General features: G+C 43.2%; 1 protein-coding gene across 1 annotated transcript; it reads left to right on the top strand.

Annotated features, from left to right (window-relative positions):
* Positions 1-27,426: 27,426 nt before the first annotated feature.
* Positions 27,427-69,215, top strand: DDAH2 (dimethylarginine dimethylaminohydrolase 2). The gene is made up of 7 exons (XM_039357130.1): positions 27,427-27,761; positions 45,014-45,322; positions 55,199-55,298; positions 58,267-58,340; positions 59,611-59,730; positions 62,368-62,511; positions 67,694-69,215. Exons 2-7 carry the CDS (start codon positions 45,017-45,019, stop codon positions 67,808-67,810), a joined length of 861 nt encoding a protein of 286 aa, XP_039213064.1. The 5' UTR covers positions 27,427-27,761; positions 45,014-45,016; the 3' UTR covers positions 67,811-69,215.
* The last annotated feature ends 2,874 nt before the right edge of the window (positions 69,216-72,089 follow it).

The following is a 72,089-nucleotide window of genomic DNA, read 5'->3' as shown; positions in this document are numbered from 1 at the left end:
TTACAAAATAATATAAACTAGCCATTATGATAACATCAAGTCTACCTAATTGTAAAACCCAAAATCAAATTTTCATTTTTTTTCCCACTTTCAAGCACAAATTTTAGAAGCGGTCCACTCATCTTCAATGCCAAGGTTGAGAAACGCTGAACTAGATCACACAAAATAAAGGTAGATGAGAGACCAAGGATGTCTACGTGAGGGTCAATTTCTTTTGTAATATTTTGGTTTTTATATGCATGCAGCTTCTGGCAAGGAAATTATATTGAACCCAGGTGGCAGGAATTCATCTTGAGTCCAAAACAATGATCCAAAATAGCCTCTTTGTCCTACGCTGTTACGAACAGGGGTGTTTCTACAGCTGGGAGTCAGTCAGCTCATATTTGTGAGCTGGGTTTAATAGTGAGTTGTGAGCTCTAGAGATTTGGGATTAACAGAGAATTGATTTGGGCGGGGCAGGCTGTTCATGGAGCAGAGACAAACAGCAACCTCGGGAGATCTTCAACTGCTGCCTTCAATTCAGCCAATTTACACAAAAATTGTGTTGAAGCTGCAACGTCTCTATTTGGAGAAACGTAACCCTGGGAGCACATGCAGTGGGCCAAAGAGCAAAAACTATTTTGTGCCTCTCCCTCCCCCCTTGTTTTAAACAAGCAAAATAATTCAGTATTCAGACTCAAGGGAAGCTAAACAGAGTATCCAGGGGCACCAAATTGCACTCTGCCTGCTGAATGTTATTTTTAAAAGTGGAAAGGGAAACCATAGTTCTGCAAAACAACATTCCCTGCCTTTAGCATCGTATTTTTTTGCAAGGATCACTTTGGGATTTCAAGAAATCCCATCAGCCAGGGCTGCACAATATTTTCTGAGCTAAGAACTACTCTGAGTTTTGCAGCAGCTTGCCAAAAAAACACACTCCCCACAGAGGCACAGTCAAGTCAAAAATTTAATTTGGCTTCATTTCATGTAGAGTGCATCTTAATTAGAAATAAATAGAATCAGTGCAATGACTCTTCTGTTCTTTAGTTGGGTGAGTCTTTCCCCTTTCTGTTACATTAAAAAAAATTACATTTTTAGGAACATCTGTTAGAAAGTTCTAAAGGCTTTATCCAGCTATTCTGAATAGGTGCCATAGATAAGCATCCTTGGAACATAGAAATGGAGGGTCGATTTCCAGGTTTTGTCTGGAAAAATGTCCACCTGTCCAGAGGGAAAACAAAAAACAAAAATAAGAGAACTACAGAAGAATTTGGACTGCAAATCCATTAGTTTATCTTCTGGTAAAAAGATGTTTTGATGATAGCACTGCATGAATAGGCATGTCTCCCTTCACCTGCTGTGGTAGCCATTTTGTGACAGTAATTGTGATATGTGTTCTCAAATTCCAAAGTGGCCTTGGCTGAGTGATTAGGAAAAAGCTGCACATCACATAAAAATATTGTCATCACTTCATGCTGTCCTCTGTCTATTCTCTTGTTCAAGATAGATAGAGCTTGCATATAAATTGAGTTAAGTTTGACTTTTAGCAACCACATAGTTTTTCTCCATGATGATCTGTCGCTAGGTCTTCCAATGGTGCCCCCATTGCCATTATATCTGAGTCCATCCCTTTCTGCTGGTTATAGCAATAGCACTTAGACTTATATTCCGCTTCACAGTGCTTTATAGCCCTCTCTTTATAGAGGTTTACAGAATCAGCCTATTGTCCCCAACAATCTGGGTCCTCATTTTACTGACCTTGGAAGGATGGAAGGCCAAGTCAACCTTGAGCCGGTGAGAAGAGCTCCTGGAGTGAGATGTGAGTTAGCCTGCAGTACTACATTCTAACTACAGTACTACACCACCATGGCTCTTTTTCTCTTTCCTTCCATCTCTCCCATCATTTCTCTAGAAAGCTTGTCTTCACATAATGTGTCTGAAGTAGGATAATTTACCTCTGGTCATTTGTACCTTGAGTGAGAACTCTGGGTTGATTTGTTTGATCATCCATTTGTTCATTTTCTTGGCAGTTCACGATATTCTAAGGCAGACATGTCAAACACAAGGCCCGGGGGCTGGATGCGGCCCGCAAAGTGGTTTCATGTGGCTCGTGAAGCCATCCTTGGAAACAGTGAAGGAATGGCCCCCACTGACTTGGCCCTGGCTCAGGCCGGCTGGGAGCCAATGTACAATTTTGTGGTGGCTATACTGAAACGCACTCAGTCTTAGCTCCACAAGGCCGTCTAGAAACTGTGAGGAACCAGCCCCTGCCGCGTCGGCCCCACCCCTTGGGTACATGCTGGGAAGGTGTCATCCTTTGTGAGGAATGAAGAAATGCACCATCACCTGGAAGTGGCCAGCAAATGGCCCTCGCCTACTTCACATATTCGGCTTGATGGGCTCCGCCCTGGTCCCACTCCTTTCTGCCTGAGACCCTCAGATCTGTCCCACTCCTGCCCAGGCACCCACAGTCACCCTTGACGCGAATGATTTAGGGCTGGCCACGCCCACCCAGTAGGCCACACCCACTTCAACCATGCCCACCCAGTAGCCGTACCCACCCTGGCCACACCCCCCCCAAGGGCAACCGCAATGCTGATGCGGCCCTCAATGAAATTGAGTTTGACACCCCTGTTCTAAGGTTTCTTCTCCCAACACCAAAGTTCACCAAACATCAATATTTTTCATATCCTGCTTCTTCAAAATCTTTCACGTGTATAGAGTAGGTGGGGAGGGAAGCTACCCTGGACCAAAGATAAACCTTCAGATTTCAGTTGAATGGGAAGCCCTTTAAATGATTTATAATCTGCCTTTGAATATCATCAGTTTGGATCATACATCTTGCATTTTTAAGAAGGTTTTTGAGTTTGCAATAGTGGCGACTATCTGTAGCTCGGGTGCAGGATGATGGTGGAAGTTCATTCTCCGAGCTTTTGGGTTGGTTTCTGAACATTTCGTTACCAGGCTAGGTAACATCTTCAGCAGAGTTTAGGGAATGTCAGTGCCAGTGTTCTTCTGTTTATAAGGGTTCAGGTGTGGGTATGTGGAGTAAGGGTCTTGTGATGGGTCAGGTGTGAGTCATCAGTGAGTCTTGTGGTGGGTCTTGTGATGGGGAGGTTACAACAGGTCAGGGTCATTGGGAGGTGAACTGCTGGGGGGGAGGGGCCTTGTGTAGGTTGGTTGATGATATTGTCTCTGGTTGGCTGTGTGGTTGATTTGGATTCTGAGGGGTTTGTAGGCTGGTTGTAGGTCAATGTGTCTGTTTTTGAGTTTCTCTACTCAATGTCAACGCTCCTAATATTGAATATTCTTGCTTTGACAAAATATGCAGAACTATCTGGTATTTTTAGAGTTAATTCAGATGAGAAGAGAAAAGGGAGGGGAAATAACAAAAGCCAGAGAAAAGATATGCAAGTGAATCTCTGCCCTCTGGGCTAATTGGAAGATGTGACTTGTGACTGCAAGATAAGGGAGGGGTTTAGCAAGAAAAGTTAGATGCCAGCAAGAGGAATTCAGATTCTGGCATAAACCTCCATGATGTGCTGTCAATTTGTAACACTGGTAATAAAGGCTTTAGGATAAACATGCTTGGAAGTTCTTTGAAGTGTTTCATTAGTCGGAACCATGACACTCAATAGTACCCCCTAGTGCTGATGTTGAACTATGGTCTCCTCTACTGATTCTGATTGCCTTTTCAAAGTACTTTATAACAAAGACCACAATATTATGCAGTTCACATAAATCTGGGCAAGTACTGGTAGTTCTTGACTTATAACCACAATTGAGCCCAACATTTATGTTGTTAAGTGAGACATTTATTAAGTGAGTTTGCCCCATTTTGCAACCTTTCTTGCCACAATTGTTAAGTGAATCATTGCAATTTTGTTAGTAAGACAGTTGTTAAGTGAATCTGGCTTCCCCCATTGACTTTGCTTGTCAGAAGGTGGCAAAAGATGAATGCATGACCTCAGGACACAGCAATGGACATAAGTATGAATCAGTTACCAAATCTGGCTTTCCCACTGACTTCGTCAGGGGATTCTGCGACCGTCATAAACATGAACCAGTGGTCAAGCATCTGAATTTTGATCACGTGACCATGGGGATGCTGCAACTGTTGTTAAGTGTGAAAAATGGACGTAAGTCACTTTTTTCAGTGCTGTCATAAGTTGGAATGGTCACTAAGCTAATTGTTCTAAGCTGAGGACTACCTGTATACCCATATCTTCTTTTCTAAGAGATGTACAGTGAACAGACAGCTCACACGGAAGTCTTTCGAACAATAGTCACCAGATGCAAAACCTCATTAATGATCTCTTATGAAAGGAGGAACACATTAGGAATTATCATATGGTTGTTGAACACGGGGTTTTGGGTGTAGACTCTGAACAGAGACAAATGAGCCAAAGGCTTTCCTCATGCCGATAAAGCATAGGCTTCATTCATTCAAGATTGCATCCTAGGGATGAATGAATATGTTGTTTCAGGGCTATGCATGATCTTCTGGATATTTTTGCACTAGAATGCCTATCGGTTCTCTCCAGCAGGATGGGTGATGGCAAATGAAGTCTAGGAAGAGCTGGAAAGCCACAGCCAAGAACAGGACCATTCATCCAGATCAAAGTAAAACGAGCAAAGAGCAATGGAAGTGACCACAGACAATAGTGGTGGTGGTAGTGATGCAAAGATGATACAAATGATGACCCATGTCTCATGACATTGTGTTCCAAATGCATTTGTCATTGTTTGTTAATTAGTGGCTAAGTCATGTCCAATTCTTCACTACCCCATGGACCACAGATCCCCCTGTTCTCCACTGTCTCTCAGAGTTTGCCCAGAGCTTACTGGGAGTGACCTTTTGCTTAACAGCTAAGGCAAAAGCAAGTATTCATATAATACGAAAGCCTGAAGCAAGGTCGGTCTTTAATACTAGGTTAGGCACTGCGAAGTGGTTAACTCAAGCAATTGATGTGGGATATAAAATGGCTTGTTGTGGCTGTTGTTGTATATCTACTTCCAAGCTGGAGGAAAGAAGCTTGTGGGAGTTTAAGAATCTAAATTGGTAATGGAAACCTTAAATTATGTCTTCAGTCAATCAAATCAACAAACAAGCAAATTGCTTGTGGGTATCTTAATCCACGTCTGAGGTGCCATTTTCTTCTCTGCATCAAAGATATAAAAATCTGCTGTATCTCTTAAAATCGAGCAGCTAATTATAAGCAGCACTAAAAATGAAAGACAGATGAAGCACAAATTGAACCAGGCTGAGGAGCCTTTGGCAAAGAAATCTCTTTTTAGCCAGCACCCAAGAGAAAAGAACGCAACGCTGCTGAGGCACTGCTACATGCTCTAAGAGGATTATAAATGTGGGGTACCGTAGCAGATGGGCAGCCTTACAATTTGATAAATAAATAAGTAGATTCCCCCAGCCTCATTTCCATCTCCCCTGACACCAAATCCTTTTGGTCTCTCAGAACTGTCACATTCGACAGTTGCTGTGCCTTGACTGCTCCATTCTGGTTCTAAGATAGTTTTTTTTAAGGCTTTCATTTGTTGCTTTGAAACAAACCATTTTCTATTGTAATGCCTATTATAACTAATTAACAGGTTGGGGAGCTAACACTTGAAGGTCAGGGAAGAAGGGAGGAAGAAAGTGAGGGGAGAGGAAGGAGGAAGACCGGGAAACAAAGAAAGAAAAGGAAGGAGTAGAGGGAGGGAGGACGACAGAGGGAGAATGAAAGACAAAGGGAGGAAGAAATGAAAAGAAAAAAGGAGAGAAGAAAGGAAGGGAATAAAAGGAGGGGATGGAAGGAAGGGAGAGAATCAAAGAGAAAGAAAGAAAAAAGAAAGGAAGGGAAGGAAGGAAGGAGGGTGGGAGAAAGGGAGGCGATGGGGCAAGGGAGGAAGGAAGAAAACGAGACGAAGAAGAAGGTAAGAGGGAAGGAAGGAAATAAGGGAGAGAAGAAGAGAGGGACAGGAGGGGAGGGAAGGGGAAGGGAGAGGAGGAAGAAAAGGAGGAAGGGAGAAGGAAAGCAGGAGGAAGGGAGGAGGAAGAAAAAGGAGAATAAAAGAGAGAAAGGAAGCTAAGCAGGGAGGGAGGGAGAAAAGAAAGAAGGAGAAAGGAAGGGAAAAGGGAGGAACAAAGTGATGGGAAGGGGGAAGGAAAAAAGAGAAAAAGATAGACAAGAAGGAAGGAAGAAAGGGAAGGGGGAAGGGAGGAAGAGATGGAGAAGTGAGATAATGAGAGAAAGAGGGACAAAGAAAAAGAAAAAGAAAAAAAGGAAGAATGGAGCAGAGAAGAGAAGAGAGAGAGAAAAATAAGTGACAAAGGAAAGGCGAAAGGAAAAGAAAAGAAACGTGTCCCAGTGGAAAAGGGCACTCTCACACTCTGAATCAGCGCTCTGAATAATTCAAGTGGATGAAACGCCTCAGGGGAGCCAGCAAGCAGCCTCCGTAGGGTCACTCCGAATATGACCCAGGTATGAATTGCGAGCTGCCTCCTGCCATGATGAACGCTCAACAAAAGCCATTTTAGGCAGGGGGGGGGGAGAGAGAATGAAAACACTGGGATTGCATTGCTGCCGCCTGAGGCCATCTCTGGCCTTGTATCCTTCCCCCCCCCCTCAGAAAAAAACAGCATGTCGAAAACTAGTGTTGTGTGAGTGGAGGAACTGAGCTCCTTCCTTGTTTTACAACCTTCTTTGAGAACGGAGTAGGATGACCTGGGATAATCCCCACAGTCTTGTCATTTTTGACGAGGCAGGGAGCCAGAGTTTGCTGTCGGTCGGAAATAATTCCCTCCTAATAGTCTCCCTACAAATCCGATGGAAAACAGAAATCGGTTGGAGAGGGAGAGGTATTTTTAAATTATGATTTGACACTTTCTGCTCCTCTTGTGCTTATCCCCCAAATAACAAAATATTGCCCAACTGCCATAAATCCCTGATCTCCTTCTAAAAATAAAATAAAAATAAAAATGGAAATCTGTGGAAGCCCCAGCACCATGAACCTTTTTACTAATATCATGAGTAAACATAAGCATGTAAGACTTGAAATGGTGGTTGTTGGAGATGAACAACGAAACACACAGGCCAGTCAATTAACTTACTCAAGGGTTGAGTGTGTTGTAGGAACATTAGCCATGCATTCAGAATAACAGAATAACAGAGTTGGAAGGGACCTTGAAGGTCTTCTAGTCCAACCAACTGCTCGAGCAGGAGAACTTACACCATGGTTATCCAATCTCTTCTTAAAAACCTCAGCACCCACAATTTCTGAAGGCAAGTCATTCCCTTGATTATTTGTTCTGTCAGAAAATTTCTCCTTAGTTCTAGGTTGCTTCTCTCCTTAGTTAGTTTTCATCCGTTGCTTCTTGTTCTGCCTTCAGGTGCTTTGGAGAATAGGTTGACCCCCCCCCCTTTTTTTTTTTTGCTGTGGCAGCCCCTGAGATATTGGAACACTTCACACTTCCAAAGATGGATCCAAAGTCACCCAGCCAACTTTCATGCTTAAAATGGAAGTAGGATTTTCTATAAATACTACGGGTTTGCTTTGAGGGGTGGGACTTAGTTGTGAAATTCCCCCCAACAACTTGAATTTTTTGACACTCCCCCCCCCCACAGAGGCCTTTCTTTGTTAGTCCTTGTTATCTATGATATGGCTGAATAACCCAATCTTCCAAAAGTTTTGGTAGGAGATTCTGCTTGGTCTGCATCTCTTAAACCCAAAGCAACCTTTGATAATGAACAGAGGTTGCTGAAAGACTCTGATGGCAATTTCTGAGAAAATTAAACCAAAAAGCTGTAAAACAGCATTAAATATGTCTGAGATGGGTGTGGAAGTGTGATATTTGTGAGAGGAAGAAAAATCAACATGACACAAAACAGGGTAAAGGTTAAAGGAAAAATGTGATCCAAGAGGAATTTGGACATTTATTTATAGCACTTAGTATTGACATTTCCATCCCCAACAGCTTGGAGTGACAGACTGAAAAAACAACAACAACAGAGATTAAAGAATGACAGAACATACCGAAAGCAGTGTGAGCCATCATGGAACAATCCAATAAGGGTGGATGCAAACTTAGCATCTCCCAAATGTTCTCTTCCTGAGCCAGATCTTTTGTCATCTCTCTACAGAAGCTGCTCAGGATGTGATGGACCAAAGAATTTGAGAAACCTGGATATTTCACAGGGAAGATACCTCCATTTCAGAGGCCTCGCTATGGAGTCTCTGTAAATGAAATGCAGTGTTAGGGCCACTTTATAATGTCTGGGCAAGACCACAGTTGGAATACTGCAACTAATTTTGGTTGCCACAATGTAAAAAAGTTGTAGAAAGAGTGCAGAGAAGAGAGATGATCAGGGGACTGGAGGATCATAAAACATATGAAGAACGGTTGCAGGAATTGGCTATGACTAGCTCAATGAAAAGAAGGATTAGGGATAAAATGTTCCAGTATTTGAAGAGCTACCACAAAGAAGAGGAGGTCAAGCTATTCTCCAAAGCACCTGAAGGCAGGACAAGAAGTAACGGATAAAAACTCATCAAGGAGAGAAGAAATCTAGAACTAAGGAGAAATTTCCTGACAGTGGAAACATTTAATCAGTATAATGACTTGCCTCCAGAAGTGGTGAATGCTCCATCACTGGAGGATTTTAAAAAGAGATTGGACAACCCTTTGTCTGAAATGGCATAGGACGGTGGTGGCGAACCTATGGCCCGGGTGCCAGAGGCGGCACTTGGAGCCCTCTCTGTGGGCACACGTGCCATTGCCCTAGCCTTGCCTCCCCCCATGACCCCCTCCTCACCAGCAGCCCCCCTGGAGGAGAGTCGCTCCTGAGTGTAGCCCATGCGGAGCAGCGCAGCCAAGAACATGGCAGCCAGGCAGCGTAGACAAGAATCTGGCATCACACCCCATCGTGCAGTTGATGCTGCGGGGTGCGGGTAGAGGGCGTGGCTGCCATGGTGCTGCTGGGCTGCCTAGGCAATCTGCCGTGGGCCCTGGAGGTGGTAAGTGGCCCTGTGGACAGGGGGAGTGGGGGTGAGGCAGGGGTGGAGCGGGGGCAGGGCCAGTTTTTGGGCACTCGGCCTCTAAAAGGTTCGCCATCACTGGCATAGGGTTTCCTGCTTGAACAGAGGGTTGACCTCCAAGATCCCTTCCAACTCTGTTATTCTGTTAAGTGCAGGACCCTTAGCAGGGACACTTCTTACAGAATGGACAGATTCATTTTGGAGCAGGCAATCTCAGAGACAATCTGGCCCAGAGCGATGCCCACAGACCATTTCTTTCTCTGGACAACCTCCCCCTCCCAATTCTGTTTTTTTTTTCCTTCCCCCATCCACTTGGGACTCTCCATCCCTTCCATTTTATCTTTTAGAATCCAATGAGTAGTGCATTCATAATCCATGGGCACCATTGTTTGCACGTCACCTGCAGCAACTTCCCAGGTGGTTGCAATGTTGACCTAAGTTAAAGTATAACTTATTAGCCTACTGAAACAAATAAATCTTCGGTCTATGGTTGTGCCGAAAGACATAGGGAAAAAAAGGCGGGGAAGGAAGGAAAAAAACCCACAAGCAGGCATGCGTTTCCCATCCTTTGTTTTCTTGTGGTGGTTCCTGTACCTCGGTCTCTGTCTCTCTCTACTACCTCTCTCTCTCCCCTCACTCTCATCTCTCTTTCTCTCATATCTCTACTCTCTCTCTCATTTCTTTCTCTCCCTCTGTCTCTCTTATCTCTTTCTCTTTTTCATCTTTCTCTTTGTCTCTCTCATGTCTCTGTCTCCCTGTCTCTTTCTCTCTCACACACACACATCTCTGTCTCTGTCTTTCTCATCTCTTTCTCTTTATATATATCTCTTTAGTCTCCTGCTCTCTGTCTCTCTTTCTCTTTCTGTCTCTCTTCCTACTCTGTCTCTCTCATCTGTTATCTCCTTCAAGTCAGGGTTGACTCCTGGTGACTGCTGGACTGATCCCTGCAGTTTCTTGGCAAGATTTCAGGAGTGGGTTTTGCCATTGCCTTCTTTCCAAGGCTGAGGAAGAAGGATGGGCCTAAAGCTGACTATGTGCATAAGATGGAACTAGAACTCACATTCCTCCAGTTTCTAGCTTGATGCCTTCACCATACCAGTTGTACACCACTACTACAGATATTCTGTTATCTGAAAAGGCAAGTCTGTTTTAACTCAGCAGTGGCTTGCTTCATTGGCAACTGTTAACTCAGGAGGCATTAATGTTATGCGTTAAGATGCTTGGTTCTTTCCCTGAGATTCCAATCTCAGATTTATGGGCAAGCAATTAAACAAGTCAACTTTGGACTTGTCAAACTTCAAACAAACATCAAACAAACAAGGACACCTAACCAACCCAACTGAGCACAATAATTTTGCATTACACCCTACCCCATATCCGCTTGTCTATATCTACACAGCACAAGGCAATTATGGATACAAAGTGCAAATGCAGTCTAGGAATGTGTTATACAAGACATGAGATATCAGCCCATGTTTTAGAAGAACGTGGAACCTAGAGACAACAAATAAGGTTGAAGAAGTCACATCACACCTACAGAAAGGGGAGGGAGTGATAAGAAATATAGACACACACAGATGGCTTGAACAGATATTTTGTCAATATAAACATGAAATACACTCCCTTCTCCCTTGGAGCTTACACAGACTCCAATCTACAGAACTCTGGAAGTCAACCAGGAACACCTACAATTGTAAGTCTATACTCTAGTTTCCACAGAGACTTGGCAAAGTAGGTAAGATTGTGGATACTTTATTGGAATGTTGTGTTCTTCCAACAATAGGAACAGACAAATGTAAGAGTTCCATAGAGACAATTAAAAAATACTTCACTACATACACACAGCTTGTTTATTACAAGCTTATGCTCTCTACAAGAATCTTAACTACTAACAATCAAGGCAAACAGGCAGTAGATAAGAGTCAATGGAATTCAAGGTGGGCTGGACTTAGATCTCTTGTGGGCGCGAAGGGACTTGAGACCAATGATGTGTTTAACCCCTCCCTCAGTCTCAGCCTGGTCATCTCCTATAGAGAGAGATCTGAATCTAGATTTAGGATACAAACCTATATGCATTTATTTAGAAGTGTGGTGGAATGTAGTCTGGATTCCCAGGAAGGAGGGGCAACATTGTACATTCCAGAGGACTGAAAAGACGGTGAAGTTTAGATAGTTTGGTTGGGAGAAAAAGAGTGGAGGCAACTCCTCCTTCAGAATATATCTTTAATGATGCAAGTATTTGTTTTAGTTTGGCAAGATTTTTGTCTGTAGGTGAGGAATAATGAAGGGAACTTCTTAAGACATAACTGCATGTTTTTGAGGCCTGTCAGAAATATCCCATTGACCCAATAGGGTTTTTTTAAATTATTATTCAAGCTTCCTCTAAATTGGGTCCCTACATTAGCAATAGTTTAAACTTCCCAGCAATCATATCTGGGAGAAATCACTGGCAAAGGCTACCAGGAACATTGCTAAGTAGATCCTTGGCTATACCCTAATAAACAACAGGATTGTATCTGTTAAGAATTGGAGGATACAGTAAATATCAATGTTAAACAGTAAGACTTTGATTTAGAAGACAGGATATCCATTCAAGATTCATTTCAATTAAACGAGAATAGGATTTTATGCATTTACATGCACTAAGGTACGTAAAATGGATAAGGCTGGTTCAGGATTCATTTGTCTGGTCTTTGGGATTAAATCTGTTATTGCTTGAAATTAAGATTTGTCTTAAAAAACCCTGAATTGAGATTCATCACACTGAGAGTTTGCTGTACAGGTGTATGAGCCAACCATAGATGTAATGAAAAATTTTGGGAGAAATCAAAACAGCATTAAATGCAACATGTATGTAGTAGAACTAACGGATGATCAAAATGCCTATGTTGGAAAAATGGAGAATAGAATCGCAGCAAATCTGTTGGATAAATGCAATAATTCAGGAATTACATTAACAGAGTTTGCAAAGATATTTCTTTACTTATTGATTCATCTTCAAACAATTTAAATGAAGACTCTACCCATGGATATTGTACAATGGACAACCTAACCACATAATGAGACAAAGAAGATGAATGTTATACGATTTCCTGCTTGAGCAGGGGTTGGATTAGAAGACTTCCAATGTCCCCTCCAACTGTTATTCTGTTAAGAAATATGATCCAATCAATGATGAAACTTCTAGGTGAGGGTTGTGGAACATGATGAATTCTTAGTATCACTCATATGAATTAAACTTAAAAAATTAAAGGGAGTCGATATGTCAGAGAGATCTGGCCTAAAGTACACACAGTCAGAATATAAATTGGGGTAATGACATTTAATTTATGCAAGAACTAGAGATACAGATAAGAAACATCATAAAAGCCAAAGTAGAAGAAATAGTCCCAAAATTTCAAAGAGGAAAAAGATCAAGTGGCTTTCAGATACTGCTTTGATAGACAAAGAAAGATGGAGAATGAAAGTCTTGGACAGTAAAAAGAAAATTCAGTTACTGAATTTCAATACCAAGCAAAAAAGGACAAGGAAGGATCTCAGTCAGCATGTCAACCAACCAAAGAAAATGAGATCTGCTTTGCTGCTTATAGATCAGAGAAATCACAGGAAAACTTAAAACTTAGGAAAGAATATGCAAGAATAATAAAAATAGAGACCTACCGACAAGAGACATATGAGGTTAAATAAAGTTATAAAACGGCAGAGACATTTTTAGAGAGAAAAAATAATCAGGAAACAAGAGAGCACCGGGACAGATGAAATATCTACTGAACAGTTTAAAGCTGCAGAAGAAGAGGCAATTAAAGTGCTAATGGTTCTGTGTCCATGATTATGGTGTGCAGAGATTGGAAAAGGTTTTTGCAAGTGAGAGGGATCCAAAAGGGGAAAAGATGATTTGGAGCAAATCCAACCCAAGAATGACACAGAACAATCCAGCCAAATTTGCAGTTCTTTATTCCCTTACATGTGATAGACAAAATCTTGCCACACTATTTTCACACCAATGGATATACCTTGGGGAAATTCTAGGCAGTGGATATCCTAAATGTCTTCCTGTCTCCTATCCAGTTCTGGGTTGTGCTGTCTTTTGCCTCCCCACCTTTCTCCTTGGAATGTGGTCCTTCCTTCCTGGGAAACTCACACAGTGCATGGGAATGTACACTGCACCCATAGCACTTCCTTAAATGAATTGTTTATTTTGCTACTACAAGGTTGGGCCAGGAAAAGATCCAGATCTGGATTGCTGCACAGCCCTAATTTATAGGCCACCCTTTTTGAAGACAGCAAGGTCCATATTCTGGACAGAGGGGACTGCTGGTTTGAAAGAGGGGCCAAAGAGGCCATGTACATTAAGATTGAACGGCCCTCTCTCAATAGAGGGGGAGGGATAGACACCATCTCTCTCCTGTTTACAACACAAGCCATTCAGCAGTTCTAAGAAGTTTTCACACCCATTTGCACTATTCAGGTGACATAGATAAACCTCCAAGTGGCCTCAATGACTCTCAGAGGGAGTGCTAACGATCAGATGACTGCAAGGAATATAAATCCTTCCATCCTCCACCATTCAGTCAGAACTGAAGAAGCTGCTTGGATGAGAAGTGAAACATCTTTAAGGAAAAACCAAGGAAGTCCAATCGCCTCTTGAAAAAGACCTTTGGGACAACCATGACCTGGATGGCTGAGAGTCTCCATAGACCAGTGGTTCTCAACCTTTTTAATGCCGCGACCCCCAACCGGTCATAAGTCGAGGACTAAACAACCGGTTGTAAGTAGAGGACTAAACTGGTCATAAGTCAAGGACTATCCAACCGGTCGTAAGTTGAGGACTTTCCCTGCCTGGGAGCGCCGCACATGTGTGGTGCCGCCCCCTGCGCCAGCCGAGGCGTAGCTGGCAAGCGGCAGAGACAGCCAACCACCGGTTGGGCCACCAGCTGGCCCAGCCCAAGGGAGGTAAAGCACCTGCCGGGCCCCACGCACGCCAGTAATCCTCCCTGTGCCCGCCAGCCTCCCACCTCCCACCCCTGGCCCTCTTTTACTTCATTTTTAGTAGTGCTCAGCAGGGAGGGGTGGAAACTTCCAGACAGCTCGCCTTCGCTGCAGACAACTTGCAGCACCGTTTGCAAAATGGGACTTTTGGCGGGCTCAGCAGGGCAGAGACAGCCTGGACAATTCCTATTGGCTTTTGAAAGCCAATAGAATTAGACTCTATTCAAGAGAGTCTATTCTATTGGCTTTCAAAAGCCAATAGAATAAAAGGGAGTAGCACAGCTAAGAAAAGGGGAAAAAAATGGCGGACTGCGTTGTTTGGCGACCCCCGTGAAATGGTTGTTCGACCCCAAATGGGGTCCCGACCCACAGGTTGAGAACTGCTGCCATAGACATTTGTGCTGATTTGTACTTGTTGTGAAGGAGGGAGATACAGAAAATGTCAAGCTCTCAAACTAATTCCTCTTGGAAGCGATGTTTTGCTTAACAGTTTAACAAATAAAGCTATATTTGAGAAAGAAACAAGTAAATACAGGTAGTCCTTGACTTACAACCATTTGTTTAGTGGTTATTGTTTAGTGGCTATTCAAAAGGTGACTTACAACAGGTATTCACGCTTACAATTATCACAGCATCCACATGGTCACATGATCAAAATTCAGAAACTTGGCAACTGGCAGGAATTATGACAGTTGCAGTGTCCCAGGATCATGTGATCACCTTTTGCTACCTTCTGATAAGCAAAGTCAATGGGGAAGCCAAATTTGCTTAACAACTGCAAGTCATACGCTTAACAACCAGGTCAAAAAATGTCATAAAATTGGGTGTGGCTCACTTAACAACTGCCTTGCTTGACTATGGAAATGTTGGTCTCAATTGTGGTTATAACTCAAGGACTGCCTGTAAATGGATTTGGGAAAAGGCAGAAGGACACAACAGTCTGCACAAGATGGCTCATAGAGAAAGAAGACAAATCTAATAAGATTAATTATTGCTTTGCTGATAACATTGAAGTCACTGATTGTGGAGCTCATGTCAAGAATCTGGAATATGTTAAGATATCTGAGGAGTTTTTACAATGGGCTGAGAGAGCTGAGTTGGTAGAAACAGAGTAGTTCAGAGTTGGAAAGAGGATAAGATAATGGTACATAATGCCCCCAAATCTAATGATCTTAGCCCGTATATTACAGCAATGACACCAGTGGAACAAATGTAAATAAGTTCATAAATTAGGAACATAAATTAGGCCATAAATTAGGAACACCATAAAATACAAGAAAATACAGGTAGTCCATTCATTTAGTGACTTGTTCAAAGTTTCAACGGCACTGAAAAAAAAGTGACTGTTTTTCGCACTTAAGGCCTTGCAGCATGCCTGTGGTTACATGATCAAAATTCAGGTGGTTTATGACGGTCGCAGTGTCCTGGTGTCATGTGATCACCTTTTGCAACTTTCTGAAAAGCAAACTCAATGGGGAAGCCAGAATCACTTACCATGTTACTAACTTAACAAAACTCACTTAACAAATTGTCTTGCTTAGCAACAGAAACTTTGGCCTCAGTTGTGGTCTGAAGTCAAGGACTACCTACAACAATAAAACAGAAATATAGAACTATTAGATTTATATAACAGAATAACAGAGTCGGAGGTCTTCTAATCCAATTCCCTCCTATGCCACAGTGATGGCGAACCTTTTAGAGACCAAGTGCCCAAACTGCAACCCAAAACCCACTTATTTATCGCAAAGGGCCAGGGCTGTATCAGCATTGTGGTGCCCTCAGGGGGGGCGTGGTCCACTGGGTGGGTGTGGCTGCAGTGTTCATGGCAGATTGGGTGAGTGTGGCTGGGGCCAGTCCCTCGCCATCTCCTGGGCATCCCCGGGTGGCCAATGCCGCTTGCTCGCTCACTTCCTGCCCTGTCGCTTCCAAACTCCATGTGCTCGCTATTCTGGTGAACTCTGCTGGGGCAACGGCACGTGTGCCCACAGAGAGGGCTCTGAGTGCCGCCTCTGGCACGCGTGCCATAGGTTCGCCACCGCTGCTATATCATTTCAGACAAGTGGCTGGCCAATCTCTACTTAAAATCCTCCAGTGATGGGGCACCCACAACTTCTGTAGGCAAGCTGTTCCACTGGTAATTATTGTTCATTGTCAGGAAGTTTCTCCTTATTTCTAGGTTCCTTCTCTCCTTGATTAGTTTCCATCCATTGTTTCTTGTCCTGCCTTCAGGCGTTTTGGAATATAGTTTGACCTCCCCCTCTTCTTTGTGGCAGCCCCATAAATATTAAATAAATATTAAACTATTTAATAAATATTAAAATTTAATATATTTCAAATAAAAATAAAATAAAATAAATGTATTAAATTTACTTAAAGAAAAATTATATATATAAATATAATTTACATAAGTATAATTTATATATATATATTCTTTAATTAATAAGTAAATTTAATAAATTTATTTTATTTATTTTTTTAAATATATTAAATAATATTTAATATATTTATTAAATATTTAATATATATAAAATAATAAAATAGTAAATAAATGTAAAAAGGTTACAAAAAAATTAAGCCAAGTTACAATTAAGAACTTGAGTGTTTCTAAGTTTAAATGATAGCCAAGCAAAAGTAGCAGCTGGATTGTTGACAGCTGGAAACACACCTGGCAAGAAGATAATTTTATTTTTGAAGGTTGGCTCCCTTGAGTTCATCTGTAATTAATAATTTGGCCCTGTCTCATTGAAACTGGGCAGTGGAGGTCATGGTAGATAACATCCTCCACTTCACCAACGTCCAAGGACGAAGGCATTGGTCCACAATAAGCTTACAAAATCTCCCTTTCAGTTATATAGTGATCATGGTTTATGGGTGAAGGGAGGTTTAAATCCTTCTCAGTCAAGCCCTGGTTATGGTAACCAGATACTGGGAGAGACTTCTGTTTTTTATAATGAGGATACCCAGATGAATATGTGGATGTTTGTACAGGTAGTCTTCAATTTATGACCACAACTGATCCCAAAATTTCTGTTGTTAAGCAAGACATTTGTTAAGTGAGTTTTGCCCCATTTTATGACCTTTCCGTTGTTAAGCGAAGTTGTTAACTGCAGTTGTTACATTAAGTGAATTTGGCTTCCCCGTTGACTTTGCTTGTCAGAAGATTGCAAAAGGGAATCACGTGACTCTGGGTCACAGCAGCCATCATAAATACATGCCAGTTGCCAATTTAGATCACATGAACATAGGGATGCAGCAATAGGTGTCAGTGTGAAACATGGTCATAAGTCACTTTTTTCAGTGCCATTGTAACATCAAATGGTCACTAAGTGAATGGTTATAGGTTGAGGACTACCTGTATTACAAGGACATCTTTATTAGCGTCCCTTTGAAAAAGCCCATCTCTCATATTTTCTCTGTTCCAAGAACTAGGTTTCCCCAAAGGCTGCAGGGAATGTATTTGTAGAACAGACGACAAAAGTTTAATCCATTGATTCCCAGCTTGTAAAGTGAAAAGTGGAGTTTGGGAAGATCAATCAATCAATCAATCAATCAATCAGAATAGAGCTGCAAGGGAGCTTAAACAACTTCTCCTCTAATCCCCTGCTCAAGAAAGAGACTGTATGCCATTTCAGAGAAGTGATTGTCCAATCTCTTCTTAAAAACCTCCAGTGATGGAGCACCCACATCTTCTGGAGGCAAGCTGTTCCACTGGTTAATTGTCCTCACTGTTAGGAAGTTTTTCCTTAATTCCAGCTTGCTTGTCTCTAATCAAGGAGACAAACAAGCTTCATTGTTTCTGGTGCTTGCAAAAAAAGAGACAGTGGATTGGGCTCACTGGTTCCCATGAGGAGATCTGTAAACATCTGTAAACATCACCTCTACCTGAAACCCTTATTATACAGATAGTCTGCACATTATGACTGGTCACATAGGATCTGTCACACACACACACACAGACGGTCACATGGCTGCACTTCAGGCCTTTGGCAACTGGGCTGCATTTACAGACATTTGCAGCATCCCATGATTACCTCAGCATGTTTTATGATGGTTTTGCCAAAACCCAGAATTTACTTCTGGGTGTTTTTTTTTTTTTGCAAAACTGCATCCAGAGAACAGTGGGTTTGCTTAATAACCGCAGCAGTCGCTTAACAATCACTGGAAAAAAGGTCATAAAATTGAGTCAGTCACATGACGGATCACTTTACAACCATCACAAGTTACAGCTAGGATGGGGAGGCGCCATTATGTTTGCAACTTGAGGACTGCCTATATCAGGGGTCTTCAAAGTTGGCCCTTTTATGACTTGTGGACTTCAACACCCAGAATTCCTCAACTAGATACGCTGGCTGAGGAATTCTGGGAGTTGAAGTCCACAAGTCATAAAAGGGCCAACTTTGAAGATACCTGACCTATATTGTTCCACAATTCCTGGGGACAGGCTGTTTGACACCATAGTAGCACCATCAGCCACTTTACTCCAGAGTAATTCCTTCTGTGCCACAGTTTACTCATGAGGAGGCAAATCACAATGTTTCCGCCTTTTTTCCCCCTCAATAGCTGACAGCCCAAGGGGTCTTTTGATAAGATTGGTACCCTTCTGCCAGAATGTCACTGATTAATTAAGAATTCCAAGCCTTATTATGTACATCAAGGTCGAAGAACTAAAAGACAGCTGAAAAGGGAGAAAAGATAAAGAAAGATGAATGGAAGAATTATTTCTGAAGCAGCTGACTTTAGTTAGCCATCCTCAGAAGACACAAGAATGCATCCAGGCTCACACACACACAAAAAATAAAAAATAAAAATAAATCTCCCAACAGCTCAGATCATAGTCTATAAAATAAATCAAAATTATACCACAGCCAGCTCCATTGGTCCCTAGTTTGCTATATAATTCGCAGCTCGGATTTCATGGCTTAGGGATTCTCCTTGTTGTGGGGATTTCAGCCAACGATGGGAGCAAAGACAAAAAGCTGAATGTGAAAGGCCCCTCTCTTCTTTTCCAAACCTAGAGAAGAAAACCTCTCCCCCCCCCTCAATTGGGTCTTCAGAATTTGATTTCCCAGGAGTTCAGATGTCCATGCCGGTTTTTACCTGGGTTGACAGATTCAATTGTATTGACAAGCTGGTTTCCCCCACCCCCACCCCTTTCACTGTTTGAGCCCTAGATGTGACAGAAGCCCTCTGTGGTTTGGAAGATTAAAACAAAAACAAAAAACAGGTTTTCTGAATGTGGAAAGCTTTGTCAGCTCAGAGCTCTGTGAAGCCACACAGCCCGAGGGGATGGTGGAATAGTATAGAGCTCTTACACAATAAATCCCTTCCCCAGTTTAGCCCTAGATTTATTGCATGCAAATGCCTGCAGAAGACTGCATGGTTACTTCCAACCCAGACTTTTTCTGAGCTCTTTTACTGTCTTTCACAGCCACTGAAAAGGTAATGGGAGGAAGCCCGTTAAAGAGAGATACAACCTAGAAGTAAGGAGAAATTTCTTGACAGAACATTTTTTTTTGTAGAAATTTTTTTATTTTCAATTTTACAATACATAACGATCTTACAAATTCTTCAGATAAAAAACAAAACAAATTGATACACACCACATTCGGTCTTGCCCGCCCATTTCCCCCCCCCCGAACCGCATCCCACCTCAAACCAACTTACTTCTTTCCCTCTTTTTCTTCACTCACCCCCTCTCCTCCTTCACCTCCACCTTCCTACTTACTTCTCACCTTCTTCTTCTCCCTCTTGATGCGGTCCAGGGGAAATGCCCGAGTAGTTCCTCTCTCAAAATTAAAACATTAATATTATATACAATAAAACTATTTCTACTTTATCTGAACTACTTAAACTTCAACCCATCCACCCCACACACCCCTCCCCCCTCTCCCCCGACTTCCCAGAGCAAAATACAGGATTATACAAACATATTAAACATAATCTATTTACAGTGAGAACAATTAATCCACTCCACTCAAAGTTCTGGTGTCCTATCACTGGAGGTTTTAAAAAATAGACTGGACAATCACTTGACTGAGTTGTTGTAAGGTCTCCTGCCTTGAGTAGAGGGCTGGATTAGATGGCCTCTGAGGTCCTTTTCAGCTCTACGATTCTATGTTCTATGAATTTTATAGAGGGCGCTACCATTTTTTGCACACTCTGCGGTTAGTTCTATATATCCTCTCTTCCACCAAAGAAGGGTGCTAAGTAAGAAGAAAACTACAGGTAGTCCTTGACTTACAACCACAATTGAGCCCAGGATTTCTGTTGTCCAGGGAGACATTTGTTAAGCGAGTTTTGCCCCATTTTGTGACTTTTCTTGCCCACCGTTGAATCACTGCAGTTGATAAGTTTGTAATCCGGCTGTGAAGTGAATCTGGCTTCCCCCATTGACTTTGCTTGTCAGAAGGCGGCAAAAGGTGAATGCATGACCTCGGGACACAGCAATGGACATAAGTATGAATCAGTTGCCAAATCTGGCTTTCCCATTGACTTCATCAGGGGATGCTGCGACCGTCATAAACATGAACCAGTGGTCAAGCATCTGAATTTGGATCACGAGATCATGGGGATGGTGCAAAGGTTGTTAACTGTGAAAAATGGTCGTAAGTCATTATTTTCAGGGCCGTTGCAACTTTGAAGGGTCATTAAATGAACTGTTGTAAGCCAAGGACTATCTGTATTTAAGGGTGGAAAGATGCAGCAGCTGCCCATTGAGGCTTAGGATATGGAATGCATGAACTATTTTCTTTGAAGACAACTTTGTGGGAGAAAGTTCTGGGTGTGTCTGCTTGAAACTGTAAGACGCTAAGAAAAAGACGCAGGCATGTCTTGAGCAGATGTTTGAAGCTGCAGGACACAGCTTGACAAACTCTGAGTTTATTACTTCTTATATACTTGTTACATACATAGGCTTTACCATTAAATGCTGACAAAGGTTTCTTCATTGGAATATGTCTTTGTGTAAGCAACTATTTTCTAGTAACACATTACATGGTCAAAGACCAGGTAAGAACAAATACAGGTAGCTCAAAAGGAGAAAGAACTGACAAAGACAGGAAGAGATAGGAAGGAACTTAAGCATATTATCTGTTTAGGTAGGTGAGGTATTAAGTCAAAAGGGGATGACCTTCTGGCTGCTTCACTGGGACAAAGGGTATCAAAAGGTTATGAGATTTGTGGGGGGGAAAGCACGGCAGTTTGCTGCGCGTGCATTTTTCCCCACAGAAACCAGGATGCCCCAGTCAGAAAATTACCGAGGGTGGATCTGTTATGTTAACAACCAACCAGAATGACTTTAGCGGAGATCTCATTTTCTCTACTACAGCGGTTCTCAACCTGTGGGTCGCGACCCCATTTGTGGTCGAACGACCATTTCATGGGGGTCGCCAAACAACGCAGTCCGCCATTTTTCCCCCTTTCCCTTAGCTGTGCTACTCCCTTTTATTCTATTGGCTTTCAAAAGCCAATAGGAATTGTCCAGGCTGTCTCTGCCCTGCTGAGCCCGCCAAAAGTCCCATTCTGCAAACGGTGCTGCAAGTTGTCTGCAGCGAAGGCGAGCTGTCTGGAAGTTTCCACCCCTCCCTGCTGAGCAACTACTAAAAATGTAAGTAAAAGAGGGCCAGGGGTGGGAGGTGGGAAGCCGGTGGGCACAGAGAGGGTTACTGGCGTGCGTGGGGCCTGGTGGGTGCCTTACCTCCCTTGGGCTGGGCCAGCTGGTGGTCCAGCTGGTGGTCGGCCGTCTCTGCCACTTGCCAGCTACGCCTCGGCCGGCGCAGGGGGCGGCACCACGCATGCGCGGCGCTTCCGGGCAGGGAAAGTCCTTGACTTACGACCGGTTGGGTAGTCCTCGACTTACGACCGGTTGGGGGTCACGGCATTAAAAAGGTTGAGAACCACTGCTCTAGTAATTCAGCTCACCAACTCAAGTCCATGAACTGAACTGAATACGGATCATCCTTGATTTACAACCACTCATTTAGTGACCAGCATTACTACGGCACTGAAAAAAGTGACTTGTGTTTTTCACACTTATGACTGTTGCAGCATCCCTGTGGTCAGATGCTTGGCAACTGGCATGTATTTATGGCTGTTGCCCTGCCCTGGGGTTATGTGATCCCTTTTGCAACCTTTTGACAAGCAAAGTCAATGGGAGAGCCAGATTCACTTAACAGTTGTGTTACTAACTTAATTGCAGTGATTCACTTAACAACAGTGCAAAGAAAGGTCGTAAAATGGGGGAAAGCTCACTTAACAACTGTCTTGCTTAGCAATGGAAATTTTGGGCTCACCGATGGTCATAAGTAAAGGACTACCTGTAGTTCCTGCTAAAATGAAAAATTTACACCAAGGAAATTCAGATTTGGCAGTATGCCATTCTGAGTCAGCAAGTGATACACACCCAGTATACATCAGTTAAGGTTTTTTTTAACCGACTGCTCATATTCCAGTTCTCTGCTTTCTGTTCCATCACTATTTATATTGGTGCAAATAGTAAACATAGTTACTGTTGCAATAGACCATGGACTTTGGCCCTTGCACTCTGAAGTTAATACTCAAGATTTATAATATTAATACTGCACACAAACCAAGTCTGAGCGGAAGGAAATATCTGGAAGGAATATCTGAAAAGCTCAGAAGAATCTTTAGCCAACACAACATATGTAGACGCTTTAAACCCAAGAATGCACTAAGGCAGAAACTTGTCCACCTCAAGGATAAAACACCTGAGCAACGTAGTATGTATGCAGTAGAATGCAGTGAGACTTGCGCAGATCTGTACACTGGGGAAACAAAACAACTACTTCATAAAGGCATGGTATTTAAAAAAACAAAGGCCACTCTTTTGAAGTTGGCAAAGTCTTTTTGGACAGAGAGGACCGCTGGTTTGAAAGAGGGGTCAAAGAGGCCATCTATGTCAAAATTGAACAGCCCTCTCTCAACAGAGGGGGAGGGATACGACATTATCTATCTCCAGTCTACAACACAGTCCTTTCAGCAGTTCCAAGAAGGCTCCACACCCATTTGCACCACTCAGATAACCATGAGGACACAGATAAACTTCCAGGTGGCCTCAATGATTCTCTAAAAGAACGGAAATGACCAGCTGCCTGCAAGGAATATAAATTCTCCCACTCTCCGCCATCCAGTCAAACCTGAAGAAACTACTTGGATGAGAAGTGAAACATCTTCAAAGGAAAAACAAGAAAGTCCAGTTGCCTCTTGAAAAAGCACCATTGAGAAGGAAAAGTATTTTTTGCTAGCATTCTCCTACATAGTGTCTATCCTTGGATCTCACATGATTTGGGCACTTGGGTGCACATGATTTTGGGATTGTTCGGCATTGTGGTGTGGCTCTTTCTGTAGAAATCGTGGTGATCAGCATATCTGGATTTGGTTTTCCTTCAGCAGATCAGAGAACTTGGTATCACAGATGCTTTGACTGTATGACGTGAGGATGAAGATAATTATACTAATACATTAACAATAATGCCTTCCCAAGATAGGGATGCCAGTACTCAAGATGTGTAAATATAGGCCTTCTTGGAGGAGAAAACACAACATTGAGCAGTAAAATTAAGATTATAATGGCAGAAAGAAGCAAAAATCCATCTTGTATGGTGTTTCCTACTGAATTATCTTAACTCTACAGTCTGCAGTTCGTTATCTCTGTAGTTCTAGGCGGTGTAGCTAGAGATGAGGGAACTTCTTATTGTGTCTCCTGGAAATTAGTTTGACACTCTCTTTTTTGTGGCAGCCACTCAAATATTGGAATACTGCTAACATGTCACCCACCCTTAGTCCTTTTCTCTAGACTGGTCATACCCAATTCCTGCAACCGTTCTTCACATGTTTTAGTCTCCAGGCCTTTAATCATCCTAGTTGTTCTTCTCTGCACTTTTCCCCAAAATCTCAACACCTTTTTTAAATGTGGTGACCAAAAATGGATTTTATATTCCAGGTGCGGCCTTATTAAGCTCACCAAACACTAGAGGAGCAAACACGCCATGCTGTTGTTAAAAAAGACTTTCCAGAACTCCATGCCTAGGTCTCCAAATACAAATGCCAACAAAATTAAAATTCACTCCAACAGATAAGGCAGCGGGGTATATCAAATAAAGAATGACAGATAGGGCTGAATATTTAAGCTTCATTGGTGTGACCAGCTCTGATTCCCCCCTACCCAATTCCATACTGCATATGTGAATGCTGCTTCTCATCTGAATTACTGTATGACTGTTTCTCACATTTATTTTGTTTATTTGTATCCTGCCTTTATTATTTTTACAAGTAACTCAAGGTGGCAAACATATCCAACACACCTTCCTCCTCCTATTTTCCTCACCACAACTTTGTGCAGTGTCAGCAATGAAAGAATTGTCTATCCCAGGAAGAAAGGCTCAATTCTGCATATAGTATCTTGTGCTCCCGTGTCTCTGCTAAAGACTGTTATAGCTGAAAACTAGGAACAGTCTGATAACGACAGCCTATCTATCATTATTAAATTGATTGATTATTAGCCACCAAGTTCCAACAGACATGCATTTTTATTATCTGGCATTAAGTCAGATAGCAATAGCAATGGCACTTAAGACTTATATACCACTACATAGTGCTTTCCAGCCCACTCTAAGTGGTTTACAAAATCAGCATATTGCCCCTCCAACAATCTGGGTCCTCATTTTCCAACCTCGGAAGGATGGAAGGCTGAGTCAACCTTGAGCCAGTGAAGATTGAACTGCTGGCAGTCGGCAGAATTAGCCTGCCATACTGCATCCTAACCACTGTGCCAGCATGGCTCATACCTATTACCCCAAACCGCAGTATGACCTAAAAGTCTCATCCAAATGAGATCACAGTTAAAAATAGTGCTAAATCATAGTTTACTGAAAACAAGCCATTCCGGTCTGATTGACACATAATTCTAAGTCTTTTAAAACATGAATGATCAATCTCAGTATCTGAGTCACACATTACATTCAATCCAAACTCAGCAAACCACACTTTAAGCCTTAGCATAATGCATGAATCCTGCCACAGAATTCAGCAGTGCCCTGCTTTGAACATCTCACACCAAAATATGTCCCTTCCAACTTTATTACTATTATTATTATTATGGCATCAGCAGGTAGAAGTGAAAATCCAGATAGTGGTTGTGATGGTAGCTACACCCTCCTAACATGCGTCACAGGTGAACGCTCCCATGTATGTCCCTATGTAGCAGATCCCAACTGCTCTCATGTAAACAGACCTGGGCAGCCAAGTTATATGTATGGTTGTCTGTAGCCTAGAAATAAATTGTATTACAGAAATTGACTCCAGGTGTAACAGATTATCTGTGGGAACAGATGTCCATTACTCTCAATGCCCATTAAAAATAGAGCATTTAATTCCCATCAGTTACCTACAGAAATGAAATGTTAAGTTGCAGCACTTGGCATGTTACGCAGCTCACAAATGAGAGACTCTGGGAATACAAGTAGTCCTGGACTTACAACCATTTGTTTAGTAACTGTTCAAAGTCACAATGGTACTGAAAAAAGTTATTTGTGATCATTTCTCACACAACCCTGCAGCATCCCCCTAGTCATGGGATTAAAATTTGGCACCCAGCTCGTATTTATAATGGTTGCAGTATCCAGAAGTCATGGGATCAACTTTTGTGACCTTCTGACAAGCAAAGTCAACGGCGAAGCCAGATTCACTTAACAACCGTGTTACTAACTCAACACCCTGCAGTGATTCACTTAAGAACTGTGGCAAGAAAGGTCACAAAATAGGGCAAAACTCATTTCACAACTGTCTTGCTATTTTCCCCACAACGACCAACTTTGTGCAGTGTCAGCAACGAGAGAATTGTCTATCCTGGGAAGAAATGCTCCTTTCTGCCTCTGTTGTCTTGTGCTCAGGGCTCTGCTGAAGACCTTTGGCAAAATTCACAACAGTTTAGCCACAGAAAATTTTGGCTCAACTCTGGTCGTAACTTAAGGGTTACCTGTACTTGCATCAATACCATGTATTGTCTTCAAGACAAACAGTCTTCAATGGAGCTCAGAATTTTGGTGTGTAAGTCATTGTGGGTCATAGGTCTAGGCACCACCTGATGGGACTTGATTTTACAACTGCTTTTACAATGGTCATAAAATGAGTCACCTCAGTCAAATCACATGGTTGGTAAGCAAATCTCCCTACATTAGGACTACCTTACCTATTGTAAATTGTCCAGGTTATTTTGGATACAATGTTAAAAGCGGGCCATATGGAATGGGGGGGAGGGGAATTGTAGGTTGTATGCTGAGATTGTGAGGTACACTAAACCTCAAGGTTTCTGTATGTGTCTGTCTGTCTGTCTATCTATCTATCATTTATTTATTTATTTACAAATATTTATATGCCGCCCAATCCCAAAGGACTCAGGGCGGCGTACAAAGTTAAAAACAGTCATAAAACAATAAAATAATCCAGTCATACCGCAAGTCCGATCATATCCCGCCCCCCGCCCCCCAGGACATCAGCCCCAGGCCTGCCGGAACAGGAGAGTTTTAACGGCCTTCTTAAAGGCCGGCAGGGTGGGAGTAGTTCGAACCCCGGGGGGGGGAAGTTGATTCCACCAGGTTGGAGCCACCACAGAAAAGGCCCTTCCCCGAGGGCCCGCCAGCTGACATTGTCTGGCCGACGGGACCTGAAGGAGGCCCAATCTATGGGACCTCATCGGTCTCTGGGAGCTATGCGGCAGAATGCGGTCCTGTAAGTAACCTGACCCTATGCCATGATGGGCTTTATTTATTTATTTAATAGATTTATATGGCCACCCAACTCACAAGGTGACTTTTATCCTCTTTCCATTCTCCGGATTTCGTAACCTTCCCCTTTGTCTGAACTCCAACCTTAAGTCAAGCTTTGGGGAAAACCCCAACGCCAACTCGTTTCTCAAGAGGTCTCCCTAAAGAGCTCCCGTCCGATTGCATCGATCCGTTCAGATGGCATTTTTTTAGCCCCGATGCGGGCTAGAAACTTTTTTTTTTTTTTTAAAAGAATCGGGTTGCCGGCGCGACCGCTTCTAACCGTGGCCGCCTATGAGGTACCGAGCCTTGCAACTCCCCCCCCCCCCAGATGCCGAACAGATTCGTTATTTTTGGATCCGCTCCCGCCCAGCTTTCCCTTTCTCGCGAAAGGAAAACGCCTTTCTCGCTTTCCCACGTCGGGAAAGGCGCCCATTTTTGGATCATCGCCTAGAACCGGGCGCGGGGGGGGGCGTGACGGGGGGGCGGGGCGGGTATTTTGCTTTGAACCAGCCCTGTGGGGAGGGGTTTGCCGGAGCCCCGCCCCCTCCCAGCCCCAGCCTCGAGACAATGCGCTCCTCCTCCGCCGCCGCCCCTCCCGCGCGCGTCCCAGAGCCTGCGAAGGCGAAGCCGGCGCGCCCCCAGCGCACGAGCGGCTTGCTTTGGGAGTGGAAGAGTGTGTGTGTGTGGGGGGGGGGGGAGGCTGAACGTCTGGGTCGATCCCGCCTCCCGCCGGCCCTTTCCCGCTTGCCCAGCGTCCGTCAGGCTGCCGAGAGGAAAAGCGGGGGACCGACGGCGTCGGGCATTAAGTGAGGCGCTCCGGTCCGGGCAAGAAGAAGGACCGAGCTCAAGAAGGGAGTCCTCGCGGGGAACCCCGCCTCTCCTCGCTGCCTGCCTTTCTCCGGAGTCTCGAGCGAGGAGAAGAAAAAGAAAAGGGGGAGACGGAACTTTCCAGTGAATGGACTCGCCGAAGGAGCGGTACGAGGGGGGGTGTGTGTGGCGGGGCTATCCGGGGTCCCGCGGGAGGGGAGGGGAGAGTGGCGGGGGAGGGACGGTGTAAGGAGTGGGAGCGAGTGGAGCCTCGGGACCTTCGGCTCGTGCGTGGGTGGGGCAGGGATCCCCGATTCCGCGGCTTGGAGGAGGCTGCCTTCCCCGGGGGCCGGGGAGCGGGTCCTCTTCCCGGCTCCCCTCGGGGAGATTTGGGGCGATCGGGAAACGCGCGGCGGGGCGCGTCTTGTGATGGCTTAGAAGAGAGAGGGGGTGCTTGACCTCGGGGAGGAAGGAATTTATACAAGCGATCCTTGATTGTCTAAAACAGAGGCACAGAATCAAAATCACCCGAAGGGTCACCACGTTGCAAAAAAAAAGATGTCGAGACTTTGGAAAAAGTGCCAAGGAGAGCAACTAAGAGGATTAAAGCCCTGGAGACAAAAACATATGAAGAGCGGTTGCAGGAATTGGGTATGTCTAGCCTAGAGAAAAGAAGGGCTAAGGGGGATATGATAGCAGCATTCCAGTATTTGAGAGGTTGCCACCAAGAAGAGGAGGGTCAACTTATTTTTCCAAAGCACCAGAAGGCAAGACAAGAAACTATGGATAGGAACTAATTAAGGACAGAAGCAACCTGGAATTAAGGAGAAACTTCCTAACAGCGAAGACAATTAACCAGTGGAACAGCTTGGGTGTGTCATCACTGGAGGTTTTTAAGAAAAGACTGGACAGCCATCTGTCTGAAATGGTATAGGACAGTGGTGGCGACCCTATGGCACCGGTGCCAGAGGCGGCACTTAGAGCCCTCTCTGTGGGCACGTGCGCCATCGCCCCAGTCCTAGGCCTTCAGCTGGGTTTTATAAAACCTTTTTGCTTTAGGCCTCCGCTGCCATGTGCAAAAAAACAAAAAAAAGGTTCAATCAGTCAATTTCAACTTCTCACGGAAAAAAAAAGATCTTGCAAAGTTAGAATTGATTGACTGAACTTTTTAGTCCCACCCAGTCTGCCGTTACCACTGTAGCCACGCCCACCCAATGGGCCACGCCCACCCAATGGGCCACATCCACCCGGTACCCGACAATGCATAAGTGGGTTTTGGGTTGCAGTTTGGGCACTCAGTCTCTAAAAGGTTCGCCATCACTGGTATAGGATTTCCTGCTTGAGCAGGGGGATTGGACTAGAAGGCCTTTAAGGTCCCTTCCAACTCTGTTCTGATTGATTGATTGATTTTAAGAAAAAGGACTGGGCTGGAGATGGTAGCACTGGTAGGATGGAGGTTACAGGTTGCCTTGAAGCTGCTTTGTGCTCTTGAGTCTTGAAGGTACTATTTGGTCTGCTTGCCAGGAAATAGTGCATTTCTTCCTGGGGCAGGAGAGGGGAGATTGAGTTGAGTGATGGGGATGGGAAAGGACCGCTCAGTCAGTACAATGTGGGTGTGTCTTTTTCATCAGGGATGCATCAAAAGGAGCCCAAACAAAAGTTCAAGGCTAATAACAGAATAACTGAGTTGGAAGGGACCTGGGAGGTCTTCTAGTCCAACCCTCTGCTCAGACAGGAAATCCTATGCTACAGTGGTTCTCAACTTTTTAATGCCGCAACCCCCAACCGGTCGTAAGTCGAGGACTACTCAACCGGTTGTAAGTCGAGGACTACTCAACTGGTGCAGCACCATTTGCAGAATGGGACTTTTGGCGGCTCAGCAGGGCAGAGACAGCCTGGACAATTCCTATTGGCTTTTGAAAGCCAATAGAATTAGACTCTATTCCAGAGAGTCTATTCTATTGGCTTTCAAAAGCCAATGGAATAAAAGGGAGTAGCACAGCTAAGGAAAAGGGGAACAAAATGGTGGACTGCGTTGTTTAGCGACCCCCGTAAAATGGTCGTTCGACCCCAAATGGGGTCCCAACCCACAGGTTGAGAACCACTGCTATACTATTTCAGACAAATGGCTGTCCAGTCTCTTCTTAAAAACTTCCAGTATTGGAGCATCCACAACTTCCGGAGGCAAGTCATTCCACTGATTAATTGTTCTAACTTTCAGAAAATTTCTCCTTCGTTCTAGATTGCTTCTCTCTTTGGTTAGTTTCCATCCGTTGCTTCTTGTCCTGCCTTCAGGTGCTTTGGAAAATAGCTTGACTCCCTCTTCTTTGTGACAGGCCCTGAGATATTGGAAGACGGCTATCATGTCACTCCTTCTTTTCATTAAACTAGACACACCCAATTCACAGTTTGGGGTATTGGCTGCTTGTCCACCTTTCTCTTCTGCTCCTAACTAGGCCTTCTTCACCACTGTTCTCCAGAGACCTTGGATATCAGCTGTCATTTTCCCAGCCCAGGTTGGGGGTGATGAAAATTGCGGTTCGGTACCTTTGAAGTGTGTCATCCAAGGGAGAGCTGTTCTAGCAGTTGGCCATCCAACCCTCGATCCAATAGGACTCTGAAATTGTCCAGACAGAAAGCAGTGTTACTGCTTGAGGAAGGACTTGCTGGATTTCTTTGAGGAAGGAAGAACTGAGCTTGGAGATCTGCTGGGTGTGAAGATGTCCCAGAATTGTGGCCCCTCTCTTGAATCTCCAACCTAGGAGAGGAAGAAGGGAGGAGACTGTAGCTGAGATGGGCACCAGATTGTGGTTAATTCCTAAAGAAGTTAGTACTAAGTGGAGCAGATCATGGCTATGCCCTGGTGAAAGGAGCAAACGTACCTAGTGAGAAGGTCCAAAGCTAGCTTGAGTAGGTAAGAGAGTTAATGCTCTGCATAGGGTCCCAGATTTGATCTCCATCTTCATCAGAAAGAGCAGGAAAAGTTAGTGGCCGGCTTCACACATTGGCCAAGATGAAGCTGGACAAACCAGTGTAAAAAGGGGAAGCTGGCCTGTATAATGCTGATTCCAGTTTCCAGTGTTTCTTTTCTTGGCTGCAGGGTGAACGTTTTCACTTCGAGGGTGTATCCTGTCATCTTAGCTACAGAGGCTGTTTTCTGGAGCGGAAAGCATTAAGGCAGTCTGTTCTTGATTATAGTTACGTGCTGCATCTTTTGTTTCAGTACTATTTACTGAAGTAGTGGAATGGTATGAAGTTGATTTTAATTTCCGCGCATTTGGTACCATGATTGAGTTTCTGTAATGTAAGCCACATCCTACTTACGAAGGGTTTTTTTTTTGGGGGGGGGTTGGCAGTTGGGCATCTGGTTTAATTGTAATAAGGAGGCCTTTGAAATTTCACTAGTAGTTTGTTGTGGAATTTAGTTTTAGGGATTTAATATTGCTGTCATTGTTATTTTGGCATGATTGCGTAGTTGCTTCGGTGTTCAGAGTTGGAAGAAAAAGTGGGATGCAAATATTAAGATGAACCTGAGCTGCTCTGTGCAAAATGAACTGTCACTGAGAAAGCTGCTTGTAGCTTTCAATCCAGTGGCATCGGACTGTAACGTTGACCACTTGAGTCAGCAGGTTGGTAATCCTATTGTCTGGAGATAAAAGAGGTCATGGACAGATCCAGATTTTAGCCCCCACTCAGCATAGAAACTCACTGGATGGGCTTTGAAGGGATTTCTGGTTCTGTATCTCATTCTTTCATAATGAGGTTAAAATGTGGGGTGGGAAAACCCACAAAGAAAATGAAGAATAAATACATCGTAAATCAGTGCTTTGGTTTGGGCTCAACTGAACCTTTGAAGTTGACTTCTAGAATGAAGTCTTGATTGTTGAAATAAAATGTCGAAGTAGATGCATCTTTTATATTGAAAAAGATCTTATATTTGTCTTTGATGCAATTTCTTCCTTCCCTCCCTCCCTTCCTCTCATCTCCTCCTTCCCATTTCCCCCCCTTTCTTTCTTTCTTTCATAAAAGTTTAAGATCTTAAACTGCAGTGTCCAAAGTTTATTATTTCTGATCCCACATGGCCAATTTGCCTCCCTTTCCATGACCAATCAAACCAGAAGGAAGGAAAGAATTCACTGGCTATGAATTTCATTGTTTTTTCTTTACAGAGAGGAAGAAATTAGGGTGTGGATTGAAAACAAAATGGAAAAGTAACTGATCCAGAGAAGAACAGGAGTGGGGAGGGAGCTTCTGCAGTAAAGGAAAGAAACAATATATATTTCTTTCCTTGACAAGGTTTGCAGTTCTGCCTAGAGGACTTTTTCTCATTTCAGTTCTGTAGCCTTTTGCTCCTCTTGATTGCTTCTATGTTTTATGATTCTTCTTGGGAGAAGTGAATGTTCATTTGTATGTCCAGCGTGGGCTGGCCTGAAGTCACCTCGTGGCTGATTAGCAAAAGTGCTTCTTGATAAACTTACCTGGCTGTTGCATTTGGTGATAAAGAGTCCAATTGTAACATCAGCAGTAAATAACGCCAACCAGCCTGTTGGTATCTCTGGAGCATGAAGGTTAAATGGGTGATTTACATGGGAAGTGAGAATAAGCCCTGAGCTCTTTCCCACTCATAGTGGTTTGGGCTAAAAGAGGCTTATGGGTAAGACAAAACTCATATGCTCTTGCTGGGTCACTAACTTGCCTTCTTATGTTCCTTATCAACAGAGAGAAGACTTAAGTGTCTGTCTCCCAGAGAGTCCTTTCGGCTTGCACTTCACATTCTTCTATGCCAGAGATGAGAAACGATGGCCCCTTTATGACTTGTGGAGTTCAACTCCCAGAATTCCTGAGCCAGCATGGTTGGCTCAGGAATTCTGGGAGTTGAAGTCTACAAGTCATAAAAAAGCCATCATTCCCCACCCCTGTTCTATGCCCATGCCCCCATGTGAGAGATTTGGAGAAGAGGATTTAATTGTTGAGCTTTCCAATAGCATTAGCATTCAGAAGTGAGCTCCAGTAATTATCCATTAATGACTGGAAGTACATGCCACTTGACAAACAGGAATATATCTGGAAGAAGGCTGTGAAGATGGAGAAGGGCCTAGAAACCAAGAAGAATTTTGTGTATTAAGATATGTTTAGCCTTGAGAAAATACAGCACCAACAAACAAGTATGTGATATTACATATCTTGCTGGATTTGAGATAAGACTCTTTCCCAGGGTTATCTGGGGGTGCTGAGCCTTAACCTGGAGCATTCCGTACACAAAATAGGTATTGTGTACCTCAGTTATGGTCCAGTCCCCTCTGGATTATAGCAATAGCAATAAGACTTATATACCACTTCATAGTGCTTTACAGCCCTCTCTAAGCAATTTACAGAGTCAGCATATTGACCCCAACAATCTGGGTCCTCGTTTTACCGACCTCAGAAGAATGGAAGGCTGAGTCAACCTTGAGCTGGTCAGGATCAAACTGCTGACAGAGAGCAGAGTTAGCCTGCAATAGTGCATTTTAACCACTGCACAACCACAGTTCAATATTATTTTACAATATTCTGTTAAAGTATAGTATCACTTGTTTGGCCTAGAATGATGTAGGGAACTAGTCACTGTAATAAGTAAACCATGGTTTAGGGCATAGCATTAAGTGTGAACCAGGAGAGTGGCTTGCTCAGCAAACAATAAATTAAGTAACCCATAGTTTAAAGAAATATATTAACCTAGTCATTATACCTGTGTGATATTGAAACAATGAATGTGACCATCACAGTTGTTACTCAGATAACTTGGAAGAGTATGTTTGTCACCATGAACTTAGAGGTTTTAGTAGGCTATTGCCTGCTGGGTCCTTTGGCAAAATAAATAAGTAAATATGTAAAAGTATGAAAGTTAATAAAGAGTGGTTCTTTTAAATGCAATTTTTGGATACAGAATTGCATCTCTGTCCACATGTATCCTACGAGTCTCCTTTACCATCAATAATGGTAGAATATTTTGAACAATGCAGATTCAGAGAAGCCCCTTTAGATCTAAGCAGGAAACATAAAGTCTGTGTTGTACTGGGGTTAAATGTAAATGAGAAGTACAAGGGTTGAAAATCCCTGATTTTAAATATTTTGCACTTTTGGGGAGAGGAGGGGGCTGCATTTTCCCAAAGAAAATAGGAAAAAAGTGACAGTATATTAATTTCATATTGGAACAAAGGCCTGGAAATAAACATTTCTGCGAAAATAATTAATTGAAGGAAGTCTTGAAAGGAAGAGTGTTTAAGGATCTTCTAAATCTTAGAGTCACAAAGACCGGGGGGCCACCACTGAGAAAACCCCGCAAAGTCCATAATAATGGTACCATCTTAATTGCTGGCATTGGAGAAGGAGCCTCGAAGTTAAATCTCTAATATGCAGACAAGATTGGAAGGTGATTCTTGTCACAGGGGGTATTTTTTTGTTTCTGGGTCATTTATAAAACCTGGGATCACACAAAGGAGAGAAAAATCAGGGCTGAAGAGAGTTGGGTCCAGTGTTCTCCCGGCATCAAGATGACTCACCCGCTTTAGAAATCCTGACCAGGAATCTTCTTGTTGCCATTGGGGGATTTAAATTTGGAACCTGGTCATTTGCACATCCAACCTAGGAGAAATGTTCTGATAGTGAGAACAATTAATCGATGGAATAGCTCAGTGGTGGCCAACCTATGGCACGCGTGCCAGAGGTGGCACTCGGAGCCCCAGCCCCGCCTCCCCGCAACCACCTCCTCACCTCCAGGCATAGCCCACACAGAGCAGCGCAGCCAAGCATATGGCAGCCGGGAAGGAGGGGCAAGACTCCACCCTTGTGCCTCATCACGTGCAGATGATGTGGGGTGTGGGCAGAGGGCGTGGCCGCCATGGAGCTGCAAGGCTGCCTGGGTGATCTGTGGTGAGTGGCCCTGTGGGTGGGTGGAGCGGGGAGGGGCAGAATGGGGGCGGGCCAGGGGGTGGGCTGGTTTTTGGGGTCTCTAAATGGCGCCATCCCTGGAATAGCTTATCTCCTGGAGTTGTGGGTGATCCATCACTGGAGGTTTTAAAAAATGGACTGGACAACCATTTGACCAGGATGGCATAAGGTCTCCTGCCTTGAGCAAGTAGTTGAACTGGAAGACCAAAAGATCTCTGAGGCCCTGTGATTCTATGTTCTATGAGTTACGGCTTCTTTCCCCAATCCTGGTTGAATGGATAACAGCTGGATAAACTTAGTGGGAGGAAGTTTCTCCTTCACCTTCTGCCTCCTTTACAAACCGCAAGACTGCTTCACATTCTCAGCACTTGCCTCACATTCTCATATCACAGACTTTCCTATATGAGATATTCTGAGAGATGTGGCGGCCATTCTTTTTGCTCCCAAACACTCATGTTTATGTTATATCCTGCAGAGGCTGTCATGGACGGGCGTTTCTCTCTGTTTGAGTTTGCTCATCCTGTTGTCTTCTTTTTCTTTCCTTCTGGGTTTTCTCCATCGCCCTCTTCCTCCGACAATAAATTTTAAAAAGAAATATATATTGCATTTTTTCTGCCTTAGTACATCCTGGCTGCTCCCTTTAGCCGGAATTCTTTCTGCTCAATGAGGCCCAGTTTCCTTTTCTAAATAGTCCAGCTGCACAGTGACCACTCATAGTAACCCCTGCTGACCTCCGCTAGTGACTTCCATAGTTTAGCTTGCATGAGGAAAATGTGTGTGCGTGCAGTTGTGGGTGGTGTGAGATGTCAAGATTCCTGGGCTGAAAGATTTTGCCTTTGCAACTAATCATTTCTTTGCCAGAGCAGCTCAGTTGCAAAGCAAGCACTTTTTGTTACTGTATTTTGTCTGGAAGAGGCTCATGAGACAGAGATTAGGGCCATTAGCCATAGGAGGCAGTTTCTGGGGCTGCTTCCTCCTCTAATCTCCAAAATTAACTGAAAATATATTTTGAAACCCTATCTGTATATCAATAAATTTGGGAGAGAATTGTTTTTTCCCCTAACTTTTAAGTGTTAGATGTCTTTTTTGTCTTATTCTGCTGATAAGTTGTTCCTGATTTATTTCTTTATGTCAATTTGTACAGCTGCCCCCATTGCAATAGTGACTCTAGGCGGCTAATACAGGGCCAAAAACTCAAATGCAATGAAACAGCACTAAGTATACATCGGGGCAGCCAAGTAGACAGTGGTCCTCATAAATAACTCATCCATCTTGCAGGCCCCATTAGCATCCTGACTCCCAAGGTTTGGGAAAAAAGCCACATTTTGAAGACTATGAAAAGCCAACAAGGTTGAGGCCAACCAGATTCCAGGGACATATGGTGTTCTAGAGAGCATCCCTGATGAACGGGATCTGGACCATTCCTCTTTAGCTGGATCTAACTCTTCTTCAGCACCCATCATCTGGGATTGTAATGGACTGTGGGAATAATCTTGGGAGACAGGAGGAAGAACTGCACTCTAGACCAGTATTTCCCACCCCTGGGAACTTTAAGATGCATGGACTTCAATTCCCAGGATCCCCCAAGCAACGTGAATTCTGGGAGTTGAAGTCCACACGTCTTAAAGTTGTCAAGGTTGAGAAATGGGATGGGTGAAAACGGAATGATCTCACAAGTAACCTGGCCTGATGTCATGAATGGCTTTAAGGGTGACAAATAGCAGCTTGTATTGCATCCAAAACCATGATGGAGGGTCAAATGTAGTTTGCACTGTGTCAATCTTTTGTATATAAAAAAAGGTTGCTTCTAGTACTTCCAGTGCAGTGCTTCCCCTGATCCAGAAGCAAGCATGAAGCAATCACATCTTTTCAGCAGTGCTAGTCACCTCCTGGGTCTTCTAGGGCTGCTGTTTGACTCTACCCTGATGTCCCAGACAGACCCCATGATTGAGCTTGCACCCATACAGATTGACTACATCCCTTGGGTTTTCACAGTATACTGCCATGGTGGTGAACCTATGGCACGTGTGCCACAGGTGGCATGCAGAGCCCTCTCTATGGGCATATGCGCCGTCGCCCCTGTCCTAGGCCTTCAGCTGGGTTTCATAAAACCTTTTCGTTTTAAGCCTCCGCTGCCGTGTGCAAAAAAAAAAAGGTTCAATCAATCAATCAATCAATTTCAACTTCTGTCTCTCAAAAAAAAGATCTCGCAAAGTTGGAATTGATAGATTGAACTTTTTAGTCCCACCCAGTCTGCCGTTACCACCGCAGCCATGCCCACCCAATGGGCCACGCCCACCCAGTGGGCCACACCCACCCAATTGGCCACACCCACCCAGCACCCAACGATACATAAGTGGGTTTTGGGTTGCAGTTTGGGCACTTGGTCTCTAAAAGGTTTGCCATCACTAGTATATTATATCATGGGATGGATAATTATGACCCTTTTATGAACTGTGGACTTCAACTCCCAGAATTCCTGAGCCAGCATAACTGGCTCAGGAATTCTGGGAGTTGAAGTCCTGAAGTCATAAACACTTGATACTCTTCCAAGTTTGAAACTTGGAAATAAATATTAAATTTATTTAATAAGTAAATAAATATTAAATTTTCCACAAGGGGCTGGGGTCAAAAGCAATACTAAACCAGCGTCATTAACTGCATTTGCATAAAATTGCTAGGTGTGGTTTACACCTAGCAATTTTATGCAAATGCAATTAATGATGCTAGTTTAGTATTGCTTTTGACCCCAGCCCCTTGTGGAAAATTTATTTACTTATTTATTAGATTTGTATTACATTTTTTTAAATTTTTAATAGGGATTTTCTGGTGGAGTTCTTGGTGCCGTCTGACCTTGGTTGTTTGCTTGCACCAAGGATTCCACAGCTCAGCCCCGAGCTATATGTATTTTCTTCTGCTGGTAGTGATGCACTTTTCTGGCACTTCTCACTTGATCGAAGTCCAGGTAGTCCTTGACTTACGATCGATTTCTTAATGACTGTTCAGAGTTACAATAGATTCCCCCCCCCCAAAGGTACTTATACTTGTTTCCAAAGTTCTGACAACTGCCCCCCCCTGCTCAGGTCACATGATTGCATTTCACCCGCTCAGCAACCAGACCACATTTCTGGCAGCTTGTAGCATCCTTGGTCACATGACCATGGTTTATGATGTTTTTGCAGAAAATGGATGTTTACAACCACTGGAAAAAGGTTGCAAAGTTAGGTTAGTCACGTGATGACCCACTTACCATGGGTCCATAGGACCAGGTTTCATTGCCGTCATAAATTGAGTAATGGCTGTATTAGATCTTGAAGGAGGCATGCTTACAGCATTACAACCTCTCTTCAGTGATTGGCTCGTGCTGAAAATGAGTGTAACTACTTTTGAGTGAATTGGGTTCCTTTGCACAGGGCCACTCCACTGTGGTTAGCATGTACAGCCGGCATTTCTGCTCTGTACTATAAAGCAGAATTCCCGCTGAAAAGAAACATGTAAAGATTCCACTGCGTGTCACAGCTCATGCTGGCATCTATGCTATGGTTCTATAACTCGCATTGGGCAAAGCTACAGATGCTATAAGAGGACCCTGGCTTTCTCAGCTAGCATTTTTATCCCTGCCTTTGAAATAGACAAACTCATTTACCCTCCGAAGCAAGGATCCTCAATCTTGGCAACTTTAGGACTTGTGGACTTCAACTCCCAGAATTCCTTAGCCAGCAAAGTCTTAAAGTTGCCAAGGTTGAGGACCCCTGCTCTAAAGGAGTTATGTGAATACACCAACTATGGTTTGTTAAACCAGGTTTAGTGCAAATCCGGTCAATTATAGTTTATTTAGCTCTCAAAGATTATGCAATCTATGACTTAGTGCAGTGGTGAGCAGCACAGAGAGGGTTTCAGCTCCCATTTTTTTTTCAAACCAATAAAAGTCAAGCCTGTTGCTTAATTGGAAACAGAAAAAAAAAACCCTCTTATTTTAACTAGGTGTTAATTGTTCAATTAATCTTGCTGCATGAAAGTTCATATGGATCAAACATTCTTTGTTTGTTTGAAAGAAACAATTCTTGGCACTTAAACACGTGCCATCTTTTACAACAGACGTGAGTCTAGTTGTTTTATTTTTAGGGGCACAGGAAAAAAACACACAGGATGCCTCTTTTTAATAGGTATCTCTTAAATGGTTAAAGGTTTTGTTTTTTTTAAAACTGGAATGATTGTTTGGATTTGACTCATGACCAGCCTGCTAAAAGCATTTTGCAAGTGTAGCACTCTCTACGTGAAATGCTGCCTTTGAGGGATAATTTTCACAGCTTTCCCTCATTTGGGGGGGGGGGGGAAGAAGAGCTATCTGTCGGCAGACACCGCCACGCCTCGTAGGAACCACCACATATTTTGTTGGCTAACAAAGCATTCTGGTTTCTGAGTGGTTGAACAAAAGAGACCTTGTCCTACGGAAGGCTGGGAAACCGTTCCCTCTTACAATTCTCAGCATTAATCCTGGCAAAGACCTATTTATTTTTAGTTGTTGACCTAACCCTAACACAGCAAATAGGAGAATTTATTGTCCTTTTGCTTGGCCAAAAAATGCAGTGGGTGTCAAATATGCTGCTCCTGTGGAATGTTAGGTCAGCAACAAGGCCTTTCTTTAACCCAGCAATTAAAGCTTCAGGCTAGAAACTGAGAGACCCCGAGTTCTAATCCTGCCTTAGGCACAACACCAGTAGGGTGAAACTTGGGACAGTCAGTTTCACTCAGGAAGGAGGAATGGCAAAGCACTTGCCAAGAAAGCTTTTCCACGTAGCCGCCGAGAATGGGACAGCATTGAAAGAAAGAAAGAAAGAAAACCCTCTGAGGTGCAGCAACTGCATATGGATAGTTCTTGATTTACAGCCACCGTTGAGCCTAAAGTTTCTGTTGCTAAACAAAACTGTTGTTAAGTGAGTTTTGCCCCATTTTATGACTTTCCTTGCCACTGTTGTTAAGTGAATCCCTGCAATTGTTAAGTTAGGAACACGGTTGTTACGTGACTCTGGCTTCCCCGTTGACTTTGCTTGTCAAGGTGATCACATGACCCCGGGACACTGCAGCCGTGCTAAATGTGAGCCATTTGCCCAGTGTCCCAATTTGGACCATGTGACCATGGGGATGCTGCAATGGTCATAACGCCTCACTTTTTTTCAGTGCTGTTGTAACTTCAAAATTCACTCATCTGTTGCCTTTCACACACAGAAAGTCGAAGGAGAAATTCCCAACTCGTCTTCCACAGGATACTTCCACAGTACCACTATTTTCACTTTCCTGGTTATGATTCTGATCTAAAATGAATCCGATTCTAGTAATAAAGTGTACCTGACATTGACCAAAGCTGTTTCGACTGTTTTTGGATACGGTATTTCCAAGGAGGGTTAAAATTCTCTGGAGTTCATTTGCTATAGACCACTTGGAACTGTCTGTTCCAGGGATGCTTGTTTTGGTCCCACGTCTTCCCTTTGCCCCCTCCCACCCTTCATTTTAATGACAGCAGATGCCCAATAATGGAAATTCTCTAGCTGTCCAATGATTTGAGGGTTGAGGGCTCACCTCTTGCCCCCTTCCTTACAGGCTGGCTTTTGTGCTTTACTACTAGCTCATAGTGAGAGTTGCATAGCTTTCCAACAACAAAGAAGTGAATCAAACGTTTCCAGTGTTTTCTTGGTTGGCTGAATAAAAGAAAAGGGGAGTAACAAATAAGTTACAAACTATGCTTTTAGGACTGCATTTCCATAAAATTGGAAGGAGAAAGTTAAAAAAAAACCAAACCAGGTTCTGCATCCGATGAATTTCTGGTTGGATAATGTTGGGGAGTGCTAGGACTGAAGATGGTCTGTCCCCTTTTCCTATTCAAGCCAAATAGAACAAGGAGATTTTAGTCCAACTAAATTCAAGGCTTCAGCTATGAATACAGTAATCCCTTTCATTCCATATCTTGTTTAAAAATTAATTTTCATTAACTTTCAGACAGTTTGGGAATGTAGGGATTAAAAAAGTGTGTTCGTTAATTGGACGGTTGACACAGAGAAGCAATTAACTTTAATCCATTGATTAACTCAGGGAAACCAGGAAGGAATTAGCCAACTTGAGTTGCATCTTCAGTGGATGAACTTGACCCTTTTGAAGCTGCTCTGAGAAAATTAGCTGAGCAGAAAGTGCTCTCAGGAATAAGAAATTAATTCAGAAATATGGGGGAACATGGAGTAAACTGGGCAATTCTTTTTGCTTAGGGTTCAAATGAATTTCCTTTGGTTAGAGAGGCTGGAGAGAATGTATAATTGCAGGATTATACAGGTGGGATTTGTGTAAATGCAAGCGTGTAATTAAACTGCAGTCACCCCTTCCCATTTCTTGAAATATTTACAATATGGCCTTGATGTAGGCTGAAATGATTATAGAATTGGGATAGATATGAAATAACATGCTGAATGGCACGCTTGGCTGTTCTGCAAAAGTGGAGTGAGTGAGTGAATGAATGAATGCACACCACAGAAGTGAACACAACTCATCAGGTGGTCTACAAAATGAGTATTTTGTGATCAGGGTCTTTAAAGAAGGCAGATGCAGTCAGGGGTTGTTTTTTTGTTGTTGTGGGTGGAGGTGGTCTACGAATACATTACTGGGACATCTTGATTGATTGGTTGCTTGTGAACTTGTTAGTGCAGTGCACTCAAGTGGGCAGTTGCCATAGAAAGCTCATCCTAGATGAGCTAATTAAATCCTTGCCAGGTGAGGCTTTCTTTTCCTGGAGGGGCTGGTGGGGGTGGGCTGGTTGTGCTGATTCCCTGCAGCTAGGGTCACCACGATGTAAAAAAGATGTTGAGACTCTAGAAAGAGTGCAGAGAAGAACAACAAAGATGGTTAGGGGACTGGAGATTAAAACATAAACAACAGTATGTCTAGTCTAATGAAAAGAAGGACCAGGGGTGACTTGATAGCAATCTTCTAGTACTTTAGGGGTGTCACAGAGAAGAGGGGGTCAGTGCATTCTCCAAAGCATTTGAGGGCAGGACAAGAAGTAACAGGATGGAAGATTATCAAAAAGAGATCCAGAACTTTTCCTGACAATGAGAACAATTAATCAGTGGAATGGCTTACCTCCTTTAATTGTGAGTGCTCTATCACTGGAGGTTTTTAAGAAGACATTGGATAGCTATTTGTCAGGAATGGTATAGTATCTCCTGCTTGAGCAGTTCTCCAAGGTCTATTCCAACACTGTTATTCTGTATTCTGTATTCTATTCCCATGCATAACAACACAAGGAGAGAAGAATCATTGAGAAGCAGACTTGAAAAATTACAGTTAACATTCTCCTAGCTTCTCCCTAACCCCTGTGCTGATGCTATCATATAGTCAGGTAATGAAACATCTGCAATCCAAAAACCAAACTTGGACAATACCAAACATGCAAGATGCTGGCTCTGAGCCTCACAAATTTGCCTCCCATCATAGGCATGAATGTGCATGCTTTACTACAGGGGTCTTCAAACTTGGCCCTTTTATGACTTGTGGACTTCAACTCCCAGAATTCCTCAGCCAGCGTGGCTGTGGAAGTACAGATGGTTTTGGATGAAGAAGTACTTTGATTCAAACTTTCAATTCTGGAAAAGATCTCCATCTTGCTCTTAGCTATCTCAGAGTCTTGTTGTTCCTATAATAAAATCCAGGGATAAGAAACACTTTTAAGCTTGAAAAGAAAAAGCAGGATATAAATGCAGTAAACAAACCTAAGAATGAACTAACAGCCCGCAAGAGATGGCTAAACAAGACCAGGGCATTTGGGATGAAGCCCGAAAATTCAACCCAAAAGAATTTGGAAATATTCAAATACAAATCTTTGCGCTTTATAGAACAATTGCAAATTCTCAATTTTTGACCACAATTGAGCCCAAAATTTCTGTTGCCAAGGAAGACAGTTGTTAAATGAGTTTTGCCCCATTTTACAATCTTTCTGGCCACAGTTGTTAAATGAATCACTGCAGTTGTTAAGTTAGCAACCTGGTTGTTAAGAAAATCTGGCTTCCCACTGACTTTGTTTGTCACAAGTCGCAAGAGGCAAAATTTTCGAAAGCTGTAATTAACCTCCCCTCACAAAAAGAATTGAACTGTGTCTCAATGACAGGCAGACCTTTGCACAACATTCATCAGACCAGGTTTGAATAATCTGCATAAATTATTCTAATCCTACTTGTCTCAGAGGATGATAAGAATATCTTTGAGTTGTGGAAGTTGTCCGTGTTGACCCGCTGAGATTTGTACCAAGCCTGTCCAGGTTGCCTGGCATTGCCTGCTTGCTATGTCTTGGAATGTCTTTTCCTAAGTTGCCATTTTTTAAAAATAGACGGGCTATTTGGCTGACATTTGTGCCTTTGGAATCAAACTGAGTGGAAAAGTGAAAGTCTGATGCCAGCTCTCCAGCTGAGGGCTTCTCAATCTCAGCAATTTTTAAGACGTGTAGACTTCAACTCCCAGAATTATCCATCCAGCATGGCTGGTTGGCAAATTCTGGGAGTTGAAGTCCAGACATCGCAAGGTCCACACATGAAGTCCACACATCGTAAGGTTTTGGAGGTTGGGAGAAACTAGTTTTCTGTCTCATCAATTGGATGGTGTCTATAAGTCTCTCCTTTGGGCAGCCCATTGATCCTTCATTGTCTTCTTTCGCAAATAGGAATCTAATTGGTTTGATAGGTGCAATCTTCAGGAATTATTGATTGGCATTTGAAAGAGCCTCTCAGGAAGCTTGTAACTGATAAGATTATTGAGCTGGTGTCTTCCTGAAGACATCTGTTGAAAGAGATGGAGAAAGCAATTGCATTCTTCTCAACTTTGCTATCCCACACCTTTTTGCTGGTGGGAGATGAATACATCTCTCCCAGTTCTGGAGAAATTTCCTAGCCCTAGGGAATGGGCCAAGTCCATTTCATTGAAAATATAGCAGTGTTGTCACATAACTGGGCGGTTCTTGGGAAATCTCAGTTCCTGGGAAATCTTGAGAAATGTAAGGTCTTAAACTTGAGATAAAATTTCTTGAGTAAATGGCCTAGGATTGAAAGATCTTTGCTTTAGACACTGGATTTCTGTTACTTATCAGAATACAGATAATCCTTGACTGCTGACTGCAGCTAAGCCCAAAATTTCTGTTGCTAAGCAAGACAAATTGTTAAGTGAGTTTTGCCCCCCTTTTATGACTTTTTGCACCACATTTGTTAAGTGAACCGCTGCAATTGTTAGGTTAGTAACACGGTTGTTAAGTGAATCTGGTTTCCCGTCTGACTTTGCTCGTCAGAAGGTTGCAAAAGGTGACCACGTGACCCCCGGGGACACTGCAACCATCATAAATATGAGCCATTTGCCATTCCAAGCAGCTGAATTTTGATCACATGATCATGGGGTTGCTGCAATGATTGTGTGAAAAATGGTCATAAGCCAATTTTGTCAGTGCCATTTTAACTTCAAATGATCACTAAATGAAGGGTTGTAAGTGGAGGACTACTTGTAGTAAACAACAGAAAAGACAGAAAGTAAGTAGATATTTCCACTTATTTTTAGAAGAGTGGCCCCACCTAGGGTTTGCTTCTATCCATTAGTATTTCCCAAAATATTACTGAGGGAATATTCTTGTATCCACAAAATAGTGTTGCCTTCCCAGTAGCCTTAGGTTCTCTGCTGGAGTGAGTCATCTGTGAATCTTGCATTAATCTTGTGATTTTTCCACTTGACTTGACCAAAAGTAAACTCTTTGTGGCCAACAATAGAGCTTCCTACTGTTTTAGGTGCAGAATTAGTCATTACTGGTCACTGCAGAAGATTGAAGTATTAATGCCACTCTACAATGCCTTGGTAAGGCCACACTTGGAATACTGCATCCAGTTTTGGTCACCACGATGTAAAAAAGATGTTGAGACTCTAGAAAGAGTACAGAGAAGAGCAACAAAGATGATTAGGGGACTGGAGGCTAAAACATATAAGGAACGGTTGCTAGAATTGGTTATGTCTAGTTTAACGAAGAGAAGGACAAGGGGGGACATGATAGCAGTGTTCCAATATCTCAGGGGCTGCCATAAAGAAGAGGGAGTCAAGCTATTCTCCAAAGCACCTGAAGGCAGGACAAGAAGCAACGGGTGGAAACTAATCAAGGAGAGAAGCAACCTAGAACTAAGGAGAAACTTCCTGACAGTGAGAACAATTAACCAGTGGAACACCCTGCCTCCAGAAGCGGTGAATGCTCCAACACCGGAAGTTTTTAAGAAGAGACTGGACAGCCATTTGTCCGAAATGGTGTAGGGTTTCCTGCCTGAGCAGGGGGTTGGACTAGATGACCTCCAAGGTCCCTTCCAACTTTACTACTACTACTACTATTATTATTATTATTATTATCTGTTGATGTGGGACTTACATTTGTTTGAAAATGAAGTCCATTTAATCCTAATGGTTGTATCTCTTCTGTCTTCCTGCAGAACATGGCCAGTGTCTCCTCCTTTGGCAAGTACACCCACGCCATCGTCCGCTGCATTCCTTCCTCCTTTGCCACAGCGGAGACCACAGCAGATGGATCTGACAGTGGGGCTGATCCAGTGGACCTAGCCAAGGCACACCGACAGTATGGGGTCTATACTGGCATACTCCGCCAGAAGCTAGGGCTGCAAGTTATTGAACTGGCAGCAGACGAGGGCTTCCCCTATGCTACACTAGTGGGGGATCTGGCAGTCATCCAGGGAGATACCGTGCTCCTGACTCGGCCATGGATGCCCACGCGGCGAGACGAGGTAACGTTTATATACGGCTAATGTCAGATTTAAGGATGTTGGTTCTCTTGTATATATAGGTAGGCTTCGAATTACGAATGTAATGGAGCCTGCCCATTCCATTCTTAACTTGAGAATTCATGGGAGTGAATCTCGTACCTTGAATCTAAATAAAGAAAACAGATTAGAAAGAAAAAAAAGGGCAAGAAAGAAAAAAAGAGAAAAGAAATATATGAAGAAGTGACTTCCACTCTTTATTTTTAATAATTCTTTACCTTCATTAAGTTAGAAATAGATGTCATGATTAAGTTCCTATATTCTTCATAATGCTCATTACTCTTCCTGAAGTTAGAAACATATCTCTTCATCTCATATCCCATCCCATATCTATAAGCATAAAAAAATCAACTTTTAAATTATTTAAATTTAATTAATTAAATTATTTTAACGTTGATCAAATAAATAAGTGGATCTGGCTTCCCCATTGACTTTGCTTGTCAGAAGGTCACCAAAGATGATCATGTGACCCTGGGACACTGCAACCGTCATAAATATGAGTCAGTTGCCAAGTGTTTGAATTTTGATCATGTGACCATGTGATGCTGTAATGGTTGTAGGTGTGAAAAAAGGTCATAAGCAGTGGTGGGATTCAGCCAGTTCGCACCACTTCAGCAGAACTGGTAGCTAATTTTTTGTTGTCCAGGCCCAGAATGGACTTCCGGAATCAGCATCCACACAGAGAACTGGTTGTTCACATATTCGAATCCCACCACCGGTCATAAGTCACCTTTTTCAGTTTTCTGTTTTCACAGGAAGACAGTGTTTACTTTGGGGTTTTTTTCAATTATGTGTCCTCCAAGTGTTTCAGACAAGATAAAAAATCTCATTGAAAGCAAGCTCAGCTCCTGGTGATTTCATGGGCACCCCATCTCGTTCACTTGGCATATACAGACAGGCCACCTGGCTTGGCTTTCTTCCCCATTTGGTCCATAGCCCTGGCATGCTTTGCTTGCCTTCCACAAAATTTCAACGCCACCTTTGCTTAGCTTTCTGAGACCAACCAAGGCGCAGCTCTTGTAATTACTGATAATTTTATCCTACTGGTTTTGGCCTTGGAGAGACGTAGGATAGAAATCTGGAGAGAACCATGCTGGAGAAGGCTGATCTAGCTGATGGTGTCAGAAGAAGATCCCATCTGTTCTACTGTAGGAGGCTCTGGGATTAATTGCACCCTTGTGTTTCTGCGGTGCAATTTGGTTGCCTTGGCAATTGGGATCTTGTCTCACCCTCCCTTCCTGGCCCATCTCCACCTCCAGTGTCACTTATAGATGTCTGCTGATACCCAACCCACCACGATACATCTCACAAGTTCCATATCATCCTTGTCGCTTAAAGCTGAGTGCTACAGAGAGTGGATTTGGTCTGAAAGGAAAAGGAACTTTTTAAAACAGCTGTAGATACATAGTGTGAATCCTTAGTACCATCTTCTTCTTCAGGAGAAGCTCTCTGTGTGAAGAGCTCTGAAGCAGGTACCACTTCATATGAAAAAATGTGATGCTTGTAAACATTCTGGGTCCTTTTGTTCCCTAAATGGCTTTTCAGGTTGAACAGCCCTAAGCAGGCAGGAATAAAAAGCACTTTTCTGTTAGCAAGAAGTATTTCTTGAAAACATTTCGAATCCCATGTCAAAAGCAAGTGTGTTAGAACAGGGTCAAAATGACCCTATAAGCACATTTTAGATAAATTACAGTCGCCAATCCATCCAACCATCTGTTTTTCTGTCTATCCATCCCTCCATCTCAGTGATTCTCAACTTTAGCAACTTTAAGATATAAGGAACTCCCAGAATTCCCCAGACAGCATGGGGAATTCTGGGAGTTGAAGTCCACATACCTTAAAGTTGCCAAGATTGAGAAGCAATGCTTTAGCTAGCCATCTAGCTGGCCATCTATCCAGCTATCTATACAGCTATCTATTGTTTCCATCAATCCTACTATCTATAACTTCTTCCAATTGGAATCCTAGCTGATTGGGCCACTTTAAACATACATAATCATGTCCAGGAAGAAGATGGGTATATGTCATCATTTGTACAACCAGAATGATGTAAAGCAGAATACCTTGGGATTCCAAGACTACAGGTGCAAAGTAAGTCCTCTTGAAGCATATTGCCCCTACTCTAAAAGTCTCCCATTTTTGGGGAGAGTAATAATAATAATGATAAAGTTGGAAGGGACCTTGGAGGTCATCTAGTCCAACCCCTGCTCAGGCAGGTAACCCTATATCATTTCAGACAAATGGCTGTTCAGTCTCTTCTTAAAAACTTCCAGTGTTGGAGCATTCACCGCTTCTGGAGGCAGGTTGTTCCACTGGTTAATTGTTCTAACTGTCAGGAAGTTTCTCCTTAGTTCTAGGTTGCTTCTCTCTTTGGTTAGTTTCCACCCATTGCTTCTTGTCCTGCCTTCAGACGCTTTGGAAAATAGCTTGACTCCCTCTTCTTTGTGGCAGCCCCTGAGATATTGGAACACTGCTATCATGTCCCCCCTCGTCCTTCTCTTCGTTAAACTAGACATACCCAATTCCAGCAACCGTTTCTTATAGTAGTAACTATATAGTAGTTATAGAGTAGTATCATGGGAGCTTTTCCTGAGTAGCCCCACGCAATAGCCATCAGGAGAAACCTGTCCATTCCTTAAACAGAGGTTGGTCAAGCATGGCTGGAAGAAAAGAACCATTTTGGGAAGCAAGTGGTGACTTTCTTCCCTGTCCCAACTTTTTTCTCCCCCGCCCTCCCCTTCTATTTCCTAAAACTGCTTATGTGACATTTCAGGAAAGAAAAATGTGATACTTGGTTGGATACTTCCTTGGATTTTATTTTATTTTATTCTTTACTTTACTTTACTTTACTTTTTATTTTTTTATTTTATTTTTTATTTTTATTCAGTTTCTGTAGCTGCCCACCTCAACCAATGACTCTGGTTTGGCTTAGAGTTCCAAAACTATAAAAAACAAAACCACAAGAACATTTAAAACAATGGAAAACATCCGAAATAAACCTATACAGCAGCCAAGAGAATTGACTATTTAACAGGAAAGCCAAGAAACGGGACTCAGGTACACAGCCAAGTTTTTAAAGCTTTGCAAAAGGCCAGCAGGGTTGCGGATTTGCTTTGGGCATGCAGCCTTCCTTTTTTCATTTTGGTTTAAGACTCAGTTAATCGCTACACAACCTTAAAAGCAGGATGGACAGGGCCCTCCATATGCCAAGAGGAATACCAGCTACTGCAGTGTTTCTCAACCTTGACAATTTCAAGGCATGTGGACTTCAACTCCCAGAATTCCACAGCTAGCAATGCAGGCTGTGGAATTCTGGGAGTTGAAGTCCACATGCCTTAAAATTGTCAAGGTTGAGAAACACTGAGCTATTGGATCAGTGCCCATAAGCACTGCATAGAATGCCGTGCCCCTCCCCAAAGGAGGAAAGTATGGTTGGATCAGGGATCTTCAAACTTGGCTGCTTTAAGACTTGTGGACTTCATCTCCCAGAATTCCTCAGCCTGGGTTAGATGAATGAAGGTGTCATGTTTCCTTCATTTTCCTAATTCAAGTGTGGACTCATTTAGACCGCTATGCCTATGCCTACCCGGATGATGCCACAATGGTGAATGCTGTGGCAGCCAATTTAGAAAGAGAGGCCTGCAACTGGGTGACCAATCTCCATGATGAAGGAGCCCCTGAACTGCAGGATGCTAAGCTATTCATGGCTCAACGGAGGGCCTGTTTTGAAGATGAATCTTAGACTCTGCTGGCGGAGAAGGAAATTTACTGTTTGAAGCAGAGGGGCCACTCCACTAAAGAATACATCCCAGAATTCAGAAGAGTGGTTGGTTGGCTGGGGCAGTGGCCAGAACGTTCGCTGATCAACTATTTCAAGCAAGGGCTGGACCATGACTTACTCCTATCGGGGCATTCCCAACCAGCCACGAGAGTGGTACAGTTGGGTGGCGGCTCTAGACATTGAGTTGGACCGCCCTAGGAAGTCAAGCCCAGCCGAACCTAGACCACGATGTGTTCAGAAGAAGCATCTTTTCGGCCAACGTTCCCAAGCCACCATGACCACCGGCATTCCCCAAGCACCTGCCAGAGCTCCCATCTGTGAAACCCCCCTCCCTCCTTTCCACGTGGCAAACTAGAATGAGAGAGAGAAAGATGGCTGCAGCTAGGCTCATTGTAGAGTTGACAGAAGGCACTTTCCCTCTATCCCAGGTTCACAAACCTGGTTGCCCAGATTGCACATGTAGAATTGCTTGAAAAATACATATGTCATGTCTGGGCCTACACTGGATACACCCAGAGAACTTATCCTTTTGGGTGGAAGGTCCCAGAGTGGAGAGAGTTCAGCTGATTTACTCTTGGGGGGGGGAGTATCTTTAGTTCTGTTACTGATTTTTTTGCATTTCTGTCTGCCATGATCAATAGATTCACAATTAAGTGAGTGTGCATTGGAGATCTAGATGCCTACAGCTGCGTTATCAAAACCCCACCTCCACATTGATATATACACATAAGGAGACCGGGTTTTGATCACATAGTTGTGAATGCCATCTCGATTTTTGCAAATGGCAATAAATATGGCCTGGTTGCTGAGCACTTGTAGTAGTATGTGTATACTTCTGCCATGGGAACTTCGAATCTGGGTTGAAAGTATCCCCCAAATTGGTCTGTTGGAACTTCAAATGATTATAAGTCAAGGACTCCATGTACAGCAGTGTTTTTCAGTCTTGGCAACTTGAAGATGTGTGGACTTCAACTCCCAGCCAGCTCCAGCTAGGCATGGTGGCTGGGGAATTCTGGAAGTTGAAGTCCATGTATGTTAAGTTGCCAAAGCTGAGAAATATTGCACTATAGGAATCATGGAATATTTATAAAGACAGAACTTTAGGGTCCAACCTGCAAATTTCCATTTTGGGTCCCTTGCAGTTTGGGAAAGTTGGGAAAGTTGTGAAAGACAAACACTCATTTTAAAATATTCCTTGAAAACTGAAGTCTCCTAGACTGTTATGCATAATGGGTTGAAGCTGAGAAGCAAAAAGAAGGCCAAGTTTGCAGCAAAGGAAAGTCACAGATGTTGTCAAAAGCAGAAGCGCACCCGATCCATGAAAATTAAGTTAAAAAGTGCTTATGTGGAGGAGAAAGAGATGAGTCATTGATAAAATTAGAACAGCCACGGCATCTCTATGGCATGAAGATGCAACAAAAGAATAATAGATCAAGTTAAAGGTCATTCGTGTGATTACATATTTTTTTTCTTAGAGGCAGATTAGAACTTCCAAGTTTATGCACTTTATATATATTCTAGGATGCATCGAAAATCACATTCTTGCCTTACTCAGGGACGAGATTTGGTCTAGAATGGACTATTATTTGGAAGGGAGGGAAAAAAGTTTATTCTCCATCAATGAGCTGAATCCCCATTAGGCTATTTCATCAGAAAGACTATCTGTAGGACATTGTCCTACAGATGTGATATCGGAGCCACTGAACTATATTTTTCAAAGATCCTGGAACACAGGGGAACTACCAGAGGACTGGAAAAGAGCTGATGTAGTTCCCATCCTCAAAAAAGGAAAAAAAAATGGATCAGGAAATTACAGACCTATCAGCCTGACCTCAATACCTGGGAAGATCCTGGAAAAGATAATCAAACAACGAATCAAAGAACACCTAGAGGCAAACAAAGTCATTACTAAAAGCCAACATGGGTTTGTCAAAAATAGATCATGCCAGACAAATCTTATTGCATTCTTTGACCAAGTGACAAAATTAGTGGATCAGAGGAATGCTGTGGACATAATTTACTTGACTTCAGTAAGGCATTTGATAAAGTAGATCACAACCTACTACTTGACAAGATAGAAAAATGTGGGGTAGACAGAACCACCACCAGATGGATCCGTAGCTGGCTGACCGGCCGTACTCAGCGAGTGTTCCTCAATGGAACTGCATCTATATGGAGGGAAGTGTGTAGTGGGGTGCCCCAGGGCTCTGTTCTGGGCCCAGTACTCTTCAACATCTTCATCAACGATTTGGATGAAGGGATAGATGTGGAACTCATCAAATTTGCAGATGACACCAAGCTGGCAGGAATAGCCAACACTCCAGAAGACAGGCTTCAGATACAGAAGGATCTGGACAGACTTGAACATTGGGCACTAACTAACACAATGAAATTCAATGGTGAAAAAAGCAAGGTTCTACATTTAGGCAAGAAAAACCAAATGCACAAGTACAGCATAGGTGGCACCATGCTCAATAGTAGTAACTGTGAGAGGGACCTCGTAGTCCTAGTAGACAATCACCTAAATATGAGCCAGCAGTGTGCTGCAGCTGCCAAAAAGGCCAACACAGTGCTAGGCTGCGTTAACAGAGGGATAGAATCAAGATCACGTGAAGTATTAATACCACTCTTCAATGCCTTGGTAAGGCCACACTTGGAATACTGCATCCAGTTTTGGTCATCACGATGTAAAAAAGATGTTGAGACTCTAGAAAGAGTACAGAGAAGAGCAACAAAGATGATTAGGGGACTGTAGGCTAAAACATATAAGGAACGGTTGCGAGAATTGGGTATGTCTAGTTTAACGAAGAGAAGGACAAGGGGGGACATGATAGCAGTATTCCAATATCTCAGGGGCTGCCATAAAGAAGAGGAATTAAGCTATTTTCCAAAGCACCTGAAGGCAGGACAAGAAGCAACGGGTGGAAACTAATCAAGGAGAGAAGCAACCTAGAACTAAGGAGAAACTTCCTGACAGTGAGAACAATTAATCAGTGGAACAGCTTGCCTCCAGAAGCATAAATGCTCCAACACTGGAAGTTTTTAAGAAGAGACTGGACAGCCATTTGTCCGAAATGGTGTAGGGTTTCCTGCCCGAGCAGGGGGTTGGACTAGATGACCTCCAAGGTCCCTTCCAACTTTACTAATATGAACATTCTCAGGAGAGAACAGGAGAGACAACATAGTCCAGTGGTGGCGAACCTATGGCACAGGTGCCAGAGGTGGCACTCGGAGCCCTCTCTGTGGGCACACGTGCCGTTTCCCCAGCCTTGCCTTCCCCTGCGACCCCCTCCTCTCCAGCAGCCCCCCTGAAGGAGAGTCGCCCTCGAGCGTGGCCCACACGGAATAGCGCAGCCAAGGACATGGCAGCCAGGCAGCGTAGACAAGACTCTGCCCTCACACCCCATCATGCAGTTGATGCTGCATGGCGCGGGCAGAGAGTGTGGCCGCCATAGCGCTGCGGGGCTGCCTGGGCGATCTGCGGCAGGCCCTGGAGGCGGTGAGTGGTCCTGTGGGCAGGCGGGGCAGGGGATGGGCGGGCGGAGCGGGGGCGGGCCCAGTTTTGGGGCACTCAGTCTCTAAAATGTTCACCATCACTGACATAGTCCATTTTTTTCTTTTGAGACTGCCTCAACATCCTCAAAAACTGATAGTCATAAAGAGACATTTCCTTTTATCCTCAGAGCACTGTAGCAAACTGGCCAACAACTGCATTTTTATGAAGTTCAGTAGTAGCAAATACAGGGGTTAATAGGACTTGGGGATAGGTGGACTGTTCGAGGTCTCCTCCTTCTCTCCTTGTTCGGCTCTGCATAATAATATTCGATGAAACGCCCAGTCACGTTCATTATTTATAACATTTAGGATTGTGTTATGACAGCATTCCCACCCTTGTATCACTTCCAGCAAATTTGGTTGGGCCTGTGAACAAAAGTTGTACATTTTCCCCAATATGGAAAAATGGAGAGCCCGTTTGGTCTACTGCAGGGGTTCTCAACCTTGGCAACTTTAAGACTTGTGGACTTCAATTCCCAGAATTCCTCAGCCAGTTTTGCTTTGCTGGCTAAGGAATTCTGGGAGTTGAAGTCCACAAGTCTTAAAGTTGCCAAGGTTGAGAACCCCTGGTCTACTGGTTAAAGCACTAGGCTAGAAAGCAGGAAACCATAAGTTCAGCTCCTGCCTTAGCCAAGAAAACTAGCTGGGTGACTTTGGGCCAGACAGTCTCAGCCCAGCTCACCTCACAGGGTTGTTGTTGTAAGGCAGGGGTTTTCAGACTTTGCCCTTTTATGACTTGTGGACTTCAACTCCCAGAATTCCTCAGCCAGAGTGTCTGGCTGAGGAATTCTGGGAGTTGAAGTCCACAAGTCATAAAAAGGCCAAGTTTGAAGACCCCTGTTATAAGGAGATTGGGAGAAGGAAGGAGCAGTGGCTATGTTCACTGCCTTGAGTTGTTTATAAAAATAATAAAGTGGGATATAATTTTTTTAAAAAATAGAAGCTCCCACCTTTCTTGGATAGTACAGTTTCATATGTGGAGGCCATAACTGGAGAACCAATGGCCTTCCAGATATTGTTCAGTGCTAATTCCACTGTGTCCTAGTCAACATGGCTGGTGGCAAAGAATAGTAAGAATTGTAGTTCAGTCAGATCTGGAGGTCTACAAATTGCCGATTTCCATCCTAACCCTTTATTTTTCTTCACGCCTCTGGAAAGAGATAAAAAATATAGAGCTATATTAATTCCTTTCCATTCTTTTCTTGTTTCATTTGCACTTCAAGTTATTCTTTATGTAATGCACATGTAGAAATGCTAAATTGTAGTTCCGTTGGGGTGGTGTTTCCTAATTCTTTGCTTATACTGCTTTGTCAAGAACCAAGTAGGCTTACCTTCTTGCTACAATATAAACAAAGTAGTGATTGCTGACTTCTGGAAATCTAATAAGAGATGTGAGTTGTGAAAATTGGCCTGTTTGGATATGGCCCAAATAATTCAAATTGGAGCCAAGATACCTGCTAGGCTTCTCTGCATAGCATAGTCCATGTCATGATTACTCAATGTATTAAAAAAGAACATGGGTAACAGAGGCTCCGTGAGGCCAAATTCTTCAGTGTGTTGGCTATTTGGAGCATTTTTTCCTTGATACAGACTCAGAGGAAGTCTGATTAATAATAGTATCTCATTATTATAGTATCTGTATGCAATAGTGGTGAATATTTGTATCTGCATGCTCTCATTGTTTGTGTGTAACCATCAGTTAGCTGAAATGGTACATCGTAGTGTAATAGGTTTTGAATCAAAGGACCTCAGATCTGCTAACTTTAAATGTGTATACAGAATCCAGGGTCCATTACTGCTCTGGAAGAGAAATTTCAAAGGTCTTCAGACAAGTTGTATTGGCGCAGTTGTGGCTGCAACTGTTAGCTGTTGTCACGTTATTGAGATTTCTGACACTCCCTGCCAGCTTCCTACGAACAAAGTCAATTATAGTTTACCACTATAATTCTTCCATCATGCTGCCCTGCCTTTTTCTCAAAGGATGACCCAATAGGTCAGTGGTGGTGAACCTTTTAGAGACCGAGTGCCCAAACTGCAACCCAAAACCCACTTATGGATCGCCGGGTGCCGGGTGGGCATGGCCACCGAGCTGTCAGCTCGTGCTCGCTTGCTGTCCGCTCTGACTTGTGCTCACTCTCAAGCTGTCTGCAGCAAATGCTGCTTCCACAGAAAATTGCTTCTTTTATAGCCTCTCGTCTATTCCCAGACTGCACATGCGCAGAGAGGAGGAGAGATCAGCTGAGCCCAGCAATGGCTTGTGTGCCACCAGAGACGGTTCCGTGTGCCGCCTGTGGCGCCCGTGCCATAGGTTTGCCACCATGGCAATAGGTCATTGGTTGTCTAGTAGTAACTAAGGTGAAGAAAGCCATTTGATGAAAGCCTCTTTTGAATCTTGTCTGAAGAGTATTAAGAATGAGAACACCTGAGGAAAGTTGAGGTATGATATCCAGCCATAACAGGTGTCTCTGTCTCTTCCCTCCCTGCTTCCACTGTCATTTTTACAGATCAGCTGTGTCAAAAAGGTCTTGGAGGAGCTAAAACTTCGTGTGGTAGAAGTTACAGATGAGGGAGCTACCCTGGATGGAAGTGATGTGCTCTTTACAGGTGAGTTGGTCCACTGGTCACCACGATGTAAAAAAGATGTTGAGACTCTAGAAAGAGTACAGAGAAGAGCAACAAAGATGATTAGGGGACTGGAGGCTAAAACATATAAGGAACGGTTGCTGGAATTGGGTATGTCTAGTTTAACGAAGAGAAGGACAAGGGGGGACATGATAGCCGTGTTCCAATATCTCAGGGGCTGCCATAAAGAAGAGGGAGTCAAGCTATTTTCCAAAGCACCTGAAGGCAGGACAAGAAGCAACGGGTGGAAACTAATCAAGGAGAGAAGCAACATAGAACTAAGGAGAAACTTCCTGACAGTGAGAACAATTAATCAGTGGAACAGCCTGCCTCCAGAAGCAGTAAATGCTCCAACACTGGAAGTCTTTAAGAAGAGAATGGACATCCATTTGTCCGAAATGGTATAGGGTTTCCTGCCTGAGCAGGGGGTTGGACTCGATGATCTCCAAGGTCCCTTCCAACTTTACTACTACTATTATTATTATTATTACTGTTGTAATGTTCTTTATTCCACAAGAAGATAGAACATAGAATAATTGGGTTGGAAGGGATCTTGGAGGTCTTCTAATCTAACCCCTTATTCAAGCAGGAGACCCTATACTATTCCAGACAAATGAGAGCCAGCAAAGAAAGATCTGGTACTGCAGAGCTCAAAATAGCTTGGTATTTTAAAGCAGAAGTGAGCAATTATTTGAGGTTCAGAAGCTGCCCTTTGTTTTGTGGAAAAATTATTCATTGTTTATTCATTCATTAAATTTATGAACTTTATTTAAGTTCATAGAATGTGGTGAGTCATTCATATCTGGTAATTTCTGGGATTTCTTGATGTTCTCTGAGCTTGATTTGATTTTTCTTCCAGATGTTTCATTACCAGGCTTGGTAACACCATCAGTGCAATGTTAATGAAGCATATAATAATAATAATAATAATAATAATAATAATAATAATAATAATAATAATAATAGTTACAAGCAGCGGCATGACAAAGTAGCAACAATAGTGCATTGGAAGATCTACAAAAAATGAGTGGGTGAGTGGGTGGGTAATGATAATATAGTCATGGTAAATGCTTGGGCATTTCCCCTATGCTGCGTTCATGTGTGTGAGAGGGATGAGAGGGGAGGAAGGAGTAGGGAGGAAGTAGGATGGTTAGAGGAGATGGGGAGGGGAAGAGAGTAGGAGGGGAGGAGAGAAAGAGGAGGAAAGTAGGGAAGGATTAGAGAGGGTGGACGCAGCCTGGGGGGAATGGGCAGGCGGTACCAATGGTTAGGAATTTAATTGTATTTTGTATCAATAAATGGAAAATAAAAACTTTTTAATAAAAAAAAAAGTCTGGATAGTGGACGTGGCAATGCCTGGAGACAGCAGAATAGATGAGAAAGAACTGGAGAAGATAACAAAATACAAAGACCTACAAATAGAAATAGAAAGACTGGCAAAAGCAAGCAAGGGTAGTACCAATAGTCATAGGCTCCTTGGGTGCAATCCCAAAACAACTGGAGCACCACGTGAACACCATTGGCATTGACAAATTCGCTATTAGTCAATTGCAAAAGGCGGCCTTACTAGGAACTGCTTCCATCCTGCGACGATACCTGTAATACCATCAAACATCCACACCTGCCTATCCCAGGTCCTGGGTAAGGACTCGATAGGTAGACAAAATGCCAAATCCAGTCTGAACATCTGGCTGACTGTGCGATGATCAATAATAATAGTAATAGTAGTAGTAGTAGTAGTAGTAAAGTTGGAAGGGACCTTGGAGGTCATCTAGTCCAACCCCCTTCTCAGGCAGGAAACCCTATACCATTTTGGACAAATGGCTGTCCAGTCTCTTCTTAAAAACCTCCAGTGTTGGAGCATTCACTGCTTCTGGAGGCAGGTTGTTCCACTGGTTAATTGTTCTAACTGTCAGGAAGTTTCTCCTTAGTTCTAGGTTGCTTCTCTCCTTGCAGGAAAACAACCAGAAAACACCAGGATGCCAGCAGTTTAACCCTGAGCTGCATATATTCTCTATTATTAGCATTTGATAATGTATATGAACAGGTTTTTGTTTTTTTAAGCTGGACAGGTAGCTCTTAAAAATATCAAACTGCATTAGTGTTTCTGGGTTTCCTTCCTAAAAAAGATGGGAACTAATGCTGTTGAATTTTGATAGTGTAAGAAAGCATTTCAGAGATCATGCAAAAGAGGGTTGGAGGCTAGGTGCAACCATGGGGCTGCAAATTAACTCTCTCACTCCTAGGAAGAAGGCAATGGCTAACTATCTCTGAAAACCTTGCCAAGAAAAGTGTAAGGACTTGTCCAAGCAGGCTCTAAGAATCAGACATGATTGAACAAAAGGGAAAAAAAACCCTCATCAACAGCATGTTTTAGGAGTGGACACTTGTTCAAATGAAATCCTCTTTCTTATATATAGCCCAGTGGTTCTCAACCTGTGGGTCGGGACCCCATTTGGGGTCAAACAACCATTTCACGGGGGTCGCCAAACAACGCAGTCCGCCATTTTCCCCCCCTTTTCCTTAGCTGGGCTACTCCCTTTTATTCTGTTGGCTTTTGAAAGCCAATAGAATAGACTCTCTTGAGTAGAGTCTAATTCTATTGGCTTTCAAAAGCCAATAGGAATTGTCCAGGCTGTCTCTGCCCTGCTGAGCCCGCCAAAAGTCCAATTCTGCAAACGATGCTGCACCAGTTGAGTAGTCGACTGCAAACGGTTGAGTAGTCCTTGACTTACGACCGGTTGGGGGTCGCGGCATTAAAAAGGTTGAGAACCACTGATATAGCCATTCTACCTGTTAAGACTTTTTTTCCCAGGGAAAACTGATGTTTATTTTTGGTCAGATTTGAGCTGTGGTGATGACACCAGCCTATTTATAGGCTTCTTCAATCTGGGGAAGGCTTCTTAAGAGCTGATGATCCTGTTTTCCACTTTTCTTTTCTCTTTCACAGGTAGAGAGTTCTTTGTGGGTATTTCCAAATGGACCAATCACAGAGGAGCAGAGATGGTAGCTGATGCTTTTAGAGTGAGTTGACTTTCTTAGAATGGGCCAACCGCATACCCCCAAAATATATTTATACAAAGAGGCTAGTATACACTGGATACTGTTCTTCGCTTTTCTTCTCACATATACAGTAGTTGTATTGAATTGGGGCACTTTTTGAGGGAATAGTATGATGCAAAAACGATAATGGCAATAAAAATATTATCTCAAAGATACTCTCTTGGTTATTTTTTTTTCCTTGAAAAAGGTTCGCTTTTTATCCAAAAAGCTTTTTCAGTTCTTGTATGAAAAGCAACATGTTTTCAAGGGAAAAAAAGCCCCCAAGAAAGTCCAGTTGCCTTTTGGAAAGCACCTTTGAGACAACCATGATCTGGATGATTGAGAATCTCCATAGACAGTAAAAACATTATTTTTCCAAACTGGGAACTTTTTCACTTCAACATATTCCCCCAAAGAGGTCCTATGAAGATGCCCACAGCAGGGGATTTTGAGACATGTTTTAGGCAGCCTCTCTCAACCCAATAACTCATGGCAGAATGCAATCCTCTTTAACCCAACCAAGTTAATTGAGAATAATAGGGATGCTAGTCCAAAATGTGTGGCAGGCAGGTCGCAAATGTATCACAAGGACTGCAAAGCTCAGTGTTTGCTGTTAGCTTTGAATGCTTTAGAATGGAAAACTTCAGGAATACATTCCAGTGTATACAGCTAGACAGTGATGATGTCGGTTTCCATCTGTGTTTCCATCCCCCAAAGAAGGGGGCTCCCAGTTCACCCTCTAGAACACAGCCTTAGCAGCTTAAGGATGTGGGGACTTCAACTCCCAGAATTCCCTAGCCAGCCATTGGAAACACTGCTCTAGAACTTCATCCCCATCAGAGATTCGCTATATAATTCACATGTGAAGGATTTCTGAAACAGATGCTGTGGGGTCCAGAGTTCCCTGGAAGTGTTCTAACCTTACCCAAAGTGATCCATGCTTGAAACGGTTGCTTCTGGACTCAGAACATTTTTGTACTCTAATTGCTATTTCAGAAGTCTACTCAAACCCACCAGGAGATGTCTGAATTCAGTTGAATTCAGACATCTCCTGGATTTTGAAAGTGGGCCATTTTGGTGATGGGAATAGTTCTAAGTGGGCCTCAAATTGTGAAGTGTGATTTATATAGATTGTTCAAGTAAGATTATTGGCAGAATCATGTACTAGATAGAAGATAGAGAAGGGAAGAAATGTTCTTATGTACAGTTCAGGGGCCTCTGCAGAAGCTCAAGTGATGTTCTCTTCCTGCAGGATTTTGCTGTGTCTACTGTTCCTGTCTCAGGCACGTTGCATCTCCGCAGCTTCTGCAGCATGGCTGGACCTGACACCGTTGTCATTGGCAGCAGTGAAGTGGCTAAGAAAGCCATGAAGGTAATTCTTGGAATCACCAAGATCTTTTCTTTAAAGGTTCCTTCAGGTTCTTGGGTAGATCCTCTCCTAGGAAAGAACCCCATTCATTCCAGTCCCCAAAATGTCCTTGCCCAATAGCCATTAATGCTAGTAACTGTAGAGGACAAGGAATTTCTTGCGGATAAGTCATCCTCTCCAGAAGAGAAACAATAGGCTGGTAGAGGGATTGCTGCTTGCATTTCATGCCCAGAGAAATGCAGTACAGGTAGTCCTCGACTTACGATTGGTTGCATAGCAACCATTTGAAAGTACAACAGACAAAAAAAAAAAGTTTCAAACTTCCAGATTCAAACAACCCAGATTCAAAATTCTGGTAGCCATCCCTATCCCTTCCGTCACATGATCACCCTTTTGGCTGCTAGGCAACCGGTTAACATTTACGGCCATTTGCAGTACCTGCAGTCACATGATGGTGATTTATGATATTTTTTGTGAGGAACTGTTATTTCTGGTTTCCCACAAAAAAAATGCCCGTTGTAGACAATGTGTTCTTTTAACGATTGCTCCCCCAAAAATGTAAAATCACCTCAACCAGGTGATGACCCACTTAATGACCAGCACAATTTGTGACCGTAAATCCAGCCTCAATTATGGTTGTAAGATGAGGCCTACCTGTAAGCTCCACAGAAAATTCTGTCCAATCTTTGACAGGCAAAAAAAAATTTTTTTTTAAGGGTAAACTTTTATGGGGTTTATTTTCAAGGTTATAAGCATATTTTCCAACACAGAGCAGAAATAGCCGCTTTGCTTGTTTCTTGGACACTGGGAAGTTGGCTAAATAAAGCTAAGTGTGGATTGCAGCCCACCCAGACCAGCATGACTTTCCTAGAATAGCTGTTCCAGTTTCTCAAGCAAGGCCTGTCAGTGATTATCATCTCCAGCACCTATTATTCAAGAGATATACTGCCTTTGGACAGGAAAATTTCATTTGTTTTCACAGCTAGTTAGTATGCACAGCCTTGTTCTCCATGAATCATTCCCTATGTGAGGCTGCTTTGGGCTTTGTTGTTCAATAAAATTAAAAAAAAACAGATCAAACTTTTATAAATAGTTTCCAGATGTCTTGTTGAGGTACATTCTGCTTCAGGGGGAGATTGGCTACTTGTTGCAGTCCTGAACTGACCATTGATCTGGTTCTTTCACATACAAGTAGTTGTCAATTTTTGACCACAGTTGACCCCCAAATTTCCATTGCTAAGCAAGGCAATTGTTAAATGAGTTTTGCCCCATTTTATCTTTTTTAACCAGGGTTATTGAGTGACTCACTGCAGTTGTTAAGCTCGTAACACGGTTGTTAAGTTAATCTGGCAACCCTCTACAGCAAGGGTCTTCAAACTTGGCATCTTTAAGATTTGTGGACTTTAACTCCCAGAATTCCTCAGCCAGCCAGGATTGGCTGAGAAATTCTGGGAGTTGAAGTCCACAAGTCTTAAAGTTGCCAAGTTGAAGACCCCTGCTCTACAGTATCGTGAGAAGATCACCTGTTTCAGAATAGCATGATTTTGCTGCAAGGCTGGCTCTCTAAGGAAGCTGATCGTGTAATGGGCCAGGTGCCTCTCTAGGAAGCTTGCAAAAACAGAAAATTATGTTGGATGGTTCTGAGTGCTGAAGCACGCTAACTCCTGCAGGGTCCCTAGGCAACTAGAGGGGCTTGCAAGATACAGCCTGATCTGCCCTTGCTCATTGGAAGTTGCAAACTTTATCCAGCTGATTTCCCCTTGCTCTCTGGAGACTTGCATACTTCAGGTGGCTTGATCTCCCCAAGATCACTGGGTGGGAAGAAAGGTAAAAAAAATTGCAGGGACCCCAAGGGGGAGAAAAGTGAAGTACGGAGTGCCTCTGGAGTGGGAGAAGCCTTCGGAGGCCCAGGTCAGGCGAGCCTGACACTGCACTAGGCATCCATCTAAGGCAGTGGTTCTCAACCTTTCTAATGCCGCGACCCCATAATACAGTTCCCCATGTTGTGGTGACCCCCAACCACTTATACATTACCGGGTGCCAGGGGCGTGGTCAAAGAAAAGGGGAAAAAATGGCGGATAGCCTTGTTTGGCGACCCCCGTGAAATGGTCGTTCGACCCCAAATGGGGTCCCGACCCACAGGTTGAGAACCACTGATCTAAGGGCTGCCCCATCTAAGGCACCCTTAATGATCCCATGGTTTGTTGAAAGGCTGCATCCAGGAATCAGATATGACAGAAGTTCACAAAAGGGGATTACGTGACACACCGTCATAAATATGAGCCAGTTGCCAAGCATCCAAATTTTAATCACATGATCATGGGGCTGCAGCAACGGTCGTAAGAGGGAAAAATGGTCCTAAGTCACTTTATTTCAGTGCCGTTGTAACTCCAAACGGTCACTAAATGAATGATTGTAAGTTGAGGACTACCTGTCTCTGATTTAGCGAGGATTTTCTTTTTCAACTGCCCTCAGAATGTAAGTTGTGTAAGAAAAAGGAAAGCTGGAAATGAGCCAGTTCAAGTAAGAGTGCGAATGAGGATGGGAAGGAGGACAAAATGAAAATTACGTTTTTGATGTTGTCTTGACTAGAACTGCAGATGAGCTGAGTTCCTCTGCCCTCCTCCTCTTTTTCTGCAGACCATGGAGCAATTAACTGATCACCACTATGAGACGCTGACAGTTCCTGATGATCCAGCGGCTAATTGCATCTATGCTCGTCTGGGCCAGAAGAGTAGTGTTCTTTTGCATCGCAGCGCAGAAGTATACCCAAACAGTGTGCAAGTAAGACAAAGGGGAGACTTGGGTCTAATGGAAGGATGGGGATGCTTGGGTTGGGGGGGTGGGTGGAGCTTTTGGGGAACACAAAATAGGTTCTATCTGAAACATTTGTGCTATCACATTGTGTTGAATCTTAATGACCGCAGAGATGGACCTTCTCCGGAATTATTTGGCCCTTCAGGTCTTCCAAAGGTGCACCCATCACCACTGCCAGTCATCCTCTTCACTTTTCACACACACACGCACACACACACACACACACACACACACACACACACACACCCTGTACTCAAGGAAAGCTCAATAGGTACCGTATTTTCCGGCGTATAAGACGACTCGGCGTATAAGATGACCCCCGACTTCGGAGAAGATTTGCATGGTTTAGAAAGTCGTCTTATACGCCGGAAAATATGGTAGTCCTGGACTTGCAATCATTTGAATTTACAACAGATCAGCCAAAAGCTACTTATAACCTGATTCTGGAGCTGCAGTGCCTGCCCTTTGGTCATCTGACCGCAGTTTGGATGCTCAGCAACTGGCCCAAAACATCTTAAGTAAACCAAAAGATCCAGTAGCCCAAGAAGTAAAATCAGGAATCATCTACATCTATTTACATAATACACAATGTAAAGACTGTAACAATAGCCACTATGGACTGGAAGAAGATTATTTATTTATTTATTTTAGAAATTTTATATAACCGCTTCCTTGCTCATTGCAAATCTAGGCAGCTTACAGATAATGAAAACACAATGTAGAAATAAATAAATAAATAATAATAATAAAATAATAACCGCCCATCCCAGACTAGCAGAGTCCATCCATGAATACCAACCGAGAGAGCCAGTTTGGTCTAGTGGTTAAGACACCAGGCTACAAAACAAAAGACTGTGAATTCCAGTCCCACCTTAGCCATGGAAGCCAGCTCGGTGACTTTGGGCCAGTCCCTCGCTCTCAGCCCAACCCATCTTATAGGATGGAGTATTAGGTATGTTCTCTGCTTTGAGTTATTGATAAAAATAATAAAGACAGGCTAAAAATAAATAAAGTAGCTGTCAGAACACACAATGAAAATTACTTAATCTCACAACACATGGACAGGCTCAACTATAGTTTCAACTGGGAAAAAGACAATAAAAAGCTAAGAAAGAAACAAAAATTGTACACTGTCTAGAATTCCTCTTTGAGGGAGTTGGGTGGTTCAGAAATGTGATGGTTGGTAGGTAGGTAGGTAGGTAGGTAGGTAGGTAGATAGATAGATAGATAGATAGATAGATAGATAGATAGATAGATAGATAGATAGGACTAGAACACATCCTTTCTAGCAACTAATACCCAGATAAGCGGGAATTAACACCACACAAACAAGCAGAAAACAATTATATTCAAGAAACTACTAAGGAGAAAACTACATCCCCACCAACACTTGCAGGGCAAGCTACTGTATGTGAACAGAGAGCAAACTGCACACTCTGTTGCTTATAATGTTCCCTACTCATATAATGAAACATCTGCAAGCAAACAATCGAATTCAGAGAGCATCATGGACTACAAATACTCTCTTCTATTGGAACACATTAGAAATATCAAGAAAGGTTCTTATATTGTACATCCTCAAATACCAGTGTATCCTCAGAAACCTCCCTGGGAACCCATCAAGAGGCCTGCTCCATTTTATACTTCCACTTTAAAAAAAAATTAAATAGGAAACTGGCATAGTGAAAATGAGACACGCTAGAGGCATTGCTATAATCCTTGCAGTCAAGCCCCAGGCAGTCCGGTAAGAGCAAGGAAGCAAGAAATGCAGATCTCTACAAGGTCTCTTAATCTTGGTCTGGAAAAGGTAAAAAAATAAAATAAAATGACATAGTTGATTTAAGGGCACAGGCTTCTGTGAACTGCAAGTCACCTCATCCAACTGTTTGTTGAGCTCTTGTGAGATAACCTGAGAGTTTTGAAAGTAGAGGAATTCAGCAATCTCTTGATCAATTTTGATGTTTAAGCAGAGTTTCACACATCTTGCAAGTGGCCAAGATAACAGAATAATAGAGTTGGAAGGGACCTTTGAGATCTTCTAGTCCAGTGGTTCTCAACCTGTGGGTCGGGACCCCATTTGGGGTCGAATGACCATTTCACGGGGGTCGCCAAACCACGCTGTCTGCCATTTTTTTCCCTTTTCCCTAGCTGTCCTTATTGATGGCCACACCCACTTGGGGGTCACAACAACATGGGGAACTGTATTATGGGGTCACGGTATTAGAAAGATTGAGAACCACTGTTCTAGTCCAAGGGTAGGCAACCTTGGCTCTTTTATGACTCATGGACTTCAACTCCCAGAATTCTGTAGAATTCAGGAATTCTGGGAGTTGAAGTCCATGAGTCATAAAAGAGCCAAGGTTGCCTACCCCTGTTCTAGTCCAATCCCCTGGTTGAGCAGGAAACCCTGTACCATTTCAGAGAAATGGTTGTCTGATCTCTTCTTAAAAACTTCCAGTGTTGGAGCATCCACAATTTCTGGAGGCAAGTCGTTCCACTGATTAATTGTTCTCACTGTCAGGAAATTTCTCCTTAACTTCTCTAGGTTGATTTCTCTCCTTGATTAGTTTCCATCCATTGCTTCGTGTCCTGCCTTCAGGTGCCTTGGAGAAAAGATTGATCCCCTCTTTTTTGGGTCACCCCTTTAGCTATTGAAACACTGCTATCATGTCACCCCTAGTCCTTCTTTTCATTAAACTAGACATACCCAAGAAAGGTATTTCTGAAAGAATAAACATTGTTCCTTTCTGGTGTAAGGCAGAGGGGTTGAGATAAAGAAAATATCTGCCATACCTAATTCCTGCAACCGTTTTTTATATGTTTTAGCCTCCAATCCCCTAATTATCTTTGTTGCTTTTCTCTGCACTCTTTCTAGAGCAGTGGTGGCGAACCTATGACACGCGTGCCAGAGGCGGCACTCGGAGCCCTCTCTGTTGGCATGCGCACCTTGCCCCAAAGATGGCAACCGTCCCTCTTCAATCAGCTGCCCGCTAACTCGCCGAGGTCCTATGTGCCCGGATGCATCCCAGCATGGCTGATTTGCCTCTCCCCCGTCCCATCCCTCCTAGCTCGCATGCTCTGCTTTTTCTGGGCACGACCCACTACATTGCCTCCTCAGCTGTCGACTGGCTGTCTAGCTCAGAGGTGGCTTCTCTGAACTGCTGGCGGCGGACTGCGGAGCCCCAGAGTGGGGCTGTGGCTGCTGTCGGCCCCCATACGCTTGCTGGCCTCTGTGTGTGGGGGCCGATGGTGTCAGGCAGCAACCGCCCCAGCCCCTACCTTGCCTTGCCCTGCGACAATGGCACCCCCACCCTGCATTGCCTTGCCTTGCCTCACCCCGCAGGACGAGCCTCCTGTCCACTGCCCCACCTGCCAGAGATCCCCTGGATCTGCCCCAACCCTGCCCGGCCCCCACAGGTGTCCCTCCCCACGAGCAACATTGAGGTGACCACGCCCACCTTGGCCACACCCAGTCTGCCATGACCACAGCCACGCCCACCCAGTGGGCCACACCCACCTGGCACCCGGAGATAAGTGGGGTTTGGGTTGCAATTTAGGCACTTGGTCTCTAAAATGTTCGCCATCACTGTTCTAGAGTCTCAACCTCCTCTTTAAGACTCATTTTACAGTGGTTTTTAACCTATCATAAGTGTTTATTATCTATTTTGAATCTGCATCACAATGTAATCCACATTTGCATTACTAACTTGTCTTCAATAGAAGAGACTTTCTGTAGCTCAAGGCTGAAATGTAAGGTTCTTGGTGCTCTCTGAGCTTGGGGATTTGCTTGTAGACATTTCCTTACCCAAGAACCATCATTTTATTTTATTATTTATCTATTTAACATTATCAGTATGAGCATCTTCCCTTTCTTCCTCCCCTTCATGTCATCCCAGTTCAAATCCTGTATTACTTCAGACACACCATGCATCTGATGACATGGCCTGCAGCCAATGAAAATGTGCACGGTTACTAAAATGTTAGTCAGAAAAAGTGTGACTAAAGTCCTGATTTTTAAAAACCATAAGACTAAAACAATTCTCCTCGGACAACTTTTAGAAATTGTAAGTGGAATGTCCCAGCCTCATTTATAGTAAGCCAGTGAAGGTGGATTTTTCTAAATGATTGAAAAGCTTCTTCTCAGATTTTTGGCCACCTGAAATAAGTTGCCATGTATGAAATAGACTGCCAGCAAACTTGCCTTCCATATTTGAGTTGTATATATTTACCAACAGAGGTGAATATTTGTAGCAGGGTTAAAATGAGGAGTCCTTAGTGCTCTCTGAATTTGGTTGTTTTCTTGCAGATGTTTCATTACCCAAATTAAGTAACATCCTCTGTAAATATATACTCTGTCTTCCATTCCTTTGTTTGTCTACCACAATAGATGGAAACTACCGTATATTCCGGCGTATAAGACGACTTTTGAGAACGTTGAAACAGCCTCCGAACTTGGGGGTCGTCTTATATGCTGAGTCGTCTTATATGCAGGAAATAAGCTAGTTTCTGGCGTATAAGACGACTTTCTAGGCATGAGACTCGGCGTCGATCGTCTTGCGACTCGGCGTCGAACTCGGGGGTTGTCTTATACGCCGGGTCGCCCTATACGCCGGAATATACGGTAATCAAGGAGAGGAGCAGCCTAGAATTAAGAAGAAACTTGCTAAGAATGAGAACAATTAACCAGTGGAACAGCTTCCCTTTAGAAGTTGTGGGTGCTCCTTCACTGGAGGCTTTTAAGAAGAGATTGGACAACCATTTGTCTGAAATGGAATAGGGTCTCCTGCTTGAGCAGGGGGTTGGCTAGAAGATCTCCATGGTCCCTTCCAATCCTATTATTCTTTATCCTGTACCCCTAAAGATCCTTCTGGGATGGCAGAGAGCATCTCAGAAGCTGATTTATCATTTAATAATTGGACGTTTTGTGACTAATGGGTCTGTGGTGATGGCCATTTTCTGAGCAGGCCTGTCTCTGCAAGCAATTGTGTTGTGAGTGCATTGGGGAGAGAGATTGAGATTGCAACATCTCAAAATGTCAGGTGTGACTCCAGTTCAGAAAATACAGTCTATCCCTGCTTTAAAGGCCTGAGTTAGGAGGGGTTGCATTTGTGAAGAGAAATAACATGTTTCTGTTTGCTTGTGTTCTTAGACGTTTCAGAAGCTTCCAGATTACACCCTGATTCCTTCGGCATGCACTGAAGTAGCCAAACTTGGTGGGACTCTTAGTTCCTGCTCTCTTCTCATCAACAAGAAGCTGGAGATCTAGCACCTATGGATTCACAGAAAAATACAGGTTCCCCCAGTTCCTGGAGCCCTTTCCTTGTTTTGTTTGTGCAGAGCAATGTAGCTCTTTTTTTTTTTCTTTCTCCATTTCCTTCTGAAGCAGAGTGCCACCCTAATTCCCCATACCTGCTAATTAGGTCAAAGTTAAATTTGGCATCTGTTTCTCTTTTAATTTACATTGGATTTTCTCTCCAACCGAGTCCTACCTCTCTTTACTTTCTCTCTTTACCTTTTCTTATGTTGCCCTTTAGAAAGATTTTTACTCCAGCATAGTTAGGGATTTATATCTCTTGCTCCCAAAACTTAATAAAAACCACACCGGGAAGCTTGGCCTTTCAGCAGTTCGTCAGTAACTCCTGTTTTAATAAGGTGGTCAAATTTCTAACCCACTCGGATTACTTAAGAAACAGTGGTGCTCCCCCCCCCAGCTCTCTTTTTGTTGTGTCAATGACAGGATTTTGTGGGACAAGATTATTGCAATAGATACTGAGAGATATTGGTGGGCAGCCTTTTTTGGAAGACCCTTAGGAGCATCCATTGTGAAATCTGTATCCACAGTGGTGGCCAAAATTGGACCTTTTCTCTCTCCCTCTTTCTATATCACAATATTAACTTTGGAGAGCAGAGATATTTTTGTAGCCAAGGCCTGCTTGTGACTGTTATTGAAAATGGTCTTCGACTGGCTTGGCAGACAAGTCATCTTTCATTGTTAGAGAACTGGGTAATTCTAATACCATTGGTATTATGGATTAGGAGTCATCCTTAACAGTAAGGGTGGCAATCTAACACTTCATATGTCCTGGCAGAAGTGCAAAGGTCTCAGTGGTGATGAAGGTTCACATGACCTTCAGTGCCCCTGAAATATTCTCAGAGAACTTCACAAGTACCAAGACAGGAGAATATGTGTAGCTCAAAGTTAAACTGTGGAATCCTTGGTGTCCTTTGAGCTTCGTTGTTTCTTGCAGACGTTTCATTACCTGACTAAGTTACATCATCAGTTGGATGATGAAACGTCTGCAAGCAAACAATCAAGCTCAGCATTAAGGACTCCACAACTTTGTAAATGGTATCTTATATCTCTGCTTAGTATACTGTATACCATGGTGCTTTAATTTGGGTTTCTCCACCATTTTCCCAGCTCACAACAGTTTCCTTATTGCCTCTTCTCTGCAAACTCACAAAACTAAAGTCACCCCTGAGGAGATTTTCCTTCAGCAGCACCACATTATGTATCTGTGTAATGCGGTTAAGGGGCACTTGTAGCAATGTTCTTGAGAACAGTTCTGCCGATGACCAGCTCTAGGTTTCTCGATGATTCACTCACTGTCTCCTTTAACCCTCTGTGCAATCAGTTTAAAAAAAGTAATAAATAAAAGACTGCAACAATTTCTTGCTTGTTCTCTCTTCTTCGATTGCATTCTTGGATTTTGGTTCACACAGCCATCCTCCAACTGAAAAGCCTCCATTTTAATGGCATTCTCTTTTTACACAGGTAGTCCTTGACTTACATCCACAATTGAGCCCAAAATTTCAGTTGCTAAGCAAGACATTTGTTAAGTGAGTTTTGTCCCCTTTTTCTGACCTTACTTGCCACAGGTGTTAACTGAATCCCCGCAGTTGTTAAGTGAATGTGGCTTCCCCATTGACTTTGCTTGTCAGAAGGTTGCAAAAGCTGATCACATGACCCAGTCATAGATACATGCCAGTTGCCAAGTGTCCAAATTTTGATCACATGACCATGGGGATGCTAAAATGGTTGTAATTGTGAAAAATTGTCATTTTTTTCAGTTCAGCCACTAAACGAATGATTGTAAGTCAAGGACTACCTCAGTTTCTGTTTTTGTCTAATAAATGATGGTGTCCCCTAACAATTCAAAGCGCAAAATAAAAGGTGATGGATATTTGGGATTCAGATTTATTTTTTTTTAACTGTGTGAGAAGTAATGGAATAGAGATGATAAGGGATGGTTCTTCAAAGCCAACAAGATATTTTCAACATGTTTCCATGGTGTTTAGCTGTGTAGTGTAGCTTTCACATCAAATGGAATGTGGTATATTACAATGTGTTTGTGCCTTGCTAGATGTTTGGTGTTTCTTCATTCTTGCAGTAAGCAAAAAAAGCAAAATAAAAACCAGGAGATACATTGACTCCTTAGCAAAGCATACTACTGGTATGTAGCTGATGATTCCTGCTTAGTTTTTTGTGTTGCAATCTCTACGAGGCCCATCCTGTCTCTGTTTTGAACTATCCAACTCAAATCAGTTGAGTTTGAGTCTGGGCCTCATACAATACAAAATAAACATATAGCCAAAACAAAAAATCAATTACACATTCTTGTTCCTGGAACTTCTGCTGAGCCCAGAAGAAGCACCGATCAGTTGGAATGTTGCAGCATCTCCAAGGTCTTGTGATTTACATTCAGATACTTGGCAACTGCTTCATATTTATGACGGTCACAGCGTTCCAGAGTCATGTGAACTGACCAAAACCTGCTACAACCACCCAGCAGACGGGGAATAAAAGCCAAACACCCCCCCCACCCCCGCTGCCAATCCTCAACAGAAATACTCACAACAACGAAAACCTCGGACAGCAGGAAGAGCGCTGCCAGTGCGCAGGCAAATGTCTTGATCAGCTGTGCCTTGGGGGGCACTTTTTTCAGTGCCATTGTAACTTCGAACAGTCACTAAGCAAACTGTTGTAAATCGAGGACTACCTGTACTTTATCACTTTTTTCCTTTTTTTTTTTTTGATCATCATGTTTTTGACATCTTGCTAGGCTACTGGTGGTACTCGGATGTTGCCATATCCTAAAAGTGGTACAATGGGTGAAAAGGTTGAAAAGCCCTGTACTAGATGGTTCTCAAGAGCAGCCCCATGTAGGGTGTGTTAGAATAATCCAATTGTTACAACTCCCTTACCTCCATTTTTGAACACTTGTCAGGGTCTTTTTAGGGAATTTTCAGAGTTGCATATACAAAGAGCTAATGATCAGAATTGAGAGGATGTATGCATGAGGTGGTTATAATGAAGTGCTGCATTTACTTGAAATGCAATGGGGGATTTCTTCTTATGAGGTTTCCTTTTCAGTGGAAGGTTATTTTATGATTTGGGTTCATCTTCCGTTCAGGTCAATATGGCATCAGATATTTATTGCCAAACTTGGCTTTTCATGTACTTTTTTTTTTCTTAGTTGGGGGGGGGGGGGGTAGGAAGAACAAAGTTCTCACTATGTGAACATTAGAAAAAATTTAAAGTGAGTAAAGAAATCAAAATAGCCATCTATAGGATCTCTAGAGCAGTGGTTCTCAACTGGGGTCGAATGACCATTTCACGGGGGTCGCCAAACAAGGCTGTCCGCCATTTTTTCCCCTTTTTTTGGCCACGCCCCCGGCACCCGGTGATGTATAAGTGGTTGGGGGTCACCACAACATGGGGAACTATATTATGGGGTCGCAGCATTAGAAAGGTTGAGAACCACTGCTCTAGAGAGTAGTCCAGATCCAGTATTAAGAATGGGAATCCAATTTGTATTTTTCCTTGGAACATCTCCATTACTACAGCCACTTTTTTTAAAAAAAAGGGAAAGAAAACTCATTGCACCAACTGCCAGTTCATTTCCAAGTACAGTAGTCCTCAACCTACAACAGTTCATTTAGTGACCATTCAAAGTTACAATAGCGCTGAAAAACGTGACCTAGGGGCATTTTCTACACTTATGACTATTGCAGCATCCCCATGATCCCATGATCAAAATTTGGACGCTTGGCCACTGGTTCATATTTACAACGGCTCAGTGTCCCAAGGTCCCTTTTGCGACCTTCTGACAAGCAAAGTCAATAGGGAAGCCAGATTCAGTTAACAACTTTGTCACTAACTTAACAACTGCAGTGGTTCACTTAACCGCTGGGGCAAGAAAGGTCGTAAAATGGGACAAAGTTCACTAAACTAGGGCTTTTCAACTTTTTCATTGACTGTACCACTTTTGTTGTTGTTGTTAATTGCGAAGTCGTGTCCGACCCATCGCGACCCCATGGATAACGTTCCTTCAGGTCTTCCTGTCCTCTACCATCTTCTGGAGTCCATTTAAATTCACACCTACTGCTTCAGTGACTCCATCCAGCCATCTCATTCTCTGTCGTCCTCTTCTTCTATTGCCTTCAATCTTTCCCAGCATTAGGCCCTTCTCCAGTGAGTCCTCTTCTTCTATTAGGTTCAAAGTATTTGAGTTTCAACTTCAGGATCTGGCCTTCTAAAGAGC

The sequence above is a fragment of the Crotalus tigris genome, unplaced genomic scaffold (assembly GCF_016545835.1).
Source record: "Crotalus tigris isolate CLP2741 ecotype Arizona unplaced genomic scaffold, ASM1654583v1 scf7180000018867.1602434, whole genome shotgun sequence".
In the NCBI taxonomy this organism is placed as follows: Eukaryota; Metazoa; Chordata; class Lepidosauria; order Squamata; family Viperidae; genus Crotalus; species Crotalus tigris.
Note: the sequence above shows the minus strand (reverse complement) of the source record. Positions and strands in the feature narration are given on the sequence as shown.

Excerpts from the sequence above, each read along its gene's own strand:
- DDAH2 (XM_039357130.1), top strand. The coding sequence starts at position 45,017 with ATGGCCAGTGTCTCCTCCTTTGGCAAGTACACCCACGCCATCGTCCGC. Across the intron at positions 45,323-55,198 it reads TGCCCACGCGGCGAGACGAG|ATCAGCTGTGTCAAAAAGGT; the intron begins GTAACGTTTATA and ends TCATTTTTACAG. Across the intron at positions 58,341-59,610 it reads TGGTAGCTGATGCTTTTAGA|GATTTTGCTGTGTCTACTGT; the intron begins GTGAGTTGACTT and ends CTCTTCCTGCAG.